The sequence below is a fragment of the Triturus cristatus genome, chromosome 10 (genome assembly GCF_964204655.1).
Source record: "Triturus cristatus chromosome 10, aTriCri1.1, whole genome shotgun sequence".
Lineage (NCBI taxonomy): Eukaryota > Metazoa > Chordata > Amphibia > Caudata > Salamandridae > Triturus > Triturus cristatus.
The window spans coordinates 762,298,499-762,370,587 of NC_140593.1; positions in this window are offsets into that span (position 1 = coordinate 762,298,499).

Sequence of the window (72,089 nt, forward strand, 5' to 3'; positions counted from 1 at the left end):
GGGTGCGTGCCCGTGACTGTCTGTGTGTGCATTGGGAAGGCATGGGAGATGGCAGTGTGGATGGGTCCGGGGTAGGGGGGACGGAGCGCCGCAGGAGAGAAACTGCTTCCGTCAGTGAAGAGTCCATGGACCGCAGAAACCTGCGTTGCTCAGACATCATTGATGACATGCCCTTCACGAACGACACCAACTGTGTGAGCAGATTAGTGTGTCCATGGAGGACATGCAGCACTGATGCCTGACCAACCTGCTACTGCCGCAGTGTGTCCACAGACTCTTCACTGAGGGCAGCAGGGGTGACAGGGGCAGGGGGTGCGGTGCCTGGTCCGAAGGAGACATAGTGGGACCCTGCACGGACAGAAGGGACGGGAGCAACTAGGAGGGCGGAGATGGCAATGGAGGAGGCGGGTACAGATGGTGGGATGCTGCCAGTTGTTGTTGCATCCTCCGCCTCTTAAGGGAGTTCAGCCTCGGACCCGTCGGTGTCGTAGATGCTCTCGCCTCCAGACAGGTCCACCGACTGACTCCCCTCGCCCTCCGTGCCACTGGCTCCTGCTGACTCCACAGCACTGGCGGCACTGGCGCTGGGTCCCTCCTCAAGGTCCATGCAGGTGTCTCCCTCGCTTGCGGATGATGATGCTGTGGGCAAGGAGAAGAAACCAAAATGCATCAGTCACCTGTATACATCTGACACATAAGCACAAGAACAATTGGTCACAGTGCATATCAGGCAATGCATCATGAGTAACAGCTAGATTACTCCGCACATATGTAAGCCCTGTACTGCCCAGTTGGTAGACCCACCATGCCACTTTGACACCAGGAAAATACATACACAAAAGGCCACAACTTGAATGAGAAATACACTGAGAAGCTAGTGTCTGTGAACCGGTGAGCACAGCAATACAATGAAGTCATGACACCTCTTGTTTAGCCTGAAAGAAACAGTAGTGATGCACTCAAGGTAAACTAACATACCTCAATACTCAAGGTGTCACCACACCCAGAGACTTGTAAGTCCTTTAGAACACAAAACAAACAAATGTTGGTACCTTGGGACTCACAATACTTTACCCAATCTACATGTTTTGAATGTGCCAATTGGCCATTTTGTGAAAAGAACACTCATGTGGCTGCATGCAATATGTCGCACAAGGCAGTGCACACAAAATTACATGTACACTGTCATTGAAGAAGCTGGCACCTTTTCTGAGAAGCCACTGTTAGAAATAAATGGTGCTGCAGAAAGTACATATACATGGGCCCACGGAGGTCTTGATGTCTTGAGACTCGTTAGTTTGTATCACCAACAACAAAGGAGTCTTACAAAATCAAGACCACTGGGGGAACATGTATATGGAGAATCTGCAAGACCATTTAATTTGAACAGTGGCTTCTTTGACAAGGTGCCAGTGTGTTCCATGAAAGTTGAAATGTTGTTTGGTGTGCGCTTCCTTGGTAGACTTTTTTCATGCAGGCACATCAGTGTACTTAACACAAATCATCCAATTTCCACAATTAAAACATGAAAAACTGTTGACAAGTGCTGTGAGTGCCAAGGTACAATTTTGTAAGAGTAACAACTTTAATGATGTCAGTTGTCACCAGGCCATCCGTCACCTGATTACACAGTTGGCTACACATATGACCTACTGCCTGTCATCTGGAGTGGCACACATATCCACACCCAGGACAATGCATAAGCTAATGGGCCTGCAATTGGGTGGTAAAAAAGCCCAGCTGTACTGTGGGGACACCCTCATGGCAAGCCAGAATGTACACACAGATGTCAGCACACAAAGTCCAAAATGAGTTGCATCAGAACCACACACAGGTGCAAAAAATGTATGATCAGGATTCATGTTGGTAAAAAAATGACACAGGCTGCAAAGCACGAACATTGAGCACTGGCCAGCATCACAGGGGCACTGCACAGTGTATTTTTGTACAGGTAATTCTCACACACAAGTCAGACCTGGCAATGAAAAATCAGGGTTGCACATGTATGCCTCTCCCACACCCCCCCCCCCCCAATACCTGAGTCAATGTGATTGATACAGATCAAGAACTGACACCTCTTATTCTGGGTTACAACAACTGTGCTTGAAAAATAGCTTCATTTACACAACATCACCTCGTGGGGCTGCAAACACATATTTGTGACAAACAACCATCAACAGATTGTTGTGAATAGCCACACAGGCACTGCCCAGTGTGAGTATGCACAAGCACAATGGTGTATCCCTGTCCAGTGGACACAGGTAGCACACATTAGCAAAATACAAACTAGGCCAGGGAACAATGCCACAGAGGCAGACCTATGCAGAATACACAGAGAAAGTGCACAGTGTTGGATGACACACATGATTAGGAGGCCAGGGTGTCTCAGGGGACTGTAGTGGGCACACTGCTCCGTGGTCCTGGAATGAGCTGACTGTACCATGTTCAACCGTCATGGCACTATGCTTATCTCCCACTCATGCACATCATGTCTGAGGCCACTACATTGGTCATGCATGCTGCAAGGGGGTTCATTTGAAAGCTCACACTCCTATGTGGAGAATCAGCATCAGTGACAACAACTATGGACCCCCAACATAGTGAACAGGTCATGGCACAGGCAAGGTACCAACACAAGTCACAGACCACCCTCCCACATGATGCAGAAAGCAATGTGCACTTAGATTTACTGGCACCCTAGATGACCATGTGCAAATGTGATTACACACAGACCAGGGGACACATGTCAAGGAGGGGAAGGGATGAAAAAGAGCAATAGGTGACATTGGGAAACAGAAAATGCACTGCACATATCAACTCTGGGAGTGTATCCAGGCTACAGAGCACTTACAAAAGCTTGTGACACATAACACGACAAACAGCCATGTACCTACCCCCTCCTTGCTGCAGTCTCTCTGTAACTGCCTATCGAGGTCTGGGAAGACCACCGCCAGGACACGTCTCATTTGGGGGGGTTAGCCGTCGGCGTCTGCCGTGGGGGCGAGGACTGCCGAGCCCCATCTGGACCCGGGCAATCCGCCGGGTCCAGCACCGGATGTCCTGCCACCTCTTGCGGACCTGTGGCAGTCGGCGACTATGCTCCCCCGCAGATCTCACGGCCCTGACGATGTGGTTCCAAATCACCCCCTTCTCGTAGGCAGTTACCTGTCAGGATGACAAAGTGACACACCATCAATATACCTGCTCCATGTCCCCGAGACACACATTTGAACCTCTTAGAAATGTTGAACAGGGCATAGGATGCAGACAGAAATTACATCATACACAATAAGAAATTGGCCTGTGTGCAAGCCCCAATGCACTACATGGCATTGAAAGTCAACCGGTTGGCATGAGGGTTGTGACACACTCACTGATCATGCCACACACTGTGCAGCACATGCAACAGCAGGCTGATGGCCAGCACGTGCCAAGCAGTCACATGTCCCACTCCACTGACGCACCCTCAGCATACTAGACAGACACACCCAAGCATCATTGACAACAGCAGATACAACCCTCACTCTGCACATGTGCCACTTGCCAGTGGGGTGTCACAGGTGTCATACTAGCTATGCAAGTCAGACACACAGCACGGCTTACTTGTCACATCATATGGGTAGATATGTTGCCACCTCCATGCAGGTGTGGCGCAACACTTCACATAGACACTCACCCACATGTAAAGGAAGATTCACACACATCAATGTCCATGAGGTCGTACACATCATTTGGACACTCTCACCACAGGTCCACTCAACTCATACACATCTGTGGGTACAGTCACCTGTCACACCGGGGGGAGCACTGAATCACCTCAGGACAATAGGAAAAAAAGCCACCAAGGATTTCACAGGCTGAATGTGTCATGCACTATGCAGTGAAAGTCACAGTAAGCACAATGCAAGTGAGGAGTGCACGCAGGAACTACATCAGGCTCTGCATGAGAGACATCAGCATGTCCCCCACCCTGGGACCCACTCTAAACAACATAGCATGTCTGTCCCACCTGGACACAATATTGACAGTCACACAACAGGTGCCTAGGCAAAGGTAGTGGACTCAGCACTCACCTGCTCCCCTGGTCTCCCATACAGCTTGGTGTACTGTGGGAGTAGGGTGTCCAGCAAGGCCTGATTCTCCTCCTGGGTGAATGGCTGGGCCCTCTCCACAATACGTGACATGGTCCAGAGGAAGCAAAGACAGCAGCAATGTTGTCGACTGGAAAGTTGTGCAGGCAAGTGCCCTCTCATGGGTTCTGGCTGCCTTATATCTGTCTTGCTGAGGGGCATTCATTTAGAGGAGTACATAGTGATTGGTCAGACTCATTAGCATCCTACGTTTACTCCAATCCCTTTAAACATACACCAATGACACCATTCGCATCATTCAAATTTTGAGCATCATGTCAAGTCAACAACCACTTTGGAACATTGTATTTTGTGGCCAACTAACTGTTCCAGGACACCTGATCGACACTTTCCAACTGAAAACTCTGTCTCCATGACAACCAGCATGCATTTAGGGCCTAATACTTGTCCCTTATGTGTCCCCTATGTAATTTTTAAATCCACTCACAGGTACGGTGCGTTTCACACGTACCCCTACGGCACCAGCACAATGGTGAAACGAAGCGTACAGACGCAATGATTGTGGGTATATGGTGCGTTTTACACGTACCCCTACGGCATCAGTTGTACAGTGCGTTTGACAGGTACATGTACTACTAGTGCGTACACGTACATGTACGCACTAGTAGTACACGTACGGGTACGTGTACTACTAGTGCGTACACGTACGTGTACTAAGGTAGTACACATACGGGTATGCACTAGTAGTACACGTACCCGTACGTGTACTACTAGTGTGGACCAGTACGTGTACTAAGGTAGTACATGTACGGGTACGCACTAGTAGTACACGTACCCGTACGTGTACTAAGGTAGTACACGTACGGGTACACACTGTACTACTAGTGCATGCACCGTACGTTTACTGTAGGCTGTAGGGTCTGTGTGCATCGTGCATCATATTTTCCCAGTCAGATATGTGTGCGTTGTCTCAATGGCTGTGTTTTTTAGTTGTCATGTGTGCCCCTTCATTGCAATGTGTTTGATATGTACATTTGACATTCCATGTGACCTGTGCGTGTGCCTTGCAGTCAGCTGTCTGGATGAGATGACATCCTTCCAATGCAGCTATGTGGATGTGTGTCACTCTGGTGATATCTCTGGCTGTTCACTCAGACTGGCCCCCAGCTCATTTCAGGGCATGTCATGTAGACTTGACAATAAACAGGTGTATCTGGCTTTTTGTAGGAGTGCCAGCAAGCTTGCATATGTGTCCTGGATGTATTGCACACACCCGACTCCATAGTTACCTGATGTGTATTAGCAGTGTAGCATGGTTCAGTGACTAAATATCGAGGGACAAAATATCGAGTACACAAAAAATCGACACCAAAATATAGAGGGACAGAATATCGACTCCCTATCTACAAACAGGTAAGTACTAAAATACCGATTCCAAAATATAGACTGTCAAAATGTAGTTAGCCAAAATATCGAATTTTTTAAATATATTAAAATTAATATAAAATTAATTAAATATTAAAAACAATTAAATAAAACATACATAATATAATATAAAAATGCTTAAAATGTAAACATAATATAAGTAATTTAAAAAAGTCGAGATTTTGTTGGATAGTGAGAGCGTAAAAATGACTATTCCCACTCCAGTGAGTGCAACAGTAGGGAAAGCGTTGGATAGCGTAGAGGTAAAAATTACTATTCCCACTCCAGTGAGTGCAACAGTAGGGAAAGCGTTGGATAGCGTAGGGGTAAAAATTACTATTCCCACTCCAGTGAGTGCAACAGTAGGGAAAGCGTTGGATAGCGTAGAGGTAAAAATTACTATTCCCACTCCAGTGAGTGCAACAGTAGGGAAAACGTTGGATAGCGTAGGGGTAAAAATTACTATTCCAACTCCAAACAGTGCAACAGTAGGGAAAGCATTGGATAGCGTAGAGGTAAAAATTACTATTCCCACTCCAGAGAGTGCAACAGTAGGGAAAGCGTTGGATAGCGGGAGGGTAACAATTACTATTCCCACTCCACAGAGTGCAACACTAGGGAAAGTGTTGGATAGCGCAGGGGTAAAAATTACTATTCCCACTCCAGTGAGTGCAACAGTAGGGAAAGCGTTGGATAGCGGGAGGGTAACAATTACTATTCCCACTCCAGAGAGTGCAACAGTAGGGAAAGTGTTGGATAGCGGGAGGGCAACAATTACTATTCCCACTGCAGAGAGTGCAACAGCAGGGAAAGGGTTGGATAGCGTAGGGGTAAAAATTACTATTCCCACTCCAGAGAGTGCAACAGTAGGGAAAGTGTTGGATAGCGTAGGGGTAAAAATTACTATTCCCACTCCAGAGAGTGCAACAGTAGAGAAAGCGTTGGATAGCGGGAGTGTAACAATTACTATTCCCACTCCAGAGAGTGCAACACTAGGGAAAGCGTTGGATAGCGCAGGGGTAAAAATTACTATTCCCACTCCAGTGAGTGCAACAGTAGGGAAAGCGTTGGATAGCGGGAGGGTAAAAATTGCTATTCCCACTCCAAAGAGTGCAACAGTAGGGAAAGCGTTGGATAGCGGGAGGGTAACAATTACTATTCCCACTCCAGAGAGTGCAACAGTAGGGAAAGTGTTGGATAGCGGGAGGGTAACAATTACTATTCCCACTGCAGAGAGTGCAACAGCAGGGAAAGGGTTGGATAGCGTAGGGGTAAAAATTACTATTCCCACTCCAGAGAGTGCAACAGTAGGGAAAGTGTTGGATAGCGTAGGGGTAAAAATTACTATTCCCACTCCAGAGAGTGCAACAGTAGAGAAAGCGTTGGATAGCGGGAGTGTAACAATTACTATTCCCACTCCAGAGAGTGCAACACTAGGGAAAGCGTTGGATAGCGCAGGGGTAAAAATTACTATTCCCACTCCAGTGAGTGCAACAGTAGGGAAAGCGTTGGATAGCGGGAGGGTAAAAATTGCTATTCCCACTCCAAAGAGTGCAACAGTAGGGAAAGCGTTGGATAGCAGGAGGGTAAAAATTACTATTCCCACTCCAATGAGTGCACCAGTAGGGAAAGAGTTGGATAGCAGAGGGTAAAACATACTATTCCCACTCCTGAGAGTGCAAAAGTAGGGAAAGTAATGATTTAAATTTAAAATAAGATTACATTAATTATCAATACCGATAAAAAGTTAATTAAAAATAATTATCAATTAATAACAATTAATTACCATTTAAAAATATTAAGTATCAATTGATAAAAATGTATTACCAATTAATAATAATTAATTCCCAATTAAAAATTAATTATCAATTATCAATACACATAAATAAAAATATTAATATTTACTTTATTACAATTAATTTACTTCCCACCCAATTCCCCTATAAACCTACAACCCACTCCCAATAATAAAAAATACAATTAACATTATTATCAATTAATCAATTAATACAAATAATTTAGCAATGAATAAAACTTCATTAGCAATTCGTACAAATTAATTACCCATTAACACAAATTAATTACCAATTAATAATTAATTATCAATTAATTATCAATACACATAAATTAAATAATTAATATTTACTTTATTACAATTAAATTACTTCCCACCCAATTCCCCTATAAACCCACAACCCGCTGCTAATAATCAAAATTAAAATTAAGATAATGATCAATTAATCAATTAATATAAATTAATTATCAATTAATAAAAATTAATGACCAATTAATAATTAATTTAAATATTTAAATATAATTAATATTTAATTTACCATAATTAAATTACTTCCCACCCTATTCCCCTATAAACCCACAACCCGCTACGGAATTAAATTACGCAAAAATTAAATTACTTAACATTCATTAGTTTAAAAAACTTAAACATACATTACAAACATAATACATAATTTTAACACATATACTACCATACATAACACTAAAATTTTTTCGATATTATGGGATTCTATATTTTTAAAGTCGATATTATGGAATTCTATATTTTTACATTCTATATTATGAAAATCGATATTTTGTACCCCAATTTCGATATTCTGACCTATCTATATTTTGATTTTCGATATTCTGTCCATTCTATATTTTGGAGTCGATATTCTGTCCATTCTATATTTTGGAATCGATATTTTGGGTGTTCACCGTGTAGCATGTGCTATGTTCATTGACATTGATGTTGTCCGACTCTCAATCTTTATTCATCCAAACAATGTCTTGCAGGGCACCACCTGTCCCAAGACTAATGCCAGACTTGGGTGCCATGAAGGAATGTGCCTGCATCCGACGTTACAGATTCACTCAACAGTTGATTGAGGACTTGACCGACAGGCTGGCACCACACCTCCAACCGCGACACAGGTATCCTACTGCACTGACCCCAAAGATTAAGGTGATGGCAGCCTTACATTTTTTTGCCACAGGTACGTTTCAATTCACCATAGCTGATGTTGGTGGCATGTCACAGACAATGTTCAGCCGTGTCCTGCGTGATGTTTTAGCAGCCATGTTGGAGCACCTTGATGAATTCATCACATTCCCTACTCCTGAGGAGTTGACAGATGTCAAGGGTGATTTCTATGCCCTGGGGGGGATGCCCCATGTCATTGGGTCCATTGATGGTACACATGTGGCTTTGGTACCACCACAGGCACAGGAACAAGCCTATCGTAATAGAAAACATTACCACTCGATAAATGCCCTTGTGGTGTGTCTTGCTAACATGCTGATTTCCCATGTCTGTGCACGTTTTCCAGGATCAGCACACGATGCCTACATCATGAGGCGTAGCAGGGTGCCACAAATGATGCTGCGGCTGCACAACGAACGAGCATGTCTTGTTGGTTGGTATACTCTGTTTGTCCTGTGTGTTGCGGTATCTTTGGCTCTCATGGCATCTCCTGACCCTGTTTTTTACATGATGTTTCCATGTAGGGGACTCTGGATATCCCAACATGCCATAGCTAATGACACCTCTCCGCAACCCAAGAACAGCTGCAGATCACAGGTACAACGATGCACACGGGCAGACCAGGCGAGTGATTGAGAGGACGTTTGGCCTCCTGAAGAGCCGATTCCGGTGCCTGGACTAGACAGACGGGTCCCACCCTTATGCCCCAGAGAAGGTCTGCCGAATCTTCCTCGTGTGCTGCATGCTGCACAACATGGCAGTTGAGAAGGCAGTGCCACTCATCCTGGATCCGGATGAGCAGGAACATCCACCCGTGGAGGATCAAGGGCTTGCTCACGAGGCTAGTGATGATGAGGAGGAGGAGGATGATATCTGGAGTCAGCTCATACGCAAGCTTGTAGCATTGAGTGGCATGTGTTGCAATGTGTGTGTCCAGCTGACTGAATGCAAAGTGACTTGGATGTGTGTTCTGATGTGTCACTAGAGTGATGATGTCATGCCACATAGTTTTGCGGAGAGACTTTCTTTGAAATTTGCATGTGTCAAACATTGTTCATGTTTGGTAAATGTCCATGTGTGCGGTGAGAATTGTTTTAGGTGACTTCTTGTGTGTCTGTCATTCCCAGGTATTTAGCGCCTGTTGTCTGCTCGTGTCATAGTTGTCCTCCTGCTATTCCTCATGAGCATTGCAATGTGTGGTGAATTAGCGTTCCATGCACGGACATGTGGAAAGTTCAGTCTTGGTAAGGTTTGCAGCAAGGATTTTTTGTGGTGGTACGGGTTTGGAATGTGTGGGGACTGCTTCTGTGCATGTTGTGGTACCATGCATACATGTCTTCTCAACATGGAGCATATAACATGTAGCATCACTCCCATGACATGATAGTCACCCTTCTTGACAGTCATCTGTAGTGGAGTGTGGCATCTGATGAAGGCATCAATGTGTGTAAACCTTGCCTCTGAAACATTGCAGATGCTACGGGTGGACATAGTGGGGGACATCACAACAACAGGCTCCATGGGGAATTGCAGCCTCTCCGTGTGCAGCAGGATGTGTTTGGCTCATCCCCTTAACTTGTGTGCCAGTTCATTGGGATTGACATCATCCGTGTTGTGAAGGGGGTGTCCAGCGTATGTCCCACATGTTCTGTCAACTGACCTGTGAGTCTGTTAATATGGATGCATAGCCCTTTGTGTGTGTATGTGGAATAAAGGTGTTCAGCACAATCCAAAGTGCCTCATCTCTGTCACAACAGCTCTCTTGACAGTTTGCAGGCGTCATCTATGGCATAATTGTCAAAGATTGAGCATCTGTGCGTATGTGTACTTTGGCAACATGCAAGCAGTGCTTTATGGCTAATGATCTCTATTGTGCATGAAGTACCTTGTTGGGTATGTATTTGTGCAGCTTTCTCCCCACAACGGGACGTGAACGCCTGCTGATGGTGTGTCTCCTTTGCGCATCTCCGCATTTTGTTGCCTGATCCAGTGACTGTAATTTATGGTGATTGTTCATACATTTTCTCGTAGTGACCCATGAGTGACCTGAAACTCCTTCCTTTACATACGCCTGTTGCACTGTGCCTTTCAGACCTTGTAATTGTGTGCTACTTTTTGCCTAATTTCTAACCCTTTCCGCCTGCTGCTGCCTCACCTGCGGCACCACCCCACCGAGTGCCCTGATTCTGCAACCCCCACGCCTCAAAAATGCTTTGCCCTTCCCCCTCCACCCATTCGAAATGCAGGCAGCAGCTTTTCTGTGCCACTGTAGCCCCAGCGCCGTGCCAAAGGCAGGTACGTCTGCACCTGCAACATGCACAGTGCACGACCCTCTAATCTTTGCATGACCCACGTCACACAACAGGCTCATGCTGCAGCCACTCACCAAGCAATGTCATCGTGACAATCATCCTCCTGCTATCAGGCAACCCCTAAGCACACACACGACACCTTCGCATGCTGAGGGTGCTACTCCAACTGCCTACACAGCGCTGTCCAGCCTACAAGACCCTGTCAGAACAACCAGGTAATGAGCCTCCTACTCCACACTCACTCCGTCCACCAGCATGCCATTGGACTCTGTTACCTCCTCAACACAACAGCCCCACACATCACCTTCATGCCAGTAACCTGGGCAAAAGCATCCTCGGCACATGACGTCTTCATTGCCATCTCAGACGGATACAAGACCACCCGCAGGGACGGCAACACCAATCCCAGGAGATGAATTGCTATTTATTCACAAGTACACCCTCAGAGTCACAAATCCGGGTTTGCAGCAACTCCATGGCAACCCTCAGTGTAACACTCCTCTACAGATCTGCAGGCCTACATCCACTATTCCGCTAAGCCCTCAACACGTACATCTGCACGCATGCCCTCACCTCCACGGGCTACATGTGGCTGTGTGCCAGTAACTTCTTGCTGGAGGGGAACAACACCACCATCCATCATTGGTCCATCAACATTTGACTCCACATCTCCGACAAGCAACACACTGCCCCACACCCCGCTACCGATCCCCCAAAGATGCTTGATGTAAGTCACCACAGACAAGCTGTGTGGGACACTCAAAACAACACCCCCGCCACACCCTGCAACCTCACACACTGGATCAGCAACTGATCCAACAATCTTGCCACATTGACAGACTTTCCTGTGAAGCACAACAACAGTTCAGGCACCTGGGACAAGGCAGACCTACTAGACTCCTACAGACTTAGCCGGACTCTTGTGCAAACCTTGCAACACAAAGAGCCATCATTTGCCTTACAGCCTTGAAAAACACCACACACAGCCATCACCATATCATCAGCAAGGACAAGTGGAGATCCTTCAGATAGTGCCGAGACACCCAAACACACGACATCAAGGAGCTCATCAGCATTGTGAGTGAAGTGACAGCAGATCTCCATCCAAGACACCCCAGCCTTGCAAGGCAGATCACATCCCTTGCAACTTTGTACCACTGCAAGGTCATGGGCATACACGACAGCCTTGGCACACAGACGCAGACAGCACTATTATCCACAGGACAAACCCCCATCAGGTTATGGACTCCCATCAGCAGCAATGACACGACCTGGCTCATTGCAACATACACTCTGGCTCTCCATCAAGCCCCTTCCCACACAACATCTAAACCACATCATTCCACATCCTTGAAGCCCATGTCCAGCGCGTCCTGAATGTCTCCTTTGAGTTTGCCACATTCCATGGGTGCAGGAGGCATGCAGAGACCCAGGCCCTTCTTAAACAACAGACGGCAGTACCGTAGGATCTCCTGGTACATCACCCTGCTTCCCTACCCAGCAAATGTCATCAGGAAGACACTCAACAAGCAAATGACAATTTTCCTCCATGCAACCTTCTCCAGGCAACCGCCACCAGACCATCTTCCACAGTAATCACACCACTGCAACCGTCAGCATTGCCACCACCAACCACAACTTTGCCATGCTCAACAATGGTGAGGCCACCACCCTTGACCTCTCAATGGCATTCTACACCAGTGCTACCACACTGTCAGCTCACACATCTCCAACACTGGTATCCAGAGGAGGGCCCAGGGTTAAATCAGAAAGTCGCTCACCAGCAAGGCCCAGGGAGTCTGCCTCCACCCTGCAACATGTAGAACACTGGGGTCATCTGGCCCATGCCACAGGGCTCTTCTCTCAGCGTGATGATCTTCAATGTCTCCATGACCCCCCGTCCACCATCACATGCGCACATGACCTCATCATCATTTTGTATGCCATTGACACCCAGATGCTCCTCCAACTCACCAAAGACCCAGCCATTGCCAGATCAAAACTTCAAGAAGGCATGAGATCCGTTGAGGAATGGCGGAACATCAGCCACCTGAGGCTGGACTAGGACAGGACAGAGGTCATCATCTGAGGATTGTCCCCTTACAGCTGGCTCAACTCCTTGTGTCCCACTGGTCTGTGCACCGCACCAGCACCCAGTGGCCACGCACGCAAGCTGGTGTTCATCATGGACCCATCGCTGAAAATTACCATGCAACTCACCACCATCTGTACCTCATGCTGCAACACCCCCCACATGCTGCAAATGACCCACAGATGGATGCACTCCAAGGCAAGACAGACCGTCCCCCTGGTCCACGACACCAGCCGGCTCAACTACAGCACCGGCCTCTACGGAGAACAACAGCAAAACTTCAGGAGAAGTTGTCCACATCCTGGGTGCATCCGCACACCTCATCTGCAACATCCCCCACCCCAGCCCCATCACCGTCCACCTGAGATAGGTACAATGGCTCACTGTGTGCTGCAGGATCACCTTCAGACTCCTCAACCACACTCAGGAGGCAGTCCACAACCCCAGACCCAACACCGACCTTGGATGTCTGTCATCCAACACCCCGTTGGCCCAACTCCATGCAGCCCACCTTGCCCTGGCCACCATTCATCACAACCACATAAAAACTGCATGCAGGAGATAGTTCTCCCACCTCACAAAACAGACATGGGACTCCCTCCCCAGGCACATCAACATGAGCCATGACCTCTACACCTTCATGATACTCTTCCAAATTGGTCTGTCTGAGCAGTATTGCAAGCCCCCCCTCAGCATCTTGAGGCCATCACGTGTGAGTATTTGGCTCCATGTCTGTATTTTGTGATACACTGTGACCCATGTGTGTCCTCGACCGGACTCAGATCCAAGTGTATGGATGGCTGGAGTTTCTTCCACACTCAGGCCTACTTCGACATATCCCCACACGGATGTTGTGAAATCATGCTAAATGACTGCAACATAAAATGTCATGTCTTAATTTTTTTTTTAAAGCTCTGGGGCGTGATTTGTGCACAGAAAAAGGTGCTATGCAGGGACCATAGAATCCAAAGTTCACAGGGGGAGATGGGATCCTTGGCATTTGAAGTCATCAGAGTTCAGACCACAGTGTTTGGCATCATTGGTCAGACTGTGACCAGCAAGTCCATGTGGCATATGATGTCAGTCAATGAGGTGATGCTGTCGCACATGAAGGCCAGGTGCCAGGCCAGGTGACCTGGGAGATGTGGATGGGCCGCTGCCTCTCATGGTCTTTTCCGTGGACGACCCACCTTCCTCGCGGGACCCTCAGATGCAGGCCTTGACGATGCTTGGGACGCTCCATCGGACGAATCCTCCTCCTCCTCCCTCCCTGTGACTGGTGGTGGTCTTTGCCTGGTGGCACAGGGAGGGTTGCCCATGTTGTCGGCGATCCGACGGAGTGAACGGCTTATGTCCCTTTGCACCGCCAGGAGCTCAGCCAGTCTTGCCTCCATCCGTCCTAGATGTTCTTGTTGACTGGCGTGTTGCTCGGCCTGCTGGTTCTTGATCTCTGTGAGGGTCACCACTACCTGGCTGAACTCCCTGGTGTCACGCCGGTATGCCTCCATGATGTTGTGGATGTGTGACATACCGGTCCCTTCAGCTGGCTGGTCAGGTTCTCGCCTCCGCCGTCCTCCACTCCCACCCCCCCTGCCCACACGAGCCTGGCCTGCCGTTGTGTTACAACAAACAAATGATGGACGGAATGCTGACAATGCAGACATTCTCCCCCAGTCAAGAGATCTGGGTTAAATCCATCGTTCTTTTGCCCACTACACCACCCCAGTTTAGACATGGCCATATGCAAATCAGTCTTGACCCTGTGCCTCATGGGAACAGTCCAGCCCGAACTGCCAAGCCATGTCTTCCCTGGACCGGAATCAAGCATCCTGGGACCGGTTTCTGGCTATCAGCCGTCATCAGCCAGGATAGCTTGACTCCAGAGGCGTAGTGAGCACGGGTCCCACGTCTGGGAATACCCATCCCACTTAGGGCGAAAAGCGTTACAACAAACAAATGATGGACGGAATGCTGGCAATGCAGACATTCTCCCCCAGTCAAGAGATCTGGGTTAAATCCATCGTTCTTTTGCCCACTACACCACCCCAGTTTAGACATGGCCATATGCAAATCAGTCTTGACCCTGTGCCTCATGGGAACAGTCCAGCCCGAACTGCCAAGCCATGTCTTCCCTGGACCGGAATCAAGCATCCTAGGACCGGTTTCTGGCTATCAGCCGTCATCAGCCAGGATAGCTTGACTCCAGTGGCGTAGTGAGCACGGGTCCCACGTCTGGGAATACCCATCCCACTTAGGGCGAAAAGCGTTACAACAAACAAATGATGGACAGAATGCTGACAATGCAGACATTCTCCCCCAGTCAAGAGATCTGGGTTAAATCCATCGTTCTTTTGCCCACTACACCACCCCAGTTTAGACATGGCCATATGCAAATCAGTCTTGACCCTGTGCCTCATGGGAACAGTCCAGCCCGAACTGCCAAACCATGTCTTCCCTGGACCGGAATCAAGCATCCTAGGACCGGTTTCTGGCTATCAGCCGTCATCAGCCAGGATAGCTTGACTCCAGTGGCGTAGTGAGCACGGGTCCCACGTCTGGGAATACCCATCCCACTTAGGGCGAAAAGCGTTACAACAAACAAATGATGGACGGAATGCTGACAATGCAGACATTCTCCCCCAGTCAAGAGATCTGGGTTAAATCCATCGTTCTTTTGCCCACTACACCACCCCAGTTTAGACATGGCCATATGCAAATCAGTCTTGACCCTGTGCCTCATGGGAACAGTCCAGCCCGAACTGCCAAGCCATGTCTTCCCTGGACCGGAATCAAGCATCCTAGGACCGGTTTCTGGCTATCAGCCGTCATCAGCCAGTATAGCTTGACTCCAGTGGAGTAGTGAGCACGGGTCCCACGTCTGGGAATACCCATCCCACTTAGGGCGAAAAGCATTACAACAAACAAATGATGGACGGAATGCTGACAATGCAGACATTCTCCCCCAGTCAAGAGATCTGGGTTAAATCCATCGTTCTTTTGCCCACTACACCACCCCAGTTTAGACATGGCCATATGCAAATCAGTCTTGACCCTGTGCCTCATGGGAACAGTCCAGCCCGAATTGCCAAGCCATGTCTTCCCTGGACCGGAATCAAGCATCCTAGGATGCTTGACTCCAGTGGCGTAGTGAGCACGGGTCTTGCCTCCATCCGTCCTAGATGTTCTTGTTGACTGGCGTGTTGCTCGGCCTGCTGGTTCTTGATCTCTGTGAGGGTCACCACTACCTGGCTGAACTCCCTGGTGTCACGCCGGTATGCCTCCATGATGTTGTGGATGTGTGACCTACCGGTCCCTTCAGCTGGCTGGTCAGGTTCTCGCCTCCGCCGTCCTCCACTCCCACCCCCCCTGCCCACACAAGCCTGGCCTGCCATTGTGGGCACATCGGGTCTACGGGACCCCTGAGGGATGGCAGTGTCGGTGTTGTCTGCCTCCTCCTGGGTGCCTGCCGCACCTTGTCCCTCCTGGTCAGACTGGCTCAGTTGTTCACTGCGGGCAGGACTCCTCGGTGTCTCCTGGGATGTGGCAGGAATGGGGGTGGTGGTTGGCACAGATGGTCTTGAACCAGGTTCTGCAGGGGCTTGGACACCAGAGGGTTCAGGTCGGTCGGGGTCATCCGCGGAGTGTTGAGAGGCGTCGCTGCCGGTGTGATCAGGTTCCTCCTGAGCCTGTGACTGTGATTCTTTGCCCCCATTGTTGGGGGGATATTCATCACGTTGCCCTGTGTGTGAGAGACAGACAATGTTAATGCTGTTTCATGCAACATTCATGTTTCATACACATTCAAGTTGGCACTGTTCCTCCAGGTAGTTGTATGTGCCTAGCATTCTCCTCAATGTTCACTTGTGGATGGGTAAGTTGCGGGGGACAGATTGATATGTTCTCCTGAGTCTTTGACATGTCGATTTGTGGCTTGGATGCTTCTTCGGCTACGTATTGGTCTTGTTGTGTTGCATGTCCATTGTGACAGTGGGTAAATCCATTGCCTGTCCTGGTGGTGTCTGTTGGGGAAGGGGTGTGTGTGACAGGGCCTGCTGGTGGGTGTAGTGTGATTTGGCCCTGGGGCTCCCAGGTGATGTAGCTGTCCCCCCATGGAGCATGCTGCCATGACAGTGAGTGTGAGTTCCTGTCCTAGATATCTGACCTTGTTGTCTTGGTGTTTGTGTTTGCACTGGTCACAGGGGGGCCTTGTCCTGCCTACACCAGGGCCAATTGTGAGCTATCTTGTCACTACTTTCCCAATCCCTGTGCATTGCGCATGGTGCATGGGTATGTAGCTGGGCCATATGGGATGAGGGCAATTGTGTCTGATTTATGATTCAAACATGCGTTTTGTGCCACCCACCCTCCCAGCAAACCAGACATCCATTCTTGGGTTGGTGCTTCATGTAGCATGGGACGTAGCATGGCCTTGCTTTCTCAATGGGGCATACACATGATATTTGCATTAGTGTAGTTTTTGACTGTGGTTCTGGCCGGTGATGGCTTGGGGGTAGTTGCGTGCATTTGGTGTAGTTGGGGTGTGGATGGCATTACCCCCATGTTACGTAAGTTGTTTTTGTACTCACCAGGCTCTGCAACTCCTTGGAGTCCATGTACTCCCACCGGCGAAGCATGGCCATCACCTTCTCCTCGTGCTTGACCACCCTCCGCAGATCGTACCAACTGGCTTGGCATTCATTCCTGGTCCTTCTGATGGGTGCAACAGCATTCACCCTATCGACGATCCTCTGCCACAGGCGTGATTTTTCAGCTATGCTGGTCTGTCTGACCAATGTTCGACTCTGATGACTTCATTGACAAGGATCTCCAGCTCCTCCCTTGTGAACTTTGGATTCTTGTCTGTGGGCATGGTGTGGGGTGAGGGTGTGGATGGTTGTGGGTGTGTGAGTCTGAATGTGACGGTGTGGGTGTGAATATGTAGAGGGGTATGTGTGAAGGAGGTTGTGTGAAGGTGTATATGGTAAGGTGGATGGGTACAGTTTTTGGTGTGTGCTCTGTAGCTGCAGTGAGTCTGTTGCAAAGGCTCAAGGTTTGTGTGTGTGGGCCCTTTTTATTGGTCCATTTGTGGGTGTGGCTCAGTTTGAATTTTTGGTGGGTGTGTCATAAGGGGTGGTTGTGAGTTTGCCCCTCTGTTTGGCTGTTTGGATGTGTCCAGGTCAGTCCTTTCCATTTTTTGTGCAGTGTAGACGTGTTTTGTGGTGTTGTGCTAGTCGAATAGACCCTCATTGTGCTGTTTTCCAGTGTCCGTGGTTCTGTACGGTACAGGGGTATGAGTCGTACAGACACACGGCCCCATGCGTTGTGTATGTACGGGGCGTACACCGCCATTGCTATGTACGCAGCGTACACCGCCATTGCTATGTATGGTGCGTACACCGCCATCGCTTATGTACGGTGCAAACACCCCCATCGCTATGTGCGGTGCGTACACACCCATTGCTATGTACGGTGCGTACACCGCCATCGCTTATGTACGGTGCGTACACCGCCATTGCTATGTACGGTGCGTACACCCCCCATCGCTATGAACGGTGCGTACACCGCCATTGCTATGTACGGTGCGAACACCTATGTACGGTGCGTACACACCCCCCATTGCTATGTACAATGCGTACACCGCCATCGCTTATATACTGTGCGTACACCGCCATCGCTTATCTACGGTGCGAACACCGACGTCGCTTATGTACAGTGCGTACACCCCCCCTTTGCTATGTACGATCGTACACCGCCATCGCTTATGTACGGTGCGTACACCGCCATCGCTTATGTACGGTTCGTACAACGACATCGCTTATGTACGGTGCGTACACCGACATTGCTATGTACGGTGCGTACACCGCCATCGCTTATGTGCGGTGCGTACACCGACATTGCTACTGTACGGTGCGTACACAGACATTGCATTTGTACAAGTCATTCCCCGTGTACGGGACGTACATTTTCCATACAAATTGTAAATCGGTAAGCCGGTCCGGATCGTACTAGTATGCTCGGACTGCATTTTTACGAATCGTACAGAAAAGTGTCCGGGTACGTCTCGTACAACTTTTCCCGATCTGATTCGTACGGATAGGGCTGATCCGTATGTACTTTTTCCCATACAAATCGTACTTCACGGGTCAGACGTGACTTGTACAATTCATACGGGAAAAAAAATTACAGGATCGGAATCGGCCCCTCAATGGGTAACTTGTGGTTATTTCATTCCGTTTAGGTCATTTAATCTTATATGAGGCATCTGTAGCCCACCCCATCTTCTTCTAGAACTGTAACTCCTACTCTTCAACTACAGCCTTGGCCCTAGGGAATTCTTCTTAATTCTTTTCATTTGACTAAGTTAATGAATTATTGTCATGTTCATTTTCCATAGTCTTTATAATTTGGTTAATCACAGTTCATTGTTTGTAGAATTAGATTTTTCTGATTTAAAGTGCAGTTTCAGGAATTTAAATCAAATGCTGTCTTAGTGTGGCATATCATGGAGGTTCAAGTGATTCTGATCTCAGTTCATTGGGATCTTGATCTGTTGTGTTCGGCATGTCCTCTGTATAGAGAGTCCACTCAGGTGCCACATACCAGTAACAAGGTACCCATACTCTCTTTGATCTCCTTGGTGTTTGTTGATCTTCTTCTGGATCACTTTTACCACTGGATTATCTTTCTTCAATGATGGTTTGTGGTATGCATTTAACTGACACCTAGATCAAGATTATCTCCGACAACTTGGCCATTCTGATCTCCATAGGGATCTTCCTCCTCTCACACCTATTCCTTAACCAGGATAATTTGTTTGCTCTGGTGGCAATTGAACATCTCCCGTATTTTCAGTTCTCTGATCTCTATTTTCAGGAGATACTTCCACACCACTATGCAAGATTTCAGGAGTTTGAACAGGTGAAGAAATATGCTGCACTTCACCTCCCTATAGTCCTTCAGGATGTATGGACACGGGAGGTCTCGGACATGGCTCAAAAGACACCACTTCATCCAGTGGACAACTCGCTCTCTGGTTGTGAGAGACATGCACCCAGTTATGTATCACAGCAGTATTGGTGATTAGAATCACCTGTTAGGGGCCTTTCCATCTTGGCTCCAGGTAGGATTTTCAAGAGTGCTTTTCGATCAGAAACCTTCACCGGGGTTAAGATAATGGCACTGCTTCTGGCTTGGGATGGCAATGAAAGCTCCACCCTGGTACAAACAGAACACACCACCACAGTCAATCCTTTACAATAGTCAAGGAATATATCACCTGTGATATTTACAAGCATATTCACAGGCACAGCAGGCAGTCGCACAGTACGTCCCGTGAGCATCTCATGGGGCGATTATCCAGTCCTCAAATCAAGGGTACTTCGTAGACTCATCAGCACTAATGGCAAAACATCTACCCATTTTTAAGAGGTGGATGCACAGACTTTAGCCAAACATGATTCTAAAATTCCAATCATTTGTGTGATAATACCAGAAACTTCTGGAAAATAGCTACAATGCAATCTCTGTTCAAGTTGAAGTGTCACAGATAGCATTCTAATTACCTTGTTGTTAAAGTGGGTCCCTTGGTCTGACTCTAGAGAAACCAGAAATCTGAACTGTGGTATTCCTGTTAAAGGGTTTTCCTGATCTTCCTATATGACTCAGTGTTATAGGGATTTATCTGTCTACATTCATCTGCTGACATGTCACACACTTCTGGCATGGCTGAACCACTAAAACGTTATGGTGTTCACGTTGAAGGGAATTCATTGGCTGATGAAGCCGCAAAAGGGGCAGTACAAGCTGCTGCTGTAGCTGCAATCACTCGTTCTAGCACGAGAATAGACAGAGAGATAATGGTAGCTGTCATTGCTTCACGCAAAAAGGTTTTCCACTCAAGTATTCCTACAAGTTAGATGCAAAAAACATTGTGTATGCTCAAATTACCGGAGTGGGGGCTAGAGTAATACCAAACATAGTTCGCAGATTAGGTTTTTAATTCTAGCTGCACACAAGGGTCTAGCTTCTGCACACACAGGAGCTACTGCAACAGTTTCTTTACTGAAACAATGCTATTGGTGGCCAGGACTAACTAAACAGAGAAAGGATTTTGTCTTAAAGTGGGACATCTGTCAGTAGATGAAGGGTTCCCACGTGGCATGTCTGGCGCAGACACCATTATTGATACCATACAGACCACTCGCCTGTGTCTATTTGGACCACTGAGGCCCCCTACAATCAGATGAGGCTTACAAGTATATCTTGGTGGCAGTGGATGTATGCTCCAGATTCCTGTGGGTTTGAAGATTCGCGAATCTTCATAGGGACATAAACAGTTGGCACATTAAATTCTGACAAGCGACCCCTTATTTAGTTCTAGGACTTCCAAGGAAGACTTAGGACGTTCGGGTGTTGCATTGTGGTACACCTCTCTGTACCATCCCGAGGGAAATTAGGTCATGGAGATGAAAAACCGAGACTTAAAGCAATCTTTAACAGCAAGAATATTAGGTTTGGATGGTAGTTGGGTCAATCACTTATTTGGGGTCCAGAGGGCCCGCAATAATATGCCAAGACGTTCCCTAGGAGGTGTCACTCCTTATGAAGTCCTATTTGGGACAAGAATGTGGGTACCTGATCTCGATTGTGAAAGCACAGTGGTGGATGAAAAACCATTTGGCATCAATAAACGTTTGGCTGTATTACAGGATCTCAATGAATTCCGGGCACTACAGAGCAACGTGCAAGTAAAATTCATGGCCACTGGGGAAGTCAAATCAGTCACAGCAAGACCTGCCTGGATCCCTAAAGTTGGGGATCTGGTCAGAGAAAAGATTGTGTACAAGAAAGAATTTGGGCCATCATACAGAAAGCCTGTACATGTCCTGGCTCTCAAAGGAACAAGAAGAGTACTTCTTCCGCCTCTTGCCAGCCAAAAAGAAAAACAAATTTTGTCTCCATTGATCTGATCAAACCACACTATGTAGCTGATACTGAATAGTAGGCCTCGTGGGCTCCTGGGTAGCCGACGCTCTCCTCTCTCTCCATACATGAAGTGCAGACAGAAAGACTCATAACATTTGAAGAGTCACCAATACATAATAATGGCCTTTCCAACAATTAAATGGAACTTGTTCCTGTTGATACAGTACATCAAAACACAAATGAAAGACAAATGTCAATTCTGTCTACCACCGATGTCTACATCAATATAACTCTACAAGAGACGTCTGTCAGTTCAACAAAACCTGCTGAGCTACCAAAAATAGATCGCACTGCATCTGGCTACTTCATTGATTTTGATACCTTCTCTCTGGAGCCTAGTGAACCTGAAACAACGCCAGCTCCAGTTTCGCGTAAGCAACTAATTCATGACTTCTAAATTTTTCTGAACAAGACTTACCTGGTCTCACCATGGCTACAACTTTGAATAATAACTGGAATATTGTTGTTGAATGGAAACTATCTCCCAGAATGCTCTGCAGTATCAAATCTGAACTTGGTCCTGAAACCTCTTACATCTTCTGGATCACTGACAGAATATCGAAGGTCAGAATATCGACCTACAACAATATCGCAGCAAGAATATCGAAGTCAAGAATATCGACATCCTATCTACATTATGGTAAGTACAAAGATATCGTAAAAAATATATAATTGTCAAAAATATTATTGTTAAAAATATTGGTTTTTTTAGTTAAAAAATAATGTAAAATAAAGTAAATAATACATATAATTAAAATAAACATAGTTAAAATATGTTTAAAAATTATAAATAATATATATATATATATAATTTATAAATACATTAAATATATACATATAATATAAACACTTACTTAATAATCTTTAATAATTATTTTAATAACATAAATTATTAAAAAAATATATACATTATAAATACATCTATACACATAAACCAATAATATAAATACAAATTAAATAAATATATGTAACAAATTTAAAAAAAATATATTTTTAATCTTTTTAAAATTAATTATAAACTACATTAGCTAAAATAATACAAAAAATATTAGATAGTGGAGGGAATAAAATGACTATTCCAACTCCAAACAGTGCAACAGTAGGGTAAATGTTGGATAGCGTAGGAATTAAAATTACTATTCCCACTCCAATGAGTGCAACAGTAGGGAAGGTGTTGGATAGCGTAGTGGTAAAAATTACTATTCCCACTCCAATGAGTGCAACAGAAGGGAAAGTGTGGGATAGCGTAGAGGTAAAAATTACTATTCCCACTCCATTGAGTGCAACAGTAGGGAAAGTGTTGGATAGCGTAGTGGTAATAATTACTATTCCCACTCCAGTGAGTGCAACATTCGGGAAAGTGTGGGATAGCGTAGGGGTAAAAATTACTATTCCCCTCTCCAGAGAATGAAACTGTAGGGAAAGTGTTGGATAGGGTAGGGGTAAAAATGACTATTACCACTCCATTGAGTGCATCAGTAGGGAAGGTGTGGAATAGCGTAGAGGTAAAAATTACTAGTCCCACTCCAGAGAGTGCAACAGTAGGGAAAGTGTTGGATAGCATAGGGATAAAAATTACTATTCCCATTCCAGTGAGTGCAATAGTAAGGAAAGTGTTGGATAACGTAGTGGTTAAAAATAACATACATATAATTAAAATATTTTTTAAAATAAATAATGATTTAATTATTAAATACCAATAAATTAATTATCAATACCAATACATATTTAATTAAAAATAATTACCAATTATTAATTAGTTAACTATAAATGAATGATAAATACCAATAGATGATCATTAATAAAAATTAATTACCGAATAAAAACTTAATTAACATCAAATTAATTTTCAATACCAAAAAATAATAATTATTAAAAAGAAATTACCAATTTCCAATTAATTAATAGATTAATAATAAATACCATAAAAAAATAATTATTAAAAATTAATTACCAATTAATATTTAATTAACCATACATTAAGGTGCCGATTCCGATCCTGTAAAACCCGGGTACGATTCGTCGTACGGAGCGTATTCTCCATGCGACTCGTACCCGGGAAATCCACCGTACAATCTAGCAAGTACGATTCGTACAGAAATACCATTTCCGTATGAATCGTACAAAACACCGTACGGCTAAAAAATACCTACGAGTCTGATCCTGGACAGCGCGTACGCGACGTCCGTACGGAGTCAGGCAGCGTTTTACGGACCAGCAAGTACGATTCGTCCCTACGTCACTCCGCACAGCTATTTTTTTACGGCAGCCAAAAAAAGCCGGAAAACTGAGTCCGACGTGAAAACGCAGCTACGGTATGCGACAGACAGCCATGGACCCCATCCTACGTGTCATCCCGGCCCTCTAAGCCTACGACGTGGTGCACCGAACCCGACGCACACGCCGCAGAAGGTGAGAACAACACCCAGGGGCCAAGGGGGGGTGAGGGGCAGGAATCATACCCCCTACCCAAATTAAAACCTACAATATTGAGGCCAAACATTGCCTCAAGGGTCTGGTCACTCCGGGGGGCGTGTCCACCAATCCCTGTGTCACGCAGCAACGGAAGTGGACATGTACGCCTACCCCTACGGCAACACTACAATAGTGATACGCACCGTACTCACACATACATAGCATGGGTACGGTCCGTAGCACTATATTAGTGGTGCCGTGGGGGTACGCGTGGTACGGACCGTACACATGCCCCGAGAGCGTGTGTATGGTCCGTATCACCATTGTAGTGGTGCCGTAGGTGTACGCGTGGTACGGACCGTACACACGCCCTCAGAGCGTGTGTACGGTCTGTAACACCATTGTAGTGGTGCCATAGGGGTACGCGTGGAACGGACCTCACACACACTCACAGAGCGTGTGTACGGGCCGTACCACGCGTACCCCTACGGCACCACTACTATAGAGATACGGACCGCACCCACGCATACATAGCGTGGCTACGGGCCATATCACCATTGTTTTTGTGCCGTAGGGGTACGCGTGGTACGGACCGTACACACCCCATGAATGCGGGGGTACGGTCCGTATCACACGTACCCCTACAGCACCAGTACATTTGGGATACAAGGCGTACACACACCACGAATGTTGGCCTACGGCCTGGTGCAGCATATTACCTCTATATTGGTGTGTGTGTAGGCCCAGGACAGCAGTGTACTGCACCAAGGGGGTGGGTGGGTGGATGGGTGGGTGGCTGCATAGGATTCCCAGCAGTGGACAGACATGGGGGTGGGTGCATATCACTCCCAGCAGTGGACAGACATGTGAGGAGTGGGTGCAGAGGACTCCCAGCAGTGGCCTGCAATATGAGGAGTGGGTGCATATCACTCCCAGCAGTGGACAGACATGTGAGGGGTGGGTGCATATCACTCCCAGCAGTGGACAGACATGTGAGGGGTGGGTGCAGAGGACTCCCAGCAGTGGACAGACATATGAGGGGTGGGTGCATATCACTCCCAGTAGTGGACAAACATATGAGGGATGGGTGCAGAGGACTCCCAGCAGTGGCCTGCAATATGAGGGGTGGGTGCATATCACTCCCAGCAGTGGACAGACATGTGAGGGGTGGGTGCAGAGGACTCCCAGCAGTGGCCTGCAATATGAGGGGTGGGTGCATATCACTCCCAGCAGTGGACAGACATGTGAGGGGTGGGTGCAGAGGACTCCCAGCAGTGGACAGACATATGAGGGGTGGGTGCAGAGGACTCCCAGCAGTGGCCTGCAATATGAGGGGTGGGTGCATATCACTCCCAGCAGTGGACAGACATGTGAGGGGGTGAGTGCAGAGGACTCCCAGCAGTGGCCTGGAATATAATATGAGGGGTGGGTGCATATCACTCCCAGCAGTGGACAGACATGTGAGGGGTGGGTGCAGAGGACTCCCAGCAGTGGACAGACATATGAGGGGTGGGTGCAGAGGACTCCCAGCAGTGGGCTGCAATATGAGGGGTGGGTGCATATCACTCCCAGCAGTGGACAGACATGTGAGGGGTGGGTGCAGAGGACTCCCAGCAGTGGACAGACATATGAGGGGTGGGTCCAGAGGACTCCCAGCAGTGGCCTGCAATATGAGGGGTGGGTGCATATCACTCCCAGCAGTGGACAGACATGTGAGGGGTGGGTGCAGATGACTCCCAGCAGTGGACAAACATGGGGGTGGGTGCATATCACTCCCAGCAGTGGACAGACATGTGAGGGGTGGGTGCAGAGGACTCCCAGCAGTGGACAGACATGGGGGTGGGTGCATATCACTCCCATTAGTGGACAGACATGTGAGGGGTGGGTGCAGAGGACTCCCAGCAGTGGACAGACATGGGGGTGGGTGCATATCACTCCCATTAGTGGACAGACATGTGAGGGGTGGGTGCAGAGGACTCCCAGCAGTGGCCTGCAATATGAGGGGTGGGTGCATATCACTCCCAGCAGTGGACAGACATGTGAGGGGTGGGTGCAGAGGACTCCCAGCAGTGGCCTGTAATATGAGGGTGGGTGCATATCACTCCCAGCAGTGGACAAACATGTGAGGGGTGGGTGCAGAGGACTCCCAGCAGTGGACAGACATATGAGGGGTGGGTGCAGAGGACTCCCAGTAGTGGCCTGCAATATGAGGGGTGGGTGCATATCACTCCCAGCAGTGGACAGACATGTGAGGGGTGGGTGCAGAGGACTCCCAGCAGTGGACAAACATGGGGGTGGGTACATATCACTCCCAGCAGTGGACAGACATGTGAGGGGTGGGTGCAGAGGACTCCCAGCAGTGGACAGACATGGGGGTGGGTGCATATCACTCCCATTAGTGGACAGACATGTGAGGGGTGGGTGCAGAGGACTCCCAGCAGTGGCCTGCAAAATGAGGGGTGGGTGCATATCACTCCCAGCAGTGGTCAGACATGTGAGGGGTGGGTGCAGAGGACTCCCAGCAGTGGACAAACATGGGGGTGGGTACATATCACTCCCAGCAGTGGACAGACATGTGAGGGGTGGGTGCAGAGGACACCCAGCAGTGGACAGACATGGGGGTGGGTGCATATCACTCCCAGCAGTGGACAGACATGTGAGGGGTGGGTGCAGAGGACTCCCAGCAGTGGACAGACATATGAGGGGTGGGTGCAGAGGACTCCCAGCAGTGGCCTGCAATATACGGGGTGGGTGCATATCACTCCCAGCAGTGGACAGACATGTGAGGGGTGGTTGCAGAGGACTCCCAGCAGTGGACAGACATGTGAGGGGTGGGTGCAGAGGACTGCCAGCAGTGGCCTGCAATATGAGGGGTGGGTGCATATCACTCCCAGCAGTGGACAGACATGTGAGGGGTGGGTGCAGAGGACTCCCAGCAGGGGCCTGCAATATGAGGGGTGGGTGCATATCACTCCCAGCAGTGGACAGACATGTGAGGGGTGGGTGCAGAGGACTCCCATCAGTGGACAGACATGGCGGTGGGTGCATATCACTCTCAGCAGTGGACAGACATGTGAGGGGTGGGTGCAGAGGACTCCCAGCAGTGGACAGACATATGAGGGGTGGGTGCAGAGGACTCCCAGAAGTGGCCTGCAATATGAGGGGTGGGTGCATATTACTCCCAGCAGTGGACAGACATGTGAGGGGTGGGTGCAGAGGACTCCCAGAAGTGGCCTGCAATATGAGGGGTGGGTACATATCACTCCCAGCAGTGGACAGACATGTGAGGGGTGGGTGCAGAGGACACCCAGCAGTGGACAGACATGGGGGTGGGTGCATATCACTCCCAGCAGTGGACAGACATGTGAGGGGTGGGTGCAGAGGACTCCCAGCAGTGGACAGACATATGAGGGGTGGGTGCAGAGGACTCCCAGCAGTGGCCTGCAATATACGGGGTGGGTGCATATCACTCCCAGCAGTGGACAGACATGTGAGGGGTGGTTGCAGAGGACTCCCAGCAGTGGACAGACATGTGAGGGGTGGGTGCAGAGGACTGCCAGCAGTGGCCTGCAATATGAGGGGTGGGTGCATATCACTCCCAGCAGTGGACAGACATGTGAGGGGTGGGTGCAGAGGACTCCCAGCAGTGGCCTGCAATATGAGGGGTGGGTGCATATCACTCCCAGCAGTGGACAGACATGTGAGGGGTGGGTGCAGAGGACTCCCATCAGTGGACAGACATGGCGGTGGGTGCATATCACTCTCAGCAGTGGACAGACATGTGAGGGGTGGGTGCAGAGGACTCCCAGCAGTGGACAGACATATGAGGGGTGGGTGCAGAGGACTCCCAGAAGTGGCCTGCAATATGAGGGGTGGTGCATATTACTCCCAGCAGTGGACAGACATGTGAGGGGTGGGTGCAGAGGACTCCCAGAAGTGGCCTGCAATATGAGGGGTGGGTGCATATCACTCCCATCAGTGGACAGACATGTGAGGGGTGGGTGCAGAGGACTCCCAGCAGTGGACAGAGACATTGGGGGGTGTACATCATTATCAGATGACCACAACTCCATGGGTGTATGTACGCATCCCTAACTGTGGACAATGATGATAGTGCCATAACAACACATCACTGACAGCAGTGTCCCACTCCCAGGAGGATGGATGTCACTCCCCCACTGCATGACACACCACATGTGGGTGTGAGGACAAATAACACATGCATACCCACCCCTGGCGGATGCAGCACAATACACACACTGAGATCATGCCACAAGACTGTATAGTCATGTCACTGCCTACTAAACTAAGAGAGCCAAAGGGAACACACACTGTCACGCACATCCCAGGACTGATAGGAATGTTCAGGTGCTGGGCCAGCCACCAAGATGTTGTCTCTCATGGAAGGACTAGGGTGGAGTTCCCACAGATACAATGCCCACAATTGTGAGTCAGGTGCCCAAATACCCTGCAGAAAAAGTACCATATGTGTGCTAGGCCGGGAGAACACACATGCATAGTGCTGAAAAGGGAGAATTTCTCCATGAAGGCATTTCGACATACTCAATACACAAGTACAGTGACTAGCAAGGATGGCACAGACGATGCAGCCGGAGACATTGCTGAACAGGCATGGCCATAGTTGAAGGGATTCATCATCAACAAAGGAAATGTAGACACAGGTCAGCCCAACAATTGTGCAACTCTTTGCAGGGAAGATGTCAGGTGCCACAGAGGAAGAAACACTCCTTGGGACAATGTCTCAAAACCAAAATGACACACACTAACAATGATTCTTTGCAGAGACCTTGTGATAGCACGCAGAAACCATGGTCCACCTCATGACCATCAGAGTAGAACATTTCTCAGAACCATAACACATTAACACAACACCAAGTCCAGAAGCCTCAGCACCAACATCAATACCTGAACTGCAATAGTGTGCAAAGTAAACATAAAATGCTTTATTCAGCATAAACTAAAAATTATGAAATGACACTATATACAAAGGCCAATGGCCAGTCCACAATAGAAGTCCTTGGGGGGACACATGGGCATGCGTCTCCCCTAGTTTGCCTGCACATTGGAACCCTCAGGTTCGTCGACCGGTGGGGGGGGCATCATGTGAGGAAGGACCAGGCACAGCAGGGACAGGAGGGGGAAGGGCAGGTGTGGTGGGTGCAAGGATGGACGTCTCCAACGCAGGTGGTGGGGCAGCGGCAAAGGTGGACACTGCACACTGCACACTGCACACTGCTGCCAGGGCGTCCAGGGTAAGCCCTGCACCGGAAGAAACCCCAGGGCCAATGGAGGGGGGGTGTTCGAGGGATGGAGTGCAGCGCTCGTGGAGGAGGGGGTGGACAGGGGGGGAATTGACTACCTTGCCCGGGGACTTCCTCACCCGCATGCGTGGTGGTGTCACAGTGGGTGTGATGGGCAGCTCTTCGGGTGTCAGTTTGGCAGGGGAGCCAAGGGGAGTGCTTTTGGAGAGACTGGGTTGTGAGGCCTGCGGACTCAGACTGTGGCTGCGTGTATGTCTTTTTGCCGCAGACCCAGTGGGTGTGCCTACATCTCCCTGAGTGTGCGTGCCCTTACTTGGTGGTGTGCTGCCTGTGTCTGGTGGGGTGCGTGCTTGGGATGTCTGGGTGTGCATGGGACAGGAATGGGAGAGGGAAGTGTGGCTGGGGCTGGGGTAAGGGGGGGACGAAGCGCTGCAGGAGACTCACTGCTGCCGTCAGTGAAGAGTCCATGGACCACAGAAACCTGCGTTGTTCAGACATCGATGCTGACATGCACTCCATGAACGACACATCTGTGTTAGCAGTGTGGTGTGGCCATGGAGGACAGTCAGCACCGATGCCTGCCCAACCTGCAACTGCCGCAGTATGTCCACAGACTCTGCACTGAGGGCAGCAGGGGTGACAGGGTCAGGGGGTGCGGTGCCTGTCCCGAAGGAGACATGGTGGTGCCCTGCATGGACAGAAGGGACCGGAGCAACTGGGAGGGCGGTGCTGGGAATGGAGGAGGCGGGTACAGATGTTGGGCTGCTGCCAGGTGTTGTAGCAGCCTCCGCCCCCTCGATGAGGTCAGCCTCGGACCCGTCTGGTAAGGCATTGCGTATGAGCATTAGAGCTTGCCATAGAAGCAATCCCTATGATCAAGGGATTGACCTTCTGTTTTTGGCGGATGACCAAATGATAACATTGATCATCAAAGCTTGATACCTTAGCTCTATTACGTTTAGCAATTTGATGGCAATCCTTGCTCTGCTCTGAATGCCTGGGTGATATCATAACTATCCTTCAATTTCTGTGTATATCTTCCCATGTGCTTTTATGATTGACCCCCAGTTCTTTTGTGTTTGTTGAATTAGTTTGTGGAAGGGGATTAGGACTTGGGCAGGTCATTAAATATAGTTTACCTTAGACCCTGTTTTCCTACCGGTTTGTTGATGATGCAACTCCAACTGCCTACACAGCGCTGCCCCGCCTTCCAGGCCCTGTCACACCAACCAGGTCATGTCCCTCCTACTCCACACCGGCTCCGTCCAACAGCACGCCATTGGACTCTATTACCTCCTCAACACAACAGGCCCACACATCACCATCATTACAGTGACCTGGATGAAAGCATCCTCAACACACAACTTCTTCATTGCCATCTCAGACGGATACAAGAGCACCCGCAGGGACGGCACTAACAATCCCGGAGGATGAATTGATATCTATTCCCAAGTACGCACTCAGGGTCACAAATCCGGTTTGGCATAAACCCCCTGCAAACCATCAGAGTAACACTCATCTACAGATCTCCAGGCCTACATCCACAATTCCGCAAAGCCATCAACACGTCCATCTTCACGCACGCCCTCACATCCACAGGATACATGTGGCTGTGGGCCAGGAACTTCTGCCTGGATGAGAACAACACCAGCATCCATCATTGGTCCATCCACATTAGCATCCACATCTCTGACGGGCAACACACTGCCACACACCCCGCTACCAATCCCCCAAAGATGCTTGATGTAAGTCAACACAGACATGCTGTGTGGGACACGGGAACCAACACCACCACCACACCCTGCAACCTCACACACTGGATCAGCAACTGATCCAACAATCTAGCCACGTTGACGGACTTTCCTGTGACGCACATCAACAATTAAGCCACCTGAGACAAGGCAGATCTACTGGACTCATACACGTCTAGCAGGGCTCTTGTGCACAGCTTGCAACACAAATAACCATCAGTGGCCTTACAACCCTGGAAAACGGCACACACAGCCATCACCATATCATCAGCAAGGACAATTGGAGATCCTTCAGATGGGGACGAGGACAAAAAACAGCACGACATCAAGGAGCTCATCAGCCTCGTGAGTGCACTGACATCAGCTCTCCATCCAAAAGACACCCCACCCTTGCAAGGCTGAGCCAATCCCTAGCAACTTTCTACCACTGCAAGCTCATGGACATACAGGCAAGCCTTGGCACACAGAGGCAGAACGCACTATTATACGCGTGACCAACCACCCTCAGGTTTTGGACTTCCATCATCAGCAGATACAACACCCGGCTCATGTGCAACATCCCCTGGGGATCTCCATCAGGACCCTTCCCACACAACATCTCAACCACATCATTCCCCATCCTTGTAGCCCCCGTCCAGCACGTCATGTATTTATCTTTGGAGTTAGCCACATTCCATGGTAGATAGAGGCATGCAGTGACCCAAGCCCTTCTTAGAGAATGGACGGCAGGAACGCTGGCTCTCAAGGAACCTCAACGTTCTTCCCTAGCCAGCAAATGTCATCAGGAAGACAGTCAACGAGCAACTGACAAACTTCCTCCACGCAAAGAGCTCCAGGCAACCTGCACAAGACCGTCTTCCACAGTAATCACCCCACTGCAACCGTCATCATTGCCACCAACACCGACAACTTTGACCTGCTCAACAATGGTGAGGCCACCCCCCTTGACCTCTCCACAGCATTATGCACGATGTGCTCACACACTGTCAGCTCACACATCTCCAACACTGGTATCCAGGGGATGGATCAGGATGAAATCACCAAGTGGCTCACCAGCAATGCCATGGGAGTGGGACTCAAGCCTTCAGCATGTAGTAATGTGGCGTCATCTGGCACATGGCCCAGGGCTCATCTCTCAGCGTGTCAATCTTCAATGTGTCCATGACCCCCCTCTCCACCATCACATGCGCACACAACCTCAGCATTATCTCGTATGCCATTGACAGCCAGCTGCTCCTCACCCTCACCAAGGACACAGCCATTGCCACTTCCAACCTTCAAGAAGGCATGAGGTCCGTTGATGAATGGCTGAACATCAGCCACCTGAGGCTGGACTTGTACAGGACTGAGGTAATCATCTGAGGATTGTCCCCTTACAGCTGGGTCAACTCCTTGTGTCCCACCCGCCAGGGCACTGCACCAGCACCCAGTGGCCACGCACACAAGATGGTATGCATCATGGACTCGTCGATCACAATTGCCATGCAACTCACCAGCATCTGTACCTCATGCTGCAACACCCTCCGCATGATGCACATGGCCCACAGATTGATCCACTCCAAGGCAAGACAGACCGTCCCCCAGGTCCACGATACCAGCCGTGTCAACTACAGCCCCGCCCTCTACGGAGCAAGTACAGCCAAACTCCCGGAAAACGTGTCCACATCCAGGGTGCATCTGCACACCTCAGCTTCAACATCCCGCGCCCCAGCCACATCACCGTCCACCTGAGATAGCTGCAATGGATCACTGTCTGCTGCAGGATGACCTTCACACTCCTCACCCACACTCAGGAGGCAGTCTACAACCCCAGACCCCAAACCAACCTTGGACGTTTGTCATCCAAGACCCTGTTGGGCCAACTCCGTGCATCCAACCTTGCCCTGGCCAACATTCTTCACATCCACCGAACTCCAGCATGCAGGACATAGTTCTCCCACCTGGCAACACATACCTGGGACTCCCTCCCCGGGCACCTCCACATGAGCCATGACCTCTACACCTTAATGATGCTCTTCCAAATTGGTCTGTCCGCACAGTATTGCAAGCGCCCCCCTCAGCAGCTTGAGGCCATCACGGGTGAGTATTGTGCTCCATGTCTGTATTGGATGATGCATTGTGACCCATGTGTGTCCTGTACCGGACTCAGATCCCAGGGTATGGATGGCTGGAGTTAGTTTAACACTCAGGCATTGTTTGACATTTCCCCACACATATGTTGTGGACTCATGCAAAATGACTACAACATCTAATTAAAGAAATGTAGTTTTATTCCCGTGGGGGGCGTCTATTGTGGGTTAGAGTAGGTGCTATACAGTGTGCCTAGAATCCAAAGTTCACAGGGGGAGATGGGATCCTTTGCATTTGAAGTCATCAGAGTCCAGAACACAGTGTTTGTCATCATTGGTCAGACTGTGACCAGCAAGTCCATGTGGCAGAGAATGTCAGTGGATGAGGTGCTGCTGTTGTGCATGAAGGCCAGGTGCCAGGCCAGGTGACCTGGGAGATGTGGATGGTCCGCTGCCTCTCACGGTCTTTTCCGTGGACGACCCACCTTCCTCGCGGGACCCTCAGATGCAGGCCTTGACGATGTTTGGGACACTCCGTCGGACGAATCCTCCTCCTCCTCCCTCCCTGTGGCTGGTGTTGGTCTTCGCCTGGTGGCACAGGAAGGGTTGCCCATGTTGTCGGCGATCAGACGGAGTGAACGGCTTATGTCCGTTTGCACCGCAAGGAGCTCAGCCAGTCGTGCCTCCATCCGTCCTTGGTGTTCTTGTTGACTGGCGTGTTGCTCGGCCTGCTGGTTCTTAGTCTCTGTGAGGGTCTCCACTACTTGGCTGATGGCCCTGGTGTCACGCCGGTATGCGTCCATGATGTTGCGTATGTGTGACATACCGGTCCCTTTAGCTGGCTGGTCAGGTTCTCGCCTCCGCCTGCCTCCACTCCCACCACCCCTGCCCACACGAGCCTGGCCTGCCGTTGTGGGCACATCGGGTCTACGGGACCCCTGAGGGATAGCAGTTGCGGGGTTGTCTGCCTCCTCCTGGGTGCCCGGCGAACCTTGTCCCTCCAGGTCAGACTGGCCCAGTTGTTCAGTGCAGGCAGGGCTCCTGGGTGTCTCCTGGGATGTGGCAGGAATGGGGGTGGTGGTTGGCACAGATGTACCTGAGGCAGGTGCTGCAGGGGCTTGGACACCAGAGGGTCCAGGTGGATTGGGGTCATCCGCGGAGTGTTGAGAGGCGTCACTGCCGTTGGGATCAGGTTCCTCCCGAGCCTGGGACTGTGATTCTTCCCCCCCATTGTTGGGGGGAGATCCATGACGTTGCCCTGTGTGTGAGAGAGAGACAATGTTAATGCTGTTTCATTCGAGAACCATGTTTCATACATATTCAAGTTGGCACAGTTCCTCCAGGTAGTTGTATGTGCCTAGTGTTCCCCTCACTGTTCACTTGTGGATGGGTATGTTGCGGGGGACAGATTGATATGTTCTCCTGAGTGTTTGACATGTAGATTTTTGGCTTGGATGCTTCTTTGGCTATGGATTGATCTTGTTGTGTCACATATCCATTGTGAGAGTGGGTAAATCCATTGCCTGCCCCGGGGGTGTGTGCTTGTGTTAGGGGTGTGTGTGACAGGGCCTGCTGGTGCGTGTAGTGTGATTTGGCTGTGGGTCTCCCAGGTGATGTATCTGTCCCCTCATGGTGCATGCTGGCATGACAGTGAGTGTGAGTTCCTGTCCTAGATAACTGAGCTTGTGGTGTTGGTGTTTGAGGTTACAGTGGTCACAGGAGGGCCTTGTGCTGGCTACAGCAGGGCCAAGTGTCAGCTACCTTGTCAGTACTTTGCCAGTCCTTGTGCATTGAGCATGGTGCATCGGTATGTAACTGGGCCATATGGGCTGAGGGCAATGGTGTCTGATTCAGAGTTGAACAATGTGTTTTGTGAGCCCCACCCTCCCAGCATCCCGGACATCCAGTCATGGGTTTGTGCTTCGTGTAGCCTGGGAAATGGCATGGCCTTGCTTTGTGGATGGGGCATACACGTTAGTAGTATGAGCGTTGTTTTTGAGTGTGGTGGTGTCCGGTGAGGGCTTGGGGGTAGTTGCATGCATTTGGTGTAGGTGGGGTGTGGATGCCATTACCCCCATGTTACGTAAGTTGTTAGTGTACTCACCAGGCTCTGCAACTCCTTCGACTCCGTGTACTCCCACCGGCGGAAGCAGGGCCATCACCTTCTCCTCCCAGGGATGGTAATGTACCGGTCTGTGGGGCAGCCCACCTCCAGTGATGTTGCTCTGGGCGTAGTCCTTGTTCATTTTGTGCTTGACTGCCCTCTGCAGATCGTACCACCTGGCTTGGCATTCATTCCTGGTCCTTCTGATGGGTGCAACTGCATTCACCCTATCGACGATCCTCTGCCACAGGCGTGATTTTTTGGCTATGCTGGTCTGTCTGACCAATGTTCCCAAGAGCTGTGGCTCGACTCTGATGACTTCGTTGACAAGGGTGTCCAGCTCCTCCCTTGTGAACTTTGGATTCTTGCCTGTGGGCATGGTGTGGGGTGAGGGTGTGGATGGTTGTGGGTGTGTGGGTGTGAATGTGGAGGTGTGTGTGGGAATGTGCAGAGGGGGTTTGTGTGAAGGAGTGTGTGTGAAGGTGTATATGTTAAGGTGTATGGGTGCAGTTGTTGGGGTGTGCTCTGTAGCTACAGTGAGTCTGTTGCAATGGCTCATGGTTTGTGTGTGTGGGCCCTTTTTATTGGTCCATTTGTGGGTGGGCCTGAGTTTGAATTTTTGGTGGGTGTGTTATAAGAGGTGGTTGTGAGTTTGGGCCTCTGTTTACCTGTTTGGATGTGCCAGGTCAGTCATTTTGCTGTTTTTTGTACTGTAGATGCGTTTTGTGGTGTTGTGCGAGTCGAATTGACCCTCCTTGTGCTGTTTTACAGTGTCCTGGTTCAGTACGAGTCGTTTTCGTGTATGTAAGGTGCGTCCATACGTGATGTTGTTGTACCGTGCTCGCATACGTAATGTTGTTGTAAGGTCCGTACATACGCGATGCTGGGGGACGGTGCTGGGGTACGGTGCATACAAGTACGGTGCTGGGGTACGGTGCGTCCAAGTACGGGGCTGGGGGATGGTGCTGGGGTACGGTGCGTACAAGTACGGTGCTGGGGTACGGTGCGTCCAAGTACGGGGCTGGGGTACGGTGCTGGGGTATGGTGCGTCCAAGTACGGGGCTGGGGTACGGTGTGTCCAAGTACGGGGCTGGGGTACGGTGCGTCCAAGTACGGGGCTGGGGTACGGTGCTGGGGTACGATGTGTCCAAGTACGGTGCTGGGGTACAGTGCTGGGGTATGGTGCATACAAGTACGGGGCTGGGGTACGGTGCGTCCAAGTACGGGGCTGGGGTACGGTGCTGGGGTATGGTGCATCCAAGTACGGGGCTGGGGTACGGTGCTGGGGTACGGTGCGTACAAGTACGGAGCTGGGGTACGGTGCAGACATGGGGGGGTATGGTGCTGACATACGGGGGGTATGGTGCTGACATATGGGGGGACGTGCGGACATACGCGGGGGGAGGGGGGGGCTGTACGACTCGTATCCTGGGCACAAGTTTATCCGGGATACGAGTGGTACAGAGTTCACTCCGTATGGGATGTTTACATACGCTTGTATATTCGGAAGGGCGGTACAGATCGTACTTGTACGCTCGGACTTCAGTTTTACGATTTGTATGTAAAACTGTCCGGGTACGTCTCGTAGACCTTTTCCCGAAGCGATTCGTATGTATTTTTCATGTACGAATCGCACTTCACCGGTGGCACGGGACTTGTACGATTCGTACGTAAAAATATACGGATACGAGTTGTACGGGAAATTATTTTACCCGATCGGAATCGGCACCCAATTGTCAATACCCAACAATAAAATTAATAATGACTTAGTTAGAATTACATTACTTCCCACCCTATTCCCCTATAAACTCACAACCTGCTCCAATAATAAATTAATACACTTAATAAAATTACCAATTAATCAATTAATAAAAATTAATGACCAATTAATAAAAATTAATGACCAATTAATAATTATTTCACAACAAATTAATTATCAACGACAATAAATAAAAAAAATATAACTTAATTACAATTAAATTACTACCCACCCAATTCCCCTATAAACCCACAACCCGCTACAGAACTAAAATGCAAAATTGTATTAAAAATAATTAATAATTCCTAAAAATTAATTTACTATAAATAAATTACTTCCCACCCTATTCCCCTATAAACCCACAACCCGCTACGGTACTAAAACACATCATTTACTTAAAAAAACATTACTAACTTCTAAAAACATTTAGATATATATTTAAAAACCAGTACAATATTAAACAAAAAATATATAACACATACACATAAAATACATAATAAAACACATAACACTAATATAAATATTGATATTAGTAACATCGATATTTTTGCTATCGATATTACTAACTTCGATATTTAAAACTCGATATTACTGTAGGTCGATATTTAAAACTCAATATTTAGACTGTGCACCACATTTTCTCATGGTGAGCGAAGAGACCTGTCCTTCGTGAACAATACAGCTGTTCCAATTCCTGATAGTATAGTTTGGGACAGAGTTTCATAATATGTATTTGGTCCCACTGAACTTTAAAAAATACCTCATGTATTTAAAATTTCTCTAAATGATATAATTACCTGGACGGAGCGCCGAAACTTTTCAGACCCTCACCCCCAGTCACAGATCTGGGTTGAATCCATCATCTTTCTTCAGCTCACTTCAATGAGGGGTGTTATCCTGAAACCTGTTCCAGGATGCTTGTTTCTGGTCCAGGGAAGAACTGGCTTGGCTGTTCGGGCTGGACTGTTCCCATATGCAACAGGGTCAAGACTGATTTGCATATAGGTCGGTCTGAACTGGGGTGGCGAAGTGAGCTAAAGAATGATGATGGATTCAACCCAGATCTGTGACTGAGGGTGAGTGTCTGAATGGTTTCAGCGCTCTGTCCATCATTTTCTTGTGTTTTCTTTGTTCACCCTAAGTTGGCAGGGTATGTCCAGACGTGGGTCCCTAGCTCACTTTGCCACTGGATTCAAGCTAGGATGGCTGATGAGGGGTTTGACCCTGAAACCGGTCCCAGGATGTTTTTTCCAGGCCATGGAAGGCCTGACATCATGTACCATGAACCTCAAATTAGAAATTATATATATCTTTTTGCAGGTGGGCTTGAAAGTCGCAACTGTAATCAGCATTTAATATACTGGTAGGAATTCACCTGGTGGACACTTGGTGAATTTCCATAATCTGCTGTTTTGCGCCAGCACTGATGCTATGCTATATATGTTGATTTCCACCGTAGATGGTTCTCTTTCCCTTTTCTGTTTCTGCGGGTGTGGTGAACTAAACGGTGATTCAGTGGTCCTCTTGCCCTTAAGAAATGAACACAAAACCCTTTGGCAATGAAGCATGTCCACTGTTCGTTAGACACTGGTCAGAGCATGTAACTGTAACAGTCCCTTGGACACATCTTTAGTTTGGGGGTCAAGAGACCTAGTGAGTGGAGAGCAACACTCTAACAAAGGGGGCCTTATTCGATCAGCTGTAGAGATAGATATATAAACATACTCTATGTTTCCCAAATGCATGACTCCTGGTGTGGCAAAAAATTCCCTGGATGCATTGGAGCAAGTAAACCTTGGTCCAAAAGGCAATGGTGGCTGCTTACGTGAGGTGTCTCCAATTTTTAACAGCCAGGTAACGGTGCCTACAAGGGATGTATTTGGAAGGATATTTAAATAGAATTCTAACTTATTGTAAGATGTCTAATCATGACATCAAGAGACCAAATCAAATCGCATTAGTCGGTATTATTGAAAAGGAGCCAATCAACACAACTGGCTTTATTTCTTGTTAGTTGTATTTCATTCAAAAGATGATAATGTTATGTTTAGGACAATCTCCATTCTTCATACTATTTAAAATTGGTTATTGTGCATTCATGACTAGTGAGATATAACTTGGAAGGATTTTTCAGTTCTGTTATAAATGTTTTGAAGTATTGTTTGTTTTGAACCCCTAATCAAATTATCATCTTTTGAATGAAATACAATGAACAATAATTAAACCCAGTTGTGTTGATTGACTCTGTTTCAATAATACAGACTAATGTGATTGATTTGGTTTCTTAATGTCATAATTTGACATCTTGCACAAAGTTAGAATTCTATTTAAATATACTTCAAAATACATCCCTTGTAGGCACAATTACCTGACTATTATTCATCCAAACCCACAAGGGAATACTGGGTTTCCCTTTTCTATAAACACTCCCAACTTTTTTAACAGCACTTTCAGTAGTATTTCCTTAGGAGACTGGCATCCCCTCTTTGAACAAAATTTAAATTGGTCAGCATTCTACATGGCTAAAGTAACAGGAAGTTTGAACTGATATCGAAACCCCCAGGGTATAGTAATTAAGACTTCATTATTGAGTTGAGTGGAGGGCACCCGATTCCCTTAACTTCCCTCTCATCTCCTTTTTGTGGGAACAGCCCTTGCGAAACAAGCCAGTTTTCTCTAAGCTTGCATTATCAGCAAAAATGTATGTAGCAATTATGCATAATCAATGGGCAGGCTCCCCAAAATTAGTGGTAAATGGTCGAGGAACATGGGTATCTGTCTTTGTGACTAGTTTTCAAAGCCGGTTTATGCCATTGGTGTGGCATATAAAACCAGTCATTCTTTACATAAACAAATGTATATATAGAATATAAGATTTGTCTATGTGTGACCCAAAATAAAATACACAAATTGGAGGTTAAATACCGAATTTCCTGTCCCAAGTGCCAATTAGAGTAAGGCAATCCCAAGTGAATGTCCTCTGCCCTTCTATGGGGAAATTAGGATTGTTCTACAGAGTTGAGAGTGCCTGAAAAGCTGAAACATCTATGTAGCAGATAAGAACCAGCCTAGGTCATAGAAAATGAGCCTCATCCCAGAAAGGTTAATTGACAGAATGTTGGTAGTGCACATATCTGCGTACAAACAGTCCAAATATCTCTGTGGGAAAATGTCTCTTTTTACGTGATCACACCCATTTTTGGGGGGGGACTGTTGCTACTGTATTGTTTACTCTGTGCACTGGGACTCTGAACCAGGCCTCCAAAACTGGCTATACTCCTAATTGACAAATTTAACTTATCTATAAGTCCCTAGTATATGGCACAAAGCTTACCAAGGCCTGTAATCTAACTGTCATTGGCGGACTGCAGTACCCATTACAGTGACAGTGCAAACATACGTTCAGGCCTATCATTATAGCCTACTGTGCAGTTTTAAAACTGCAATATGACCTGTCAAAAAAAACCCTTTTGACAGGTCAAAACATTCTTTTTAAACATTATTTCACCCTATTTAGCCCCTTAAAGCTCTAAAGCAGGGGGCATGGTATTTAAATGTAGGATGTAGAAATGTAATGTTAGTAACAACAGGACAACATAGGGGGAGGTCCAAGGGAAAGATTTTAAAGACCTGCAGGTTGCGTATCCCTCAATTTTAAACACTATAAACACAAAATCAACCCGGGTCTGGTGCTGTGTCAACAAAAAGAAAAGGAGAAAGTATATCTAACTATTCCGACATCTCTTGTTAATAGAGAACCCTTCTAGGAACAGAACCCATCAATCACAGAGGAGTAGTGTATTTGTCATCATTTGGGTCTGTATATCTCGATACAACGCACCAAGTCCTGATGGAACGACCTGGTGACGTGTAAAGAGAAATGGCATACAAGGGTTGCTGTCAGATCTCCAATGATAACAGGAATGTGATAAGCCCTCAAGTTTGTGAATGGGGTCCTAAAAGTGCAGCACTAAATCATAAAGGTGACAATAAAAATGGCTAGTGGAACTCAAATGTGCTTTAATTAGTAGAGTGCCTCTGCCATCGTTAAAAAGCAATATGGCAATTTAGCATAAATAATTTGTCATTATGCTCAACATCCATAGTAATCTGGTCGACATGTTTCTGCCCATTTAGATCTACATTAGCGGTTATTTTCACACATGCGCATTCTGTTTGAGGTCTTTCCTCGTTTTGGGTCTTTCGTGCCGTCATGCGTGCCAGTACACAACGCAACAGGCACTCATTTGGCCACCATGAAGAGTACACGCAGCTGCAACCAATTGAGGTTCTATCACTATAAAGCATGTCGAACCTTTCCTGCCGGTACCTCTGGTCTTTACTTAAAGACCGCCCCGGGGTACCGACGGATAGGTAAGTGCAGCGCTAAACTCTCGTCCTTCCTTTTTTATCTGGGCTCTAACTTTACCTGCTGAGCGATTATTCACTCGATGAAGTTCTATCTGTTTTAAGATTCAGATGGGTGTTACAGTTCACTATACGCGAGTGACCAGTCACTCTAGGTAGAAGTACAGTTTTTTTTGAATATGTGTGTCACACGTGATTGGCTCTGTAATAAGAGCAGTTTTCTTTGTAGAATCACTTTACATCTTCGAGCTCTTTGACCTGATATACAGTTTCAGGTTGAGCTACTACTTTGTTCATGACCATGATGCTAGTATCCACACAGTTTTTGTAGTACTTGGACGTTACCTATATTTATTTAGCCTTTTTAATGGGGAGATACATCTTAGGCATGTCAATCAGCAACCTTTCATTTTGTCTTCCCTTTTACTAGAGCGGGGCCCCTTTCCCTGAGTACAGACCAGGTTGAGGTGAGGGTATCACCCAAAATATTTGGGTAAGTGCAATTTAATACACTATTAGATGCTGTGAAGCACTAGTCGTGCTTCTGTTGATGTCATATGATAAGACTGCTCTTTTGCTGTTTCATACAAAATCCAGGATGATTGTATTTCTTATCCATCTCTTTGTTTTCCTAGGTATCCGGTTTCGATATCTGTAGAGTTGACCGGTGCGGTAGGATTGTCTGTGAATTTTTCATTTAATTTGATTCACTTTTTCATATAGTAGCAGCATTTTGAGGTCCTGAGGAATGCCCCTGATACTGTGTAGATCTAAATGGGCAGAAACATGTCGACCAGATTACTATGGATGTTGAGCATAATGACAAATTATTTATGCTAAATTGCCATATTGCTTTTTTAACGATGGCAGAGGCACTCTACTAATTAAAGCACATTTGAGTTCCACTAGCCATTTTTATTGTCACCTTTATGATTTAGTGCTGCACTTTTAGGACCCCATTCACAAACTTGAGGGCTTATCACATTCCTGTTATCATTGGAGATCTGACAGCAACCCTTGTATGCCATTTCTCTTTACACGTCACCAGGTCGTTCCATCAGGACTTGGTGCGTTGTATCGAGATATACAGACCCAAATGATGACAAATACACTACTCCTCTGTGATGGATGGGTTCTGTTCCTAGAAGGGTTCTCTATTAACAAGAGATGTCGGAATAGTTAGATATACTTTCTCCTTTTCTTTTTGTTGACACAGCACCAGACCCGGGTTGATTTAGTGTTTATATTGAAATGTAATGTTAACCATGTCCTTACAGTGAAAAGGGCTCAAACACTATTTTCACTGTTGCAGGGCTGGCTGGTCCACGGGAAAGCATTGAGATACAATATTACATTTCTTAACATTATCTCTGGCTAGTAAACACCTAACATCTAATTCTTGGACTAATTAGTACAAGACAAATTTACTAGTGAATTTGGATTTGTAATAAACATTTTGGAAAATGTACCCCTAGAAAGCTACCTTTTCCCTGACTAAAGCCTCTGGAGGCCCATTTGCATGAGCTCTAGCTGTCATCTGGCAACTGAGAAGCCCCCATGATGAGGTCTGAAATCTGCCACAAGGGTAGGACAAAGGTTTGACTCTGGAGAGGGGTTTTCTGTTCCTTTGACAGGATGACCTTCTGGGCTGTGCTCAAGAACTTAATTAACTTCAAAGAGGCCTACCCTGTCACAGGCAAATGCTGGTTGAGACGTAGGCGGAGTCCTTTTTTATACCCTCAGTCAGACGGGCACAAAACCCAGTGCAAGAGGAGCTGCCCCCAGAACTGATATGACGTTACCACAGAGGAGAGGTTGCTAATTTTCCTGAGCACACTTCTGGGGTGAGCACATAGGCTCTGCACAGAGGAGAGGGGTTTCACCATCTTGGATTTGGGCAGATAGGGGAAATATTTCCAATAGGGCTCACAGGAACTGCTGCAACTGGCGGTGGTTTACCCCTCTAAACATTTTCTCCCATTGGTTAGGGAAGGGCCAGAGTCATTCCCACCCACAGGCTAGTGACAGGCATAAATGTGGCACTCCTGGGCACTCTTTTCAGAACACTACTGGACCTTTGGAAGAGAGACGAAGGACTGCATTTGTTGTTGAGACCTGTGAAGAGACCTGAAAGGCTGGACCTGCTCCCACTTGTGCACAGGACAAAAAATGTGGATTCCAAGGGTCTGTTGGCTGACCTCTTGTTAGGCTACAGAGACACAACAAGCTATAAGAAGCTTGCTGGAGTGAGTCTCTACCCTTAAGTGCTGTTCTACACTTCATCAACAACCAGTCCAAATAATATCTAAATCCTCCTAATATTGTAAAAATCCTTCAAGATCATTTTGGCTCCAAAGACCTCTGGAAGACTGGGGCAGACCTGCCAAGTCAATCTGGTTAAGATGCGTTGCCACTCGGCCAATGATTTAGGTTGCTTTAAAAAGGCCTAAATATGGACGAATGTGCCTCGTATAGACCAATCTCGCTGCCTAATATTGAGACATAAAGTTTAGTGAAAAACTAGCCCCATTGCCTCAGGCGGGTTACTTCAATCTGACTTTATGTCAATATTGCTTTATGTCAGACAAGAGAAACTGAATGAACCTCAGATGGCTTTTTGGTTGTATGGACTGTACTAAAGATACTGCCAAAAGCAGTTTTATCTCTGGATGCTGCTCAGTCATTTGACACTTTGGAATGGACAGATATGGTCAAAGTTGTGAAATGCATGGGCTTCAGCTCAAACTATATGGCCAGGATCGGGCTACTTCATAAAAAACCTGTCGCAACAGTTAGGGTGAACTGAACAAACTTGAATCCTCTCTGTCTGGAAATAGTAACAAGAGAGTGGTGTCCGTTGTGCCCAATGAGTTTGGCGCAGGTGGTACAGCCCCTTAATTGCTTGTAACTAGGTGACACCCTAATCCAAGAGCTCAGTTGAGATGACACATGAGAAGAACATATTTCTTTTTTCGCTGATGACATCATAATTAATTTAGTGGACCTAAGGCTGATCATAGATTGCTTGCTGCATGTGTTATACTTATTTGTGCACTATTCTGGTTTATGCATTAATTAGGGGCAATCTGTGTTATAACCACTATCAGAGAGTTTATCATTTAGAGCCGTACAACACCCTATTCCCATTGTAATGGTGGGATTTTAATGCTTAGACATGTGCATTACTAAGGAGCGGGAGGAGTTCTTTTGTAGGAACCTGAATGCACCTGTACTACCTGTACCTTGACAGGTTTTGTAGTGATGTGTCAGATTGGTAGAGCCTGCCACTGCCTCCTCTGGGAAGGGCAGCAGTGCTTAGAATGTCTGTCTTGGTTACATTTATCTATGCCCTCCAGAATACCCCCTACTGTTGTTTACCTACAGACTTCTTGAGATGGGTAGAGGCTGAGATGAGGATATTGCTGTGATGAGAAGTTGTCCAGAAGTTTACTGCCCTCAAGAAATTTAGTTAGGGCAGTTTATAAGTGGAGAATTGCTCTTCCGGACTTTCAGGCATATTACTGGGCACCCCAGTTGGGCACAATCCATGAATGGGCCTTCGCTACACTCGACAAGCCCTCATTAAGGGTGGACAGACATGCAATGGGCTCTAAGGGATACCTGGTTGGCTATACAAGTGTGAGAGCCAACGTTTACTTCCACAACACACTCATAGAACGGTTGTTCAGATATGGGACCTGGCACTGTGATGTTTGCACTGGAAGGGAGTGTTAACAAGGAAAACTCTGCTGTGGGAAAATTACATACTATGGGAATTGGGTGCCTTGATTAAATTTGGTAGTGGGATTTAAATGGCATAGGCAGACTGAGGGACATATGGGGAGAGAAGGGGCCCAAGCCACTAGAGCACCTAAACACTAAGTTCAAACTGGCAGACTCTAAGGGGCTCATTAGTATGGCGGGTGGACTTTGTCCACCCGCAATAGGCCCGGGAAATGGGATCGCCCGCTATGTATGTGGCGGTCCCGCATTAGGATGCCCCCGCCATACTGGCGGGTGCATCCCGCATTCTTGACATTGCGGTGGGCGGTGCTTTCAGCAGCACCCTCCGCAATGCCAGAAATGCATGTTGTGCATTTGCATGCACAACGTGGCAGGCACCGCGCGGCGCCTGCCACCTTGTGCATGCAAATGCACCCCCCATGTGCCCCCCCACCCCCCCAACATCCTGGGGGCCCTCAACGGGCCCCTAACATCAAACTCCTCATGCCTCGTTGCCACCACGGAAAGGCTGCTTCCCGCCTGCATCCTGATATGGATGGCGCTGTCTAGCAGACACCGCCACCATATTAAATCCTTTTCCACCCGGTCGACTTGTCGACCGGGCGGAAAAGCGGCGGACGGTCTTCCCGTCCGCTGCGGTACCCCCCGCCATACTAATATGGCAGGGGGAAATGGGTGGCGGGCGGGGAGGGATGTATGGCGGATCGCCACCGCTATGCGGGCGGTGGCGATCCACCCTACATCCTAATGGACCCCTAAGTGTTTCAATTCCGTACAACTATGACATGACCTGGTGACTTATGTACCAAGAAATGCAAATATTGCAGAAGAATTGCCACTGGAAGATAGGCTCCTTTTGGAGGTGATCCAACAGAAAGCTATGTCTTTCATATACTGGAAAATTATAAATGACATCCTGATCCCCTAGTAGGTATAAAGGAAGAATGGGAGGAAGACTTGGGCACCTTCATGTAAGGGGAATGGGAGGAAGCAATGTTATGCTATGGTATGTATATTTGTATAGTGTACAACTCACCTGGGAGGGTATCCTGGCTCTGAAGATGGAGCTGAGACAAGAGTCAGAGCTAGGCGAAGAGCAAGGCCTTCAGTTTCTTGCAGAATACACAACTTGAGGAGGTTGCTCTGATGTTCAAGGGCAGGTCATTCCAGGCTTTTGGAGCAAGGTAGGAGAAAGCATGACTGCCAGATCTGGTTCTGCGTATGCGAGTGATGTGTGCAAGTTGGTGTCCATCTAATTGGAGCTGTCTGGTAGGATTGTGGAAGTTAATGCAATTGTTGAGGTACGTGTGGCCAATGTTGATTAAAGCTTTTAATGTGTGTGTGAGGAGTTTGAAAAGTCCTTGATCGCTGCACCAAGAGAGGTGGCATTAGAATCATGCTTCCATTTCGTACAACAAAAGATTCTACACAGGACATACTTCCTCAGGTTCCTGTTGGTCAGGGCTGTTTGTGCCCCAGGCAATCGCTGCCTACAGGGATGTGGGAAAAAGGGTACCCTCCCACATACATTATGGGAATGTTCAGCATTACAGTAATTTTGGTCCAGGGTTGAAAGATACCTTGCTGATATAACTGGCACAAAGGGGGCCCTCTCACCTAAACTGGCAATACTTGACACATGAGGTGATGTACCTTACCAAAGATATGCCAAAATTATTTACGGATTGGGTCTGATCTTTGCCAAGTGAAATGTTGTTCTGAGATGGGGCACATCGGCCATGCCAGAACTGGACCAATGGAAACAGATCTATGAAAACTGAGGCTGCCCTATACAATGGGAAAAGATCTGGAGACTATGAGCATCAATCTGGGAAGGGCCTTGTAAGTAGGAGTCTCATGGGCCCTGCTGCATTTCGGAGCTTGGTAGGGGATGTTTATACAAAATGTGTTAGTGGTCAATTGCTAGATGTATGACACTTTCTGTGTTATATTGGTCTAATGCAAAGTACAGATGGGCTGTGTGAAGTTGTTTACTAGAAATATTCTGTTAGAAATGGGATTTCTGGTTGGCTAGGGCTTGCGCCAAAGCCAGGCAGAAACCACCACTCTAGTCAGGGCTGGGGAGTTACACGCCAAAGATAACCCCTGCTCACCCCCTTGGTAGCTTGGCACGAGCAGTCAGGCTTATCCCGGAGGCAATGTGTAAAGCATTTGTGCGCGCACCCAGCAACAACACCCAAGGCCCACCACAAAAGAAACTCCACACAAGGTTATATATAAAAATAGCCTTTGTATTATACCAAAACACATTAGATAATATTCACACAATTTACACTGTGCCAACTGGCACTGGGCAGAATTTTACAAGGGATATGTACAAGACAGGGCCGCCTGGACCACTGTCAGGAATCAGCACTTTTAGAACTAGCACTTAGAATATTACTTAGAACATAGAATGTAAATCACTGTAGCACACAACCAGTAACTACTGGTAAATGTTAAGTACCACCTAGGCAACCCTAACCACCTTAGGAGAATATTGCGCAGGGAACCAGGACCTCACTAGCACCACCTGTACTAGGAGAAAAACAACCACCTAAGTATCACAATACCTATAGGGGTATAAGCACAGTACACATGATGCATCACAACACATTCAGAGGTGTAAACACAAGGCACATGACGCATAAAAACACATTCAGAGGTGCAGGAAAACACAATTGCGCCAAACTCACATAAGTCACCACCTGTGACTGTCCCTAGGCCAACTGGCCTTGTTGGGGCTAGGACGCCCTGTATCCCAGTGTCAGGGGCCTAAACGGAGCAGCTGCCCACGAAGTGCCGGGCAGCTGGGAAGATGCTGGGCCAACGTTGGAGCCTTCCAGGGCTCTGAATACACAACACTCGTGGCCCCCTGAGCCCCACTGGGCTCTGAGCAGAAGGTGGGGCAATTACCATGGGTGAGCCTCTCTGGGCTCTCAATCAACAAATGCCCTGAGCCTCTCTGGCTCTAAACAAGGTGACGCCTCGTCGTTGGAGTCCCCCCTCCTCTGGGGACTCGAGATCGTGGAAATGGCCCCCTGAGCCTCGCAGGCTCTGAAACAACTGTGGGGGCCCTGGTGCCTCTCCGGGTGAGTGCACCGGGGCGCAGGGTAGGCTCCTGCCTGCTCCTGTGCTTAAACCAGCCGCGAGTCTTCTGTGGGAGGCAGGGTAGGCTCCCGCCCTCCTACTTCCGGTTCTGGTTGTCCCAGAGGCCCGCCCCCGGCATGCCTGACTTCCTGGTCGGGCGCCGGAGTGGCGATTTTGCGCGATTTGCGGGCAAATGCCGGGTGGGCACCGGCTCTTTTAAAATACAATAAATCGAGGTGGGCACTCGATATGGGCGGCAATGTCCCTGGCAGGGTGGGCACCTGCCAGGGGACTTCAGGATCGGCCAAGAACGGGGCAAATGCTGCATGGGCACCGGCTTTCAGAAATAAAGCGCTCCTAGCGCTATAAGTCAAATAAAAGAGGTCCGGCAAAGTTCTCCTCTGTATGCAGCAAGGCAGAGGGGGCAGGGCTGGGCCCAGAGCCAGCTCACTGGGCCTCCAGGCAGGGAGGTAGTCCAAGTGGTGGTCCTCTTGCCCAGCAGCAGCAGCAGCCCCCTCAGGCAGGATCCTGGAAGAGAAAACACACCCTTCTGTGGGGACACAGCCCCATTTTTATACACCTTTTCCCTTTGTTCGTGGTTCAGGGTGAGGGGGAAACCAGTCGCAGCTGGTTGGGGAGCACCCTTGATGTGCTCAGCCCCTCACTCTATTCACTGGCAGGGCTAGGGTCATCAGTCGCACCACAGGGGGCGGAGCCAGCATTGTGTAGGGAAAGCCCTGCCCTATTCAGGTCCCAGGTGCACTCCTGCCACCCATTTAGCTGCTGATCTCCCCATTCACCACTGGGTGACTCCTCCTGACTCTGGGGATTCCCTAGCCCGTCACATGACCTCAGCCAGCCAATCACCAGACAAGGCACTCATTTCACACTGCACCCAGAAATGCCCACTTCTAGAAGTGGCATTTCCACACTAGGTACATTGAAGCCGCACACATCATCGCGCAGCATTCAATCACACGAGTCCGCACATACCAAACTCGAGCCTGCACTCCCCACGCATCAGGAACTAACATGGTCACATACATTCCCCAGGCATTCCTATGGGGGGGCAGGCCACTCTCACACACGCACTCAGATAGCGCACGCCCTTTACACTGCGCCGCAGTGCTAAAGTGTGCCAACACCAGAAATCACTCCTACTGGGTCACATACTAAAAGCAAAAAGTTTAGGGGTGAACCTGCCAGAAGGGCCAAGTCCAACATATTCAATAAAATATTGTTTAAAAAAATAGGTGCCCCACCCCCCACAGACCTTTTCCACAGCAACAAACACATTTCAGAGGGACGTGTGGAGCCAGCCTATTGGAGCCCTGTTCAGCTGCAGCTTGCAATCTTGCCCTGCTAAAAGAATCCAAGCTCCAAAAAGTGACTGAGCCAAAACATAGAAATCTTCACCAGGAACAAGCGCCATAAATATCCGAAAAGCAAGGGACCTTCCTCTGGTGCAAATTTGTAATTACTTCAGCTCTGAGCTTTCTCGATTCACTTGGACCTCGTCCAACAGCTATCTGGCCTTGTGGAATCTTTTAAAGCCTGCTGCTTTGCCCTGCTAAGGGTTTGATGACCTCCATTTCAGAGACTATGGTTTGTGTATCCTATCTGTACAACAGCTCGGTTGGCCTTAAATCACACCTAGGCCCTTTTCAAGTGCAACCATATAATTTAGATTGCTACTTAAAACTATTTGGTGCTAATGTTTATTTTAATAAGACCAGAAAGAGAGTAACCCCTCAGACCAAGGGGACAAGGTTATGTAAACCAAATATCTAAAAAAACTCCCCAAGGTGAACCAAAACAATGCAATCACTTTATACTTCACCACCAACCAGTCCTAATAATATCTAAACCACTCACACATATAGTCATATGTATAACATAACCGAATACCACAAACAAGTACAAAAAAATTACATCACTTTAATCCTGTTACACAATTTAAAAACATTCACTTAAAAACACATATTATAAAAGACCCAAATACATATAAATAACAATGTAGGCGGATATTCCAAAGATCACGCAATTTGTCTTTTAGTACATTCACTGCTACTTTTTTTGTCACTTGGTGTCCGTGAAGTTCATTCATCACATATAAGGACCACTGTTACACTGTAGATCATGCCTTTCCAATCTGTCAATGTGTTTCGTGGGCACAGACCATCTATTGTATGAGTAACAAGCCAGGCCCAGGATCTATTGGGGTCCACTGTTCTTCTACAAGTGCAGTCCAGGACACCAATTCAATCACCTATCAATGGTTCCAATGTCCATAAATCGCTGTGGATCATAGAGTTTATGTAGGTAATTATATACCCTTCACATCATAGATAGGCTAAGAAGTATAGCCATTTTGCCACAGAGGAGCATAAACTAATATATAAAACCCCTCACCTTTAGTGTATCATTCACTAATCGAGAAAATTAACTACTCTTGCTAGTTAGTCAAAAAGAGGGCAATATTACCATAAGATGCCTGCAACTTGTATTCACCAGCATGGCTGCTTGATAAGAGATGCTCTTGGGTGTACTAAAAGACAAATTGTGTGGTATTTTGTATTTAATCATTTTTTTTAAATCATATCTCCGGTTCCCCTTTTTGGGTTTTTGTCATGATGCTGTCATTTTGTTTGTTAGTTCTCTATTCTTATAAAGTGGAATTAGAGTGTTTTGTTTGTGTTGAGTTTTAACTTTTTAACTGTTTTGGTACTTCTAAATACTTTTTTCTCATTTTCTAAAGTTAAACCTGCCTGTTCTGTTGAAATTGCTGGTTTAAATTGCTGAAATCTTGATGGAACCTAACAAGAATAATACCATAGTATGTGAGGTGGACTACCATCCACCCAAACTAACTCTTCTCCAAAATATGTTCTATTTTTTCACGCAATTCGCGTTTTGCAAAGCTAATATTTGGTTTGTGCACACAGCAGAGTTGCTGCTGATGAGAATTATTGTTCGAGGCAAATAATGTATGCTGCTACAATAGCAATAATAATATGAATAAGAATACAAGTTATTATTATTATTATTGTTATTATTAATATTATTATTATATATGAGGCCCTTAGGTACAACATCAGGTCTAAAACCCTTGCCAGGTCTTCATTCTTGCCCGTAGTAAAATTAACTGCCAGGCTTACCACAACACACACACACCAACATTACATTATGTCATCATCTACTCCGACCATTCCAGGCATCATCACACACATGCAGAAAATGGGAAGACAGCATACTACACCAGAGTCTGAGACCAACAGGGTTCTGCGCCAGCCTAGGCCACACCAAGCTCAGCCTGTGGTCAATACAGCCCAAAGGCCTCATCCTGAGCTTGTTAACAACTCAACCCAGCCACAACCCCAGCAGAAAGCACATATCTGCCCTGTTCATAGGTTTGCCAGACCCACTCCAAAGCCCTTTCTAAGCCTGTCAGGGCAACTTTCTTTATCTCTTTTGCCCCAGTTTCCATTTCTTTCAACATAAGGGTGCTTAGAAACATCCTTTTTGCCTGAAGACTTATCTCCATTTACCTACAGGTTTTTAGGTGCTTTGTTGGTAGCATCATCCTGATGTCAGTAATCAGTAAGAATGTGCTGACGGGCTGGATGCTTGCATCATCACATGTGATGAGGGCATGAATCACACCACCAGACATTTTGCATATTTCACATTCGAAGTTCAAAAATTATCTGTAGGCGCTCAGGAGACATTAATGAGGTTTTGTAACTTGCAACATGTGGATTTATGAAACTGGACTCTTGGATAATGATCCGCAGTCTAGTCGACAAAGGTAAACATTCTTCTATTAGGGTTCTTTGACTTCCATTTGGAAGCTAGGGCAGAGGAGGAAAAATGCGTGAGGTGTTACATGAAGCAGCACGCCCAAACAACAACATACTTAATGACTAAAGAACTTAAAGGCCCAAGCCAAATTTAATTACAAAGACTAGACTTTACGAAATAAAACAAATACGAATGATAAGGATAGGAACAAGCAATCAAAGGTTATAGGAAAAACGAACAGGAGAAAAATAAGGACGATTGTCAGAAATGCCCGAAAATGAATTCCAATAAAGTTGTTAATTTAAAAGACACTGTGAGGGAAAAGGTGCATTGAGATTGTTCAAGTCATCCACTGAAATGCTTCAAACAGGCCAGGTGGTGTACACACTATACCATGGTAACTATATAGAAATATTTCAATAACTTTTCAGAGTCGTAGTAATCTTCAAACAATTCATGGTGAGCTCCATATCGCTTGGCCTTTATGGAATAATATTTTGCTGAAGTCCCCTCAACAGCCCAAAATAGCAAATGTTTGCCCGAAACTACCCAGAATCCCATGTCGGCAGGACTGGATGTCAACAGCCACCTAACTTGATTCGGGGCTCTCTGTGGAAAGTACCTTCTGGGTCGAGAGACTTTTCAGCTTCACACTACAAAGCACGTTGAAGCTGGCCTCTTTTAGCAGGCATTCTTTCCAGCAATAACAGGTCCAACTAGACAAACAGTCAAGTAAGGAATCTAGCATTACTTGGTTATGATCACATTTCTGGATCAAAAGGTCAAGTCAGTGGATAAAAATGTTTCCTGACACCTTGACAGGCAACAGAAATAGTTGCAGTGTGAAAGGAATCTTTTTCTCTAGTGTCCCAGACTCGTTCTGAAGTACCAGTGGGACAATCAAGCCCTAATAACTATATTCGGAAATCTTCAAGTAAATTTACTGCCCAGAATTGAATGCTGGGGATCTGACTCCAGGAATACATAGATCATTATCCGCAAACCTGGAAAAGCAGAAAACCCTGATGACTACATATCAAGACATCCCAGGGTGTCCTCAAAAACAAATGTCTCACTGGCTGAAGAATATCATCATTTTGTCATTGATCGAGAAGACCACTTACAGTTCCATTCAATGTCATCACTGAGCTACCGCAGAGGATGCCACCCTTCAGAACGCTGTGTGCCATCTCCGGATTGACATGTGGAGGCACCTGGACTGAAATATGCTCAACAAGGGGGTGGACATAAAAAAACTAGCCCCTTTCTGGCTCATCAAAGAAGCGCTTACAAATGCAGACAGCAGATTGTTAGTCAGGGACAAGAGAATTGTCATATCCAAAAGGCTATGCCGAGTGGTAGTGAACCTGGCACATGAGGGGCACAGAGGCATTGTGGTGCAAAGAGGGCCCTGTGAAAGCGAGTCTGGTTCCCCACTCTTGACTTGATGGTTGAAACCACTCTAAAGGACTGCCTACAATGCCAAGTCAGTATATATTACAGTAGTGCCAGTATTAGAACATCGAAATAGTGTAAAAGAAGGGAAGAAAAAAATACAATAATACTCAAAACAAAAAGTTAAAGCAAGATTGAATCCGTTGTTTTCAGTGTTATTTAATCACACTGCAACTGATTAGCATATCATCAAACAAGTATTAAAGGACATACATTTTTGTAGAAAACATCATTACAGTGCCCAAAGGGGAGGAGGAAGGGAAAAGAAAGTGATTTGAGTGAGGTGGTGAGGTAAGTAAAATATAGGTGGTGATATAAATATCCCAGTCAAACGTTAGGGCATACACTGTTCGCAAGCCCAAGAAACAGTTAGATATTTATCACATTTTATAACATCTGTGCATATTTAGCCATGTAGCACACAAGTCCACAGTAAAGTAAGTACTGTTGAGAGAAACTGGCAATTGCGAAGTGTCGACGTTTCGACCCCTTTGTGTGTGTAGGTTCTTCAGACCCTTACAGGCGGGGTCTTCCTCAGGATGAGCGTAGGGAGTGCGGGGGGCACCGTGAATGGTTAGGGAGGGGCCTCTCACAATTCGCTGGTGGAGGGACAATGGACTCAGTGGGTCCCAAACGTAAGGCGGAAGGAGTGAGAGAACACTTGTGAAATTCTAGTAGGTTTGGTCCAGGTGAAGCATAGATCCAAAGGCAGTGTGGAACAAATCCATATCAATCTGTGTGTCTGAGATCCCGAATGAATCAAGGGAGTCTGTAGATCATATTCTTCTTTGTTGGTCTCAGGATGAGAACAACGAAGAAGAATATGATCTGCAGACTCGGGACTCTGGATCTCAGACACACAGATTGATATGGATTCGTTCCACACTGTCTTTGGATCTATGCTTCCCAGGGATTTTGGGTTTACCCTTCATTTGTAACCTATAATGCCAAGTCATCAGCCGAGAAGAATCACTGACACATGGTGCAACGTGGCAGTTGACTTCTTCAGTCCACCGCAATCAGGAACATATATACTTGTCATAATGGATGAGTATTTATGATTTCCAAAAGCTGGACAAGTGTGGTCTAGAAAAGCAGCTGCAACGATCCTCATGCTGGATGAAGTATTTGCAGCATGGGGTATTCCTATGGTTGATAAAACTATTAACGGACCTTCATTCAATGGACATGAATTCACTGAATTTGCTACCCATCTCAATTTCAGACATCGGAAAATCCCGCCCATGTGGCCTCAAGCTAATGGGATGCTAGAGCGGTTTATGGCCACCCTAAAGAGAACCATAAAACAAGCTCAGCTAGCCAGATGCGATGTTCAGCTGGCCCTCAATGAAGTACTGCGAATGTATTGCACCACCCCTCACACTAATACAGAAATATGTCCAGCCACACTCATTCTAGGCCAAGCTGTGCGCACAAGAATCCACACCTGGGAGAACCTGGCAGATCTTGTCTGTCGGGTTCTAGACAAGGAAGAGATGTTGTAGCAGGACAGGAGCAAAAGGCCAAGATGAAGAAATATGCAAATACCCGTCGGAAAGCAAAAAACATTGACTGTCCAGGAAGGTGACTGGGTCCTGGTCAGGCAAGAGCTGAGGAAAAAGACAGACAGCAGATTTCATGACCACCTGCTACAAGTGACTAAGATAAAAGGAACCATGATCACCGCTGCCTCTGAAGAAAAGAGGATAACCAGATATATCTCTCACTTCAAGAAGTATACTCCAGGAACCAATGAGCAAGCATGGAACTCTCCCAGATGGCGATAACCCTGGGGACAACCAGGAGCAAGCCAGAGAACATGAATCTGAACTCAAATCTTTTCACTGGTGCCAACAGAACCCAGTCCACTGTGGCGATCACAGCGAACACTCAGGAAACCTGCCCGACTTATTGAAGAAATTTAGAGACTCACTCCACATAAGAAAAACAGCCTTTTGTAAATAGGAAGGAAAGAAAGTGGTGTAATGTATTCAGTTAACGTCAGGACACTTGGACCCTGGCAGAAGAAGGTATCATTGGCAGGGTGGAGCCAGGGCCAGCAAAGGGAGAAGGAATGGGGAAAAGGATAATGCAGGCTAGGGATAAGACGTCTAGAGATATGCTCTCAGGTAACAAAGAATAAAGAGAGTTGAACCTGCCAATCGTGTTGTGTCTCCTTCACTCCACCATCACAACTCACCACTTATGTTCAGTGAAAATGATCCCGAGCTACTATTAGAGTTGTAGCTGTTGTGGTTGTTGTTGTAGTGTTATGGTTGTTACACATTCAACCACAAAGCCAAGTGTGTGCGGGCTAATCAATGGGATGTGACAGGGCTTGCCGCAGTAAGACTTCAACAATCAACAGTGCAGATTCTACTGGTGGTACAACCGGCAGAGAAATCAGAGTGAGGAGGACTGGCAGTCCCTGACTATTCTTCAATTCACTGGGCTTCTTCAGCAGCAGGAACTAGAGAGCTAAGCCAGTTTCCCACTTTCCTTCAGTATTGCTTCAGAGGAAGGGATTTGGGCCCTTTTTGTCCCTTCTGGTTCCGATCTTTTTGGGGAGCTTGAGGAATAAAAGAGTTTGTTTTCAATTCAAATTCAAAATATAGTGCAACCCATTTGGCTAGTAAGTAAAACTCAATGTCGGGGAATCAGGTTAAACATGTTTTTGTTACAAATTCATTGTCAGCGTAATATAAATCAATCTCAAGAACATTGCATAACAGTACAGAATTATCAATGAACTTTCAGCCCTATGAACAAAGGTAATTCTCAAAAATATTAGCCAATGAAAACCTCTGTAAGGATGGTACAAAACAACAAAACCACAACAGAAAAAGAAGATTTAAAAATCAGATCTTCCTGTCTATGATGCATGAAGATTTCTAAATCTTCAATTAAACAATTCTATAAAATGCTGAACTAGGCTTCGATTAGATCCACATGATAAAGAGAAAGAGGTGTCAGCATGAAATTTCAGTAGAAGTTTCAAAATAAAGTATAGCATAGCATAAGGCCATACAACTAGAATAAAGATTAGAAATGTAAGGCACAGAGGTCTAAACCTCCCCACTTCTAAGAAGTCTCAGTGTAGTGTGCAGTCGCAAGCATTGCCTAGTTATGCTCTCAAACACCTTACTGAAATATTGTCATGGACCCAATTAGAGGCCCTATTCAAAAAATAGTTTCTTCAACAAGACACACTCATAATTTTTTTGTATTTTTTTTAATTAAACTTTATTGCACTTCAAAACATGAGAAGGATATACAATTCAGCATACTGCCTACAACCAGCATCTGTCCGGCAATGCATTGCTCCGTAAATGTCAAGATAGTATCTGTGCAGAAGGGGATAGGGGAGTACACAGCAAGCTGCCTACAACCCTTCCGGGCCGGCAGCGTTGATGGAGGCTTCAAAGCAGTTATGCAATAATTTCCAAGCATGCATTGAAGAAGAGACACACTCATAATTCCTTTGTCTTATATGTATGTTTCGTAAACACATTGATCACTCTTTCTTGCTTTATCAACATATCTTGAGAAGACCTTGAATTTATGCTCTCATGCCACCCAGACAGTAAACCTCCCTCCTGGTCATATTTTCTTTCACCCTTGACTCTGTTCTTATCAGTTCCACACAGAGTAGCCTTGTTTCCATTATTTAGGTCATCATACCAGGCATCTGGAGAGGGGAGAAAAACACTCCATCCAAGAGAGCATTCACATTGAAGGTTAAACACTGAAAAACCCAAATGCTTAAGGCTTTTGGTCAAGTTAACAAAATAAGAACTTCAATGCATTGGGAGCGGCCAAGCTACACAGCTGACAGGACGTGAGCCTCTCGAGCTCCCAGTCCATTTACCCGTAAATCCTGCAAGATCCTGCTTACACCGGCTGGAAATGAGTGTCACCAAAACGCCCTGACCTCTTGCGGGCACAGAGCTGTCCCGGGACACAAGTGAAAGGCTGTAGCCGACGAAGCGAACAGGGCCACATTAAGGAGCGACTGCTCGGGCCTGTGTAAGAGCGCAGCCAGGTGTGGACGCCGTCTGTGGATGCACCCAGTAGAGTAGGTATGGGGGTCCCGGCCTCACAGAGGGGTTGAGCCCTCTCATTCTTCCCCCCTCTTACCTCATGCGGTTCCGGCAAGCCCTGGACATGGGGGATGGCAACGCTGCCTCCTCAACAGGGAAGCAGGAGAGAAAGGAGGAGACCCCCCCGGGCCGGGTCTATTGAGCGGAGGGAGGAGCGTGAAGTGTTGTCGAGGCCCGCACCGGGTCCCGGAGGACCCCTGTTGTTTTGGTCATGCGACAGGGGCCATTCAGGCATCATTGCAGGGGGTGTGGCAATCAGCTCCCACAACGCAAGTAGCATTGCAAGGAAGCTGAGGCACGATTGAGGCGTTGTGGTGCGACCGGGGCGGGAACTGCATCCCTCCTCAAGCTGACAGTAAACAGGTGAGCCGGCAGGGACTTCATGCATAGGGTGACCAGATTCTCAAAACAAAAAACGGGGACAGGTCATAGACATAGAAGTAGGACTAAGGTTTGCCGTAACCATCGACATAAAAGTAGGACTATTTGACAGCTGTCATAGACATAGAAAAAGGACTACAAGGACAGCTCCCTCCGCAGACCGAGATGAAGCATTACAGACGATATTAGTTTTTGTCATACCTCATGTGGGCTACATAATGACAGAGATTGTCATCAGACTTGCAATTATACATCTTGGAAGATCATGAGGGGCCTAATTCAGAGTCTTGCGGTTAGGGTACTTCATCAGAAACTTGACTGACTACCTTGTCTGCAAAACCCTCTGCTTGCCCACTCTATTTTGATTAGGGTAGGCTGCCTGCGCTCCAACGGCATTGCCCCTTCAGGGTCTGCATACGGAAATTTCACTTCGACAACCCAGCAGAGTATGGGCAGTTAGAGTAAAGGCATCGGACGGTCTCAATTATTTCGAGTGAACAATATGATGTGCCCTTCTTTCCGTCCATCACTGCCCAATAGAAACTAGTGGTCACAAACAGAAAAACAAATAATCATACCCAACACCAAGATATAAAACACTCAGGGTGTGGGGGCATTTTTGTATTGTTTAGAATAATCTTCCACTTTAGAAGTTTGTTTCGAATAAACAAATATGTTTGGAGCGCGATCATCAGAAACATGGCGGGCATGCACCAAACTTTTTGAGCAACAAAGATCACTGCAGGGCTGAAGGTGTTCTCTTGATAAGGTGTCAGGCCAGACTAATGGAGGCAATGACCGATGGCTGCCACGTCATGATGACTTAGGTTACGCTGCGTGAACAAAGAGAAGGGAAATCCCGAGAGAAAATGTCTCTCTTCAAAGGATTTCCCTTCCTGCTACAGCACTCACCAGGCGCGCAACACCCATTGAACTCAAAGGGCTTCAGCCCCCCACCCCCCCCTCCGCCCCCCCCCTCGTGTGTGGCAGCCCGGGATGAGACCGCTTCCCGGGCATGCCAGAGCACTTCACAGGTCTTTAAAAAGACCATTTGCATTTAATGAGGCCTCGCTGTTGTTTCACCCCTTCTAAGAGCCCCTGCAGCTCCACTCTGCCTAGATTCAGCCCCCCCACCCCCGAAATCAGCGCCACTCTGCCTACTGTTTAAAGATTCAGCCCCCCCCCCCCCGAAATTTGTGCTTAGCCCCCGCGAAATTTGGCTCTAGTTGCGCCTCTGGCGCTCACCACAGTGAAGTGAAAACAGAGCATGCGCGCGGAACAGTAAAAAACCGGGACATTTCTGTGTTTAACCCGGACACTGTTCTAAAACGGGGACATTTGACTCACTTGGAGAGAAGTGTCGGGACACGGGGACACTTCTCTAAAAACGGGGACCGTCCGGGGAAAACCGGGACGTCTGGTCACCCTATTCATGCATCAGGGCGTAGGGCCAGCTTGAGTCAAGGCTGACCCCCCGAGGCAGAGTGCTTGGCAGGGGAAGAGATCATATTGCAGACGGGAGGTGGTCTCCCTGCTTTCTGGTGAGCATTGACAACGGAGGAAGCAACGCAAGAGGAACTCAACCTGGGCCTGGAGGTACAAAAAATTACTGTTTAGACACGGAGTGGGGAACAGCCTGAACCACCTGCTGACAAGTAATTCAAGCGAACTGGGTCACCTGAGCAGCGATCAAAATGGTCAAAGACAAGGAGCTGAAAGCAGTAGGTGCTAACACAATTGCCCAATACACAACCCTCTCAGCGTCTGACCAGGCAAACCAGGAGAGCGGGTCCGAAAGCAGAAGAAGAGAATCCTGAGCCCACCAGAGCAGAACTCATGGCCACCATACAGGGGTCCAGGAAATCACTGGAGGACCGTATAGAGACCGTCTCTATAGACATTATGAAAATCCCCGAAAAAGGGTCGGCCGAGCAATTTTTAGAACATTGGCTCCGAACGCAACTCCGTCCTACGGGATTATCTGCTTTGTTCACGATAGAGAGGGCTCATAGGACGCTGGTGCCACCTCCACCTCCAGGCAGGCAGCCCTGTGCAATGATAGCTAAAGTGCTTGAATACCGAGACAGAGACTGCATACTGTGTGCAGTGAGGGAACACCAGAACCAGAATGAGAATAAAAAAGTCTCTATGTATCCAGACTACACAAGGCAGAATCACCAGAACCAGAACACCAGAACCAGAACCAGAACCAGAATGAGAATAAAAAAGTCTCTGTGTATTCAGACTACACAAGGCAGGTGCAGGAACTTCAGAAATCCAATTTAAGTGTCAAGCACAATCTCCAGGAATTGCAGCTAGAGTACATGCTCCTATACCCAGCCAAGTTAAAGGTACTAACGGGGTCAGGGTGCACTTCTTTGACTCCCCGGAGGAAGTCTGCGAGTGGCTGGAGGATCAAGGAGATGGTCTACCGCCCCAGGAGTCACAAGGGCAGAAACATGGATGGGGAACACGATCGAGCAAAGGCCCTCGGCAACAAACTGAACAATCGAGTACACAAGACTTGGCTGAACAAATAGAGCATAGGATCACAGTGGGGGAAGATGGCTCCTTGCAGCTGGATGCAACTGAGGCTGCCGGAGATCTGGACTCTCTGCTGGTGGTCACTTCTGCTGAACTGGAGCCAGGGATGCAGGTCTTGGTCCTGATGATAGACACTGTGCCCGAAACACTGATGGATGTGGCTTCTGAACAGAGGAGGGACTAGGGGATGGATACTAGCTTTGCAAATATGGACTATGGCCCGGGTCCCAGACCGATGTACGGTAATATGAAGTGAAACCGGTGCAATGATGAGACATTGCCAGTGTGCTTAGCATGAATGATGAAGTGTGAGACGGCCCGACTGCGGAAGTGATTGGATATGAATGGGAATTTCGGGAGAAGCAGAATGGATGTCAGTGAGGGGTTTGTGCATATACGCAGTACCCCAGAATTGAAAAGCAACTGCTGATCTGTAATGGGTGGGTGTACTGGTGGCGCAATGTTCCTTGTTGCTCCTGTTGGGCTAATTGGGATGCTGTGCACGTCCTGGAACGAGCATGAGGTGGGCAGTATCCTCTGTGATGTTGGCCAAGTATTGTCTGTTGAAAAATAGGTTTGTGTCCTTGTTCACAAACTGTTTCAGGTTGTATTAAAAAAAGTGGGGTGGTTGGGACACTTGAGCAGTAGCTACAGAGGCACAGGCAAGGAGAAAAATCAAAAGAGATATCACAGCGCAGGAGGTAAAGTTTCTTAGCAGGAATGTCAGGGAGACAGGCACCTGCACTAAACGTCATAGAGTCCTCTCCTTCCTTAAGAGACATAAGTTAATGTTTGCATGTATGCAAGAAACCCATTTGGATGACACCGGGGCTGCAAGGGTAGCGAAAAAGTGGCGGGCTAGGTATTCCAATCCTCCTGTTCTACATATGCTAGGGGCACGCTGATATGGGTGGCTCTGGGTACCCCATTCACACTCAAGTACATGGAAGCAGACGTGGGTGGTCGATATGTGCTATTGAGAGGAAAATTGGATGGCAGAGACATAGCTATTCTGAATACTTATGCCCCAAACACGGTGAGCCAGCCTTTTACTCAGCACTGCAGGATCTAATTACGGCAGAGCTGGCAGTTCCGCTCTCATGGTTGGGAGATTTTAATTGTATCATAGATCCTGACCTGGACCGACACCCACCCAGAGTGGGCACTTAGCTGCGTTTGACTAAACAATTAAAGAATATTATGAGGGATGTGGGGCTACGGGATGTCTGGTGAACGCAACACCCGACAGAGGTTATACTCGTCTTTTACACCCACACACACCACACACAGTAGGCCAGACAAGATCTTAATGACAGAATTGCCTGCCTTTCTGGCTGCTGAGATTACCCACTTGGCCCGATTCTTGTCGGACCGTGTTCCGGTGTGCTGCGTAGTACAGTGGAATGTCAAAGAGCAGGGTCTCCGTTACTGGAGAATGCCATCCGATCTCCTAGAAGATCAGGAGGGCAGAGAATCGCTTTCTCGAACACATACTCAGTACATGTCCCTTAACTGGGACACCACGTTCAACAGAGGTACAGAATGGGAAGCAATGAAGGCGGTAGTCCCTGGGGCGGGGTTGGGACTAACGTACGGAGTGTGGAGGCAATTGCAGAGTGAGTTACGAGACAGGGAAGATGCACTAGCTGAACTTCAGACAGGCACCCATGGACACACTGATACCCAGAGGCAGGAGCGCACGCTGCGTGAGCAGGTTACTGACACTTGACAGATTAGACAAGTACACTCTGACCTGGTATTGGCAGCAGATACACGTGAAGAGGACAAGTCCGGCTACCTGTTGTCCTGGATTGTGCATAGGGAACAAGCACCCCATCCATTACGTGTATACGGAGTGTGGCCGGTGGCATCGTGTACTCTAGAGCTGGAATATTGAAACATGACCCAGCAGTTAGGGTGGAATACTATACTCCATTCCTGGATGGGCTCCATCGGATGAGGCTCCCCTTGGACGTTCAGCAGGAACTAGAGGCACAGGTAATGGTGGAGGAGGTACTAGAGGCGATAGCTGAAATACCTAAAGCTAAAGCCCAGGGTGGGGGGGGGGGAGATGGATTCCCAATTGATTTTTATCAGGTTTATTCGACAAAAGTGGTGCAGCCTCTCCTGCAGACCTTTAACGAGGCCTTTGAGAGGGCAGTTTTGCCTCGTCCATGCGTGAGGGAGAAATTTGTATGCTCCTGAAACCAGAGGGAGATGGTCAGGACCATGCGGCATATCCCGCACTCACAATGATAAATACCGATATCAAAGTACTATGAAAGCGTCTAGGCCCACACATGAACTACCTCACCAATGACAATCAGTGTGGGTTTATACCAGGTCACAGCACGTCAATGGATATTCAACGCTTAGTGCACATTATGAAAGAGATGCAAGCTGATGCAGAGGAGATGGCTCTGATCTCCATTGATCTCGAAAAAGCTTTCGATATAGTGGATTGGGACTACCTTCAGGAAGTGCTGAGGGCGTCAGGGTTTGGATCACTATTCAGGGTCCAAATCCTTTATATGGAACCAAGTGTTAGGGTTCAGCTGGGATAAAGTAGATCGGTACAATTGACTCTGGAGCATGGCACTTGTCAGGGATGGTGCCTTTCACCGCTGCTATTCGCCCTGGCCATTGAGCCCATGGTGGTGTGGGCCAGGAGGGATCTTATATAATGGAGAATACAGATAGGGAATGGTACCCATCTAGTATCACTTTATGTGGACGATGCCCTGTTTTATGTTGCATCTCCCCGAACACTGATCTCTAAACTCCTATGGCTTTGGATGAGTTTGCTGACTATTCAGGTTTATGCCTTAATAGGCATAGATCATTAATCTTCCCATTGGCAGGGCTGGTAGCGAAAAATCCTGAAGACCTGCCGAGGCTCGGGTTACGGTGGGAAACCAGTCACTTCCGTTATCTGGGCATACAGGTGGTGCAGAGGGACGCACAAGTCCTACAAATTAATTGGGTGCTTGAATCCCTGAAGCATTCTGTGGCCTTTTGGAATATGCTGCTGTTATCCCTCATGGGTTGGATAGCTGTGGCGGAAATGGTGGTATTGCCCCAGTGTCTCTATATCCTGCAAAACTTGTTGTGCAGTATACCTATGACAGCCTTCAAACAAATGAACTCAGTGTTGGTATCTCTATACTGGGCAGGGAAGTGTAGTAGTGTGGCATTGCAGGTCCTATCAAGGCGATATGAGGAGGAGGGCCTGGAGGCGCCCAGATTAGACCTATACTATTATGCAGCAGAGCTGCAACATGCGGCTCATTGGCTAGATGAAGGTGATACTTGGGAGAAGTGTTTACTCAACGGGCGAATACGGCCAGAAAACCTACCTGCAATTATGATGGAGGGAGCAGCCGCTTCCGCAGACATGCCATATATCATTAAGCAGAGAGCATATATTTGACAAAAGTTTGTGGAGCAAGTGCTTAAACATGTGCCATTTCACTGGGAATGAAGCATCTGGATCCAGCACGGAAAATAGTAGTAAATATGTCATTTCAGGCTTGGAGAGAGGGCGGCTGCCGGTTACTGGCGGATCTGTATTCTAACACCTCTATCACCTTTGAACAAGAATGCGAGGAGTTTGGTCTGGGAAGAGGGCAGTATCCAAACGCTCCACAAGTGACTGAAACACTATATGTCTTTAGGGGCCCCTCCTCTTAAGGCATGGGCAGCATGGGATGAGGATCTGCCGACACCCATGGTGATGTAACAGGGCACAAGTAGGTTTTATGCATTTAGCATGGGAATGTGCAGAGGTGTATGTGTGGTTGAGAAAGTGTGTGCGGGTATTTGTATACATGTGGAGGCTAGCCCCACACCCTGTCTATTTGGCCAATTTCCAAGGCCTAAGAAGCGCAAAATGACATGTAAATTGCTGCAGCTGACCATGGTGTTGGCATGACGTAGGGTAGCTATAGTCTGGATGAGTAATCGCGTACCAACAATAGAGAGCTGGTTGAGAGATGTACATGAGTGGACTCTGGCAGAGAAGATTGATATGAAAGCGAGCAGAAAAGATGAAAAGTTGGAGGAGGATATTAGCAGTTAGAGAGAACTATTTAGGGAGTTACTCAACCCAGAGGTGAATGTAAATGTGCAAAGTGAATCAAAAGCTAGTGATAGCGAGACAAATGGTGAGGGCCGAGTCACATTATATTACAGCAGAGTATGTGCCTCCTTGGTGTCAAATCATACTGTAAGTGCATGATCATATATATTGTAAGTTAAAGATGTTGGTAATTCTTGTGCTGCTGGAATATACAGACTGATGAAACTCTTGCTGATTCAATGCTGCTTTCATGTGTGTTCACCCACTTAGTTGTTGTTATAAAATGGAAAATATATTTTTTTTTAAAGAACTTCAATACATGGTATAACTGAATAAATGCTAATATACAAACAGTCATGTTATAAAAGTAAATCCAATATACATATTCCATTACATAACAAAGCAAAACATTTTCTTATAAATGCATATAAACTATAACTCGTTATTACTAAAATAAAGCATTAGCAACACACATGTATACATTTTGTAATTACAGAGCACGTGCACTCAGTATGTGGCTTTAAGTGCACTTTTCTCTTACAGGTTGCATTGTAGCTTATACATACATAAGGTTATAAAATGCATCAATGGCCTAATTGATAATAATGAGGGTAGAGACAATTTTATGCTGTTCCAGTCCTCCCTCTGATGACGTATCACGCCATCACAGATAACAATCTAATCTTATCAGACGAACCCTTCTAAAACCGTGTAGTCTTTATCATTTTTTCTCTTGAGTCCTCCAGACATTTTATACCATTATAGTATCTGTCCTGGCTCTCCTCTAACTCTACATCTGCTCTTTTTCGCTTCACTCTCTGTCTAAGTTGAGCATATCTATATCACTTAAAGCTCAAGAACAGGGATATCACACAAAGAGCAATTATCAAAATGGGCTTCGAAATGCACACGATATTCCACTTCCCAAATTTCCAAACCTCTTTCCCACAGCAGACAATCCATGTCCGATAGTTTCCAAAACTCCTCTTGCTTTTAACCCTTTCAAATCCTTAGTTAACCCAGATATATTCTGGATATACATATCCAGATCCTGACTTTCATCAGGTACGTAAGTACAGCATTGCTGGACTTTCACATCCAACAGACTCCGCCCACTCTTGTGAGTAGAAGGTCTAACGCAAGTCTATTCTGAAGAACCATCAATCTAATTGTTAGCATTTCTGTATTTATAAGCAGTAGAGACCTTGCAGTACTGGTGGCTAACTTACCCACTATTGTAGATAACTTCTTAATCTTCAGGTCGTTCAGGATCACACTTGCAGATGAAATAATGGCACCAAAATGTCACCTATTACTTCAGCTGAACAAACACTTTGTTTTATCTTGTGTTTCTTTTCCCATAGCGGGTCATAAAAATGCTCAACATGGTAAATGTTTTGGAACACTATACCTAGATAGCATGTGCCATGCCATCCATGAGGTAATATAAAATATGCTATTTGTCCACAAACTAAATATACTCCAGAAATCACAGGATCCTTTCCTTCCAAATAACAAGGATCCCTTGCCTTCGCTTCAAACACATGTTCACAATCACTCTCCCCTAAACAGATTGGATCAAAATAACTCTGATCATCATGTGTGCACAACTTTCCCTTATGCTTTCAATCTAAAGCAAGGGCAGGTAGAATTCCTTCTTCCAGCTGTTTTCGTTCTTCAGGACCCCCCTTTTGATTTCCTACACTCTCACTAGCTTCGGGTTCATACTTCAGGTCTCTCCATCTATCCTCAACTAAATTAAAAAATGTATTTTCTACATCAGACATTGAACAGGTCAGATTGTTTCTATGAGCGTAAGCGTTACCTGCGAATTCTGCACCTTTAAACTAAGGATTCCTATTCACATGCTTAAGAATTAGAATTTCTGACAATACTGAATCAAAATGTGAAAAATAATACTGGAAACTACCTTGTCCATAGAATAAACTCATCAAAAGACTACATGTAATCACATATGTCAAAGGTATGTGATGGTAGGTAGTGTTTTTAAGTACTGAGGCAGGCAACTGCGTACACACATAACAATCTCTCGCACTTTTTGTTTCAACATACTCATACAGCAACCAAAAATACACATTCAAATCATAATCTTCTCTTCACATGTCCTTTTGTAACATTTTATTTCTCCATATTGGTACTTTATTATTGACAGAAAGTGAGGTAGTTGGTGCAACTGCTGAATTCATTTCTCCTGGCCTACATTTAGCTGGAGACAATGCTATATGTATTGTTATAAGTACTACTTCTTGAACTAATAATATGCCTGTTATGATGCAGCTACCTCTATTAGAACTAATACTAGGTGTACCATCAGTTATAAGATATGTTTTGGTATTGACTTCCATTTCTTCTCTAAAATATAAACATTTGGGTGAAACATAGAGGCTACATGATCTTCCTGTTGTTTTTCACCTGTACAAACAGCAAAACCAAGTTTGATCAATAGGCAACGGTTTATATACAAAGTCTTTATGAGCCTTTCGTTCTTTCTTGCACCATATTTGATGTCACTCATGATAAAAGGCTCACATTCTCTAACAATCTGTTCCAAAAGAGAGTGTTTCAGTTTGTTAACTAACACAGGATGCTCATTAACATCCATGTAAGGAACTGGGTCACGTTGAAAATTAAATAGCTCAAATCACTCACTCTTATTAACAATGGAACCTTAAGCATGAGCTCAAACAGTATACCAGGTTCTTTCAGATTCAGATGAATTCACCCTACTATCCCAAAATGCGGACAACTCAAACTCCTGGTCATTTGTGAAGAAATATGTCCACTCAGGAGAAGAGTACCTCTGACCAGGCACCCCTGCTCTTTTTGACCTTCTGAGTGTGTTTTCTTCTCCTCCAGCATCACTCAGATCAGAGTTCTCTGTCTCTTCCGAAATTTCATCAAGGTCACCTTCACTTTGCGGAACCATTCTTCCCTTCTCTTGTCATTCTGGCCAACTTTTGCCCACTGCCTCTCTCGAATGAACAGCACTATGCCCTTCGTCTGGGTCTGACTAGTGTTCTGTTACAGTCACAGAACCAACTTTATTTTCAACCTCATCAACAGACTCTTCAAGACCCTCTTCAGTCTGAACAAGTGCCATCTCGAATTCTTGCGAGTCTCCAACAGCTTGGCTAACCTGTTCCTGTGGTCTTTCAACTACCGGTGGCTCTCCTGGGACAGGTGCTGTTACCTCATCAAGGAGACACAGAACTTGGCAAGTGTGTTCAGAATGCATCCAGCTGGGGAGATATTGCATTTGACAGCAGTCGTGGAGACCAAAATCATTTGGTACAGTCCCTGCAAATAAAGCGCCAAACAGTTTTTCCTCACATACTTCTTGACCAGGATCCAGTCACCAGGGGACAGATGATGACATTGCTCCTGATGAGGCAGGACCATAGCAGCTTCGACCTGATGAGACATAGAATGCACCAGGTCAGCCAGTGCTTTACAATAATAGAGTACCAAATCATCAGTGATGTTGCCGGTAGTGCAGGCAGTCTTATTTCCCTATACATGATAGTCTCATGGGGGTACAATCCTGTCCTTCGATCACGTGTGCTGTGAAGACTCATCAACGCGAGCGGCAAAGCATCATGCCATTTCAATGACGTAGAAGCACATACTTTGGCAATCCTTGTTTTCAAAGTTCTATTGACCTGCTCCACCATACCCAAACCCTCAGGCCTGTAACTTTAATGCAGTCTCTGTTCAACTTACAAAGCAGCGCAAAGCATTCTCAAATCTTCATTGTGGAACAAAGTTGAGAAGCCACACCTTGGTATCAATTCCCTCAATAATAATTTTGTGACTGCCAGACTATCATTCCTGCCTGTAGGATATGCCTCCACTCACCGTGAAAAGATTCACACCACAACCAACACATACCGCAATTCATTACACACAGGAATCTCTATGAAATAAAGTTTCTTCCTATTGAATGGACCACCAGATCTCCTGATGTGACTCAATGTAATTGCAGTTATTTTCCCTACATTATTCTGTTGACACACAACACAGCTCTAACACAACGCTTCAGCCATCAACCTAAATCTGGGATTAACCCCTTGCATGCCCGCCCCTTTCCCCGCCCAGTGCCGCGCCTTCCATTAGCGGGCGGAGTTCATGACGAGCTGGACTCGTCATGGGCACAGCGCCACCGCAGCCCATGACGAGTCCAGCTCGTCATGGGCACTGAAGGGGTTAAACCAGGTTTGCCAAAACAACCTCACCGTCACATCCTCCTACATGAGTGGGACCATGATAGTGTTGTGCCATCGGTGGTAAAAGACTATTGAGCATCACTGGTCTTCTATCTTCTGAAACCCAAATATCTTCTTTGTCTCTCTTAACACAACCTACTCTGACCCAAGCTTGCTGTTCTTCCTCTGACACTTCCTTCTGTAACCTCTTCACTTCTTCCCAGGTGTCTGCTGCTGTCAAGAATAGGTTGCAGATGGTTTTGTTTGCTCCCTCATTGGTATATTCACCGTTGAAAGTACAAGCATTGTAAGCACAGTATTTTGCCATCTCGTGTACATACCTATTTCCAACAGTTACATAATCATGGCCCTTGCAATGTGCAGAAAACTTAACAATAGCAATCTGAGCTGGCATTTGCAATGCCTCAAGGAGTTTTCGAATTTGCTCCCTATTTCAGATAGGCGATCCAGAAGAGGTCATGAAACCCCTCTTGGCCCATAACTGTCAGAAGTCATGACCCACACCAAAGCTGTATTGACTATCCATGTAGACAGTCTCCTCTCTCTCCTATCAGAGTCACAGCTTGCCCTAGTAAGAGCAATCAACTCACCCAATTGTGCTGAATATACATCTGAAAGCTACAAAGCTTCTACTACTCCTGAAACTGTACAAACCACATAAGAAGCTCTCAAATTTCCTCCATGGTCTCATAAACATGAGCCATCCACAAATATTGTAAAATCAGATTCAAGTAGGGGCTAGTCTTGAATATCAGATCTCGGCTTGTTGCATAGTTTATTGGCAATAAGACAATCATGCTCCGTTTCATTTGCATCAACATAAGCATCAGGAATAGGTAACAGTATGGCAGGGTTTAGAACTGAACATCTCTTCAATCTGAACTTTTTAGCCGCAAGAATGATCTGCTCATACCGGGTCAAGTGACTGTTCATCACATGCTGAGTGCCAGTACATGTCAGCAGTATTTCCACTGAATGAGGCATGTACGCCTTTAAAGGATGACCCATGACAATGCCTTCACATCTCTCTATGCTGACACCTGTGGCCACCACTGCTTTAAGACATCCAGGCAGAGCCACTGCTACTGTATCTAAGGCAGCTGAAAAATAGGCCATGGGCCTATGGGCATTCCTATGTGTTTTCACATTAGTACTGAGAGAGCACAGCCCTCCCTCTTACTTGAAAAAAGCAAAAATGCTTTGTTGTAATCAGGCATTCCTAGCACTGGGGCCCGAGAAAGACTTTCTTTCAACTCCAGGAATGCAACCAAACAGTTGTTGTCCCAAGGTATTGGATTGGACACATCCTTGTATTTCAGCCTCCGTAAAGGCTTGGCTACTGGGGAAAAGTTGGGTATCCACTGACAACAGTAGCTCACCATTCCAAAAAACATCATGACCTCTTTCTGTGTTGTTGGCAGCTTCATTTGCAGAAACGATGAGATTCTCTCTTGTGACACCTTTCTGACTCCTTTTTCTCTTTCAGACAATACTACAACTTTCCAGGGGACACTTTATGTCCATTCTCAGCCAAGCGGTTCAGCAATGTGATGGTATTGACCTTGCATGCTTTGCGAGTAATTTACGCAACCAACAGGTCACTGATATACTGAACCAGGCAGTATTGCAAGGCATGACCAGAGATTCCAGATTCTTTTAAAGGATCTGGTTGAAGATAGAAGAGTTCTCCGTGTACCCTTGTGCAACTCGGCACCATGTCAAAACACGATTGAGGAGTTGGAACATGAAAAGGAACTGTCTGTCCTCATGCAAGGGTATGGAGAAGAATGCCTAGCATAAATCAAAAACAGAAAAACACTCATCCTCACATGGAATCTGAAACGATATTACAGCAGGATTTGGTACCATGGTTCAACAGGGGACCACAATGTTATCAATTTTACGCAGGTCCTGCACTATGCGGTACTTACCGATAGGGCCGATAATGGGTGAGTTACACATACTCCCCATAATTTCCTTTAATATTTCCTGCTTAATCATGGGCTCAATCACTGGTTTTATTTCAGTAATTATTTCTGGAGACAAATTATACTGTGGGGTTCAAGGAAATTCTGCATTTAATTTTATCTGTATGTGGACTGGTTCAAGTTCTTTAATGAGTCCAATATCCTTTCCCGGGAAAACCTTCAAATCAGCGTTCACTGCGACTCTAAGATCTGAAGGCAAATCTTCACATGTCAACAGTGGGATACATGGTATCAAGTGGGGAATGAGTAACAATATTAAAAGCCACATCCTCATCATGTGTTTGAAACTCCACACTTCTTGGTGTACAGTAAATACTGGTATTCAGCTTGGACAGTAAATCACATCCTAACAGGTTTACTGGACTTAAATCACAGACCACAAACTGGTGATTATCCTCAAGATTCCCTATTCTAACAGGGACTTCCTCTGTAATGGGATTTCTCATCTGTCAATTAACAACTTGGATCGTTCATCCCGAGAGAGGTAGGTTCGGAACTTCCACTTATCTTACAGTAGAATGGGTAGCACCAGTATCAACAAAAAATGATACATCATAGCCATTTATCTCAAAATTTACATAAGGGCCACTTTGATCTACATCTAGGACTGAACCAAGCATGCAACCCTCCTCCCCCTTAGGCACTGTCAGGCTGACTGATTGACACCACAATTGTCAACAGTCTCAAACATGGTATATTGTTGATACAAACCGGTCCCGAGTTAAGTTCTGGGTAACATTTGAAACCTAGTTCGAAACAAATCTGGGGCAGCTGCATTTTGCTGTGGCAGTGGGGGTTGTCGAATGTGTATCACCGGGTCTTGAGGTACATTGAAATTTTGATCTCTTAGTCTACGTACATTCCACATCTGCATAGGATTGTTACTTTGTTGAGATACAAACCCTGTATTCGGCCCTTGATTTGTTGAATCAAAACAACATTCTTGCTTCCAATGCCCAACCTATAACAGATGTGCCATGGATTGTACTTTTTAAACATAGCCACATCAATTCCAGGACTAGGGTCTATAG